The 69,954-nt window shown below is 52.4% G+C and overlaps 4 protein-coding genes across 8 annotated transcripts; 1 reads left to right on the top strand and 3 right to left on the bottom strand.

The window, feature by feature from the left end:
* Window positions 1–17,290: 17,290 nt before the first annotated feature.
* On the bottom strand, window positions 17,291–21,184 carry LOC119114222 (uncharacterized). 3 transcript variants are annotated; one of them, XM_037238420.1, is made up of 7 exons: window positions 21,142–21,184; window positions 20,338–20,439; window positions 20,011–20,052; window positions 19,565–19,638; window positions 18,435–18,542; window positions 18,098–18,225; window positions 17,291–17,692 (listed from the first exon to the last, which is right to left on the bottom strand). In XM_037238420.1, exons 2-7 carry the CDS (start codon window positions 20,423–20,425, stop codon window positions 17,500–17,502), a joined length of 633 nt encoding a protein of 210 aa, XP_037094315.1. In that variant the 5' UTR covers window positions 20,426–20,439; window positions 21,142–21,184; the 3' UTR covers window positions 17,291–17,499. The 3 variants fall into 3 exon arrangements, with proteins under 3 accessions (XP_037094315.1, XP_037094314.1, XP_037094316.1); XM_037238419.1 differs by having other exon boundaries at window positions 21,111–21,175; XM_037238421.1 differs by lacking the exon at window positions 21,142–21,184 and adding an exon at window positions 21,048–21,068.
* A 640-nt stretch (window positions 21,185–21,824) lies between these two features.
* LOC119114053 (arf-GAP with dual PH domain-containing protein 1) lies at window positions 21,825–38,048 on the top strand. Its single transcript, XM_037238281.1, has 11 exons — window positions 21,825–22,111; window positions 25,783–25,894; window positions 26,467–26,583; window positions 27,145–27,337; window positions 27,731–27,836; window positions 28,735–28,859; window positions 29,891–30,025; window positions 30,581–30,667; window positions 31,097–31,229; window positions 33,092–33,140; window positions 37,746–38,048. Exons 1-11 carry the CDS (start codon window positions 22,033–22,035, stop codon window positions 37,864–37,866), a joined length of 1,257 nt encoding a protein of 418 aa, XP_037094176.1. The 5' UTR covers window positions 21,825–22,032; the 3' UTR covers window positions 37,867–38,048.
* Window positions 38,049–42,666: 4,618 nt separating this feature from the next.
* LOC119114295 (uncharacterized) lies at window positions 42,667–49,829 on the bottom strand. 3 transcript variants are annotated; one of them, XM_037238493.1, is made up of 6 exons: window positions 49,610–49,829; window positions 48,119–48,241; window positions 46,585–46,874; window positions 45,815–45,924; window positions 44,678–44,756; window positions 43,961–44,045 (listed from the first exon to the last, which is right to left on the bottom strand). In XM_037238493.1, exons 2-5 carry the CDS (start codon window positions 48,237–48,239, stop codon window positions 44,684–44,686), a joined length of 594 nt encoding a protein of 197 aa, XP_037094388.1. In that variant the 5' UTR covers window positions 48,240–48,241; window positions 49,610–49,829; the 3' UTR covers window positions 43,961–44,045; window positions 44,678–44,683. The 3 variants fall into 3 exon arrangements, with proteins under 3 accessions (XP_037094386.1, XP_037094387.1, XP_037094388.1); XM_037238491.1 differs by lacking the exon at window positions 44,678–44,756 and having other exon boundaries at window positions 42,667–44,045; XM_037238492.1 differs by lacking the exon at window positions 44,678–44,756 and having other exon boundaries at window positions 42,667–44,045; window positions 49,621–49,829.
* Window positions 49,830–60,640: 10,811 nt separating this feature from the next.
* LOC119114139 (keratin-associated protein 6-2) lies at window positions 60,641–61,381 on the bottom strand. Its single transcript, XM_037238350.1, has one exon. It carries the CDS (start codon window positions 61,379–61,381, stop codon window positions 60,641–60,643), a length of 741 nt encoding a protein of 246 aa, XP_037094245.1.
* Window positions 61,382–69,954: the final 8,573 nt, after the last annotated feature.

Genomic DNA, 69,954 nt, shown 5'->3' with positions numbered 1-69,954 from the left:
ATCTGCACAAGCATGATCTGCATGAGCCCTGTTGCTACATGGTTTTATCTGAGACCGGTTTGTCACTTTAGCAGGCCGTGAGGAAGGATGGCTGTTTTACGGTGGCTTTGGGAACCACCGCTAGTTTTACAAACCTCTCAGCGTGCCAACGTGAACGCTTTAAGACTTTTCACGATTGTCGCAAAGTTCTCAGCATACCGCCACCAGCTACATCTGCGTAAAATGTATGCGCTTAACGATATGCTTATAATTAAAAGGTGACACTTCAATCGAGCCACAGCGGGTTCGTTTAGCCTGAACGTAAGCTAAATCACATGCAGTTTATAGCTAAGTCTTGTTGGGGCTCACGTGACGTTTGGAAAATTCTAGGAAAAGTCATTTGCCATATGAAGCTATTATTGCAACGTTTTTATCATCAATGCCAAGGTTTCACGATAGCTCTTAAGCAGACCACAAAACAATCACATTTCTTTGAATAAACTGATGACAAGAGCAATGCTGCTTTCATGCACCTTGCAGGCACAGACAACAACGTTATGTAAGTTAAATTCCACGCTTTAAAACAGCTTTGTTTCATGAAAACAGCGTGAATTGAGCTTTGTTAACTATAATTTTTTATGACACTGGAATATTCTCTAACACCCTGCATTTCCGCCAAATCGCTCGCGGCCGCTTGCTTAGGGAGGAGGAGGCATCGGAGGCATTTAATGGTAAGTCAACATTCCCCATGGTTAAGCTAAGATGTGCGCTTTTGTTATGTTTTTACCACTGTGACGCATTGGACTGGTTAGCTGATGGTCGAGGTGCCGTTCTTAAGTCGGATGGAGGTCAGCTGATTTGGTCGACCCAGTTTGCAAGACGTGCCAGACCGGACGAGCGGATGCCCAGAGATGCACCAACCATGACCAAGTTGGAAAGGCAGCTTCTTCGCTCCGGGCAGGGTGGATCTAATGGGTGGGAGGGGGGGGGGGGGTTGCCTCCACACATTAACTAGTGAACCAATTTATGCCTAACTACTCATATCATTATGCTTGGGAGCAGAGTCGCAGCTGTGATTTTGTCAGGAGACCTGAGTTCGGTGAATACGTATTCCGACGATTTTTCCCACTTTTCGGGAGCCCTCTATGAGTTGTAGTGGAAAATGAAAATTCGGGCCTGAGACAGAGGCTCGGCTCCCTGGCTGTATTCCTGTTTTGGGAATACCACAAGTACGTTGAATTTACGACATGGTTCTTGTTTTGTATTTCATGTCTATACTTCCGCCTAAGTTTTTGATACTTGATATTGCATCAAATTTCGTGTTTTGCCAACTTCCTGTCTTACAGGCAAGTTGTCAAACCGTGTGTTCGATCTTTCTTTGCCCCAAAATTTTCTGTGATTCCTGTTGAAGCCAGCTTCTTGACCATGGTTTCGAAAGCTTACGCTTTTTATTTCATGTTCAAGATTTCTGCGGAATCCAGGACTCGAGGATCAGTGACAGCGGACACAGAGCAGCCCTAGGGTTCTCGCCAAACCCAGAAGTACCACAACGGGAACCAACGCCTGAGCGGTGAGTATTTCAAAGTGTTCTCAGTCATTTTCATTTTGTTATATCCTCTCAATAATATTGTTGCGCCATTAACTACCCTACACAGGGGCAGTGACACAGTTATCTGCATCGGGTCATACCCCCCGTCGCCCAACGAGGTTTCGGTGGCTCGAGGGGCACCAAAATCACAGGCTGACCAGACACTAAAGCCTTCATTGCGGGGCACTACAACATTTACTTTTCGAGGGCACTCATTTGCAGATGGTGTCGCGAAGACCCTCAACCTTTATTCTCAAAAGGTACGATTGCAGGTTGCAGGGGAACAGCAATGTTCCGTCTCCCATCCTGACCTATCCCGGGATCGGCCGTTCGGGAAAAGGGACGCCAGAGCTTTCTCTCGTTCGTATTTCTGAGTGAAGTGTTTCTGGGCACCACAGCCTTTCTTGTCATGAGACATCAAATCAAAGCGAACCACTTAAAGGGCTCAATGACCTTATTTTTAAGGAAACTGAAATCCAGGGGCACCACAATTGCTTTGCCGTTCACCCTGACAAAATGCTGTGTTGTCCGGTTGGTAGAAGGACCTCAAAACCTTCGTTTTGGGGTTTCATAGCTTTACTTTTCAGAGTCGCCCTATGCCAGGTAATACCAAAACGGGGCCCAAGAGCTTCATTTTTAAGTGGCAGCAAATTCCAAGGAACGGTATAATGTCCGTGTTTTCCCATTGACTAAATCCCTGGACGGCCATTCGGCGAAGAAACATCAAACCACTGATTTCGGGGTACTATAACGTTTGCTCTCTAAAGGCACCAAATTCAAGGGCATCCGAATGGCCGCGAAGTCTTGATTGCAGGTGGCACCAACTATAGGGACACTACACTTTCTTTGCCTACCACCCTCATGAAATCCCGGATCAGCTCCCATCGGCGCAGGACACCACCGAGCTTTCCCTTTGGGCATCATAATATTGGTTTGCAACATGCGTGATCTACGGAGGGCACCAAAAAGTGCAGCAAAACCCTCACTTTCAAGTGATCACAAATTTCATTGCACCACAAATCGCCCAAAGTCTATTTTTCAGCAGAAGCCATCTACCATTGCTCACGGGGCCCACGGCAAAGGGCTTAATCGGAGGGCCAATGGGCGGGCCTGAAGTTATATCTAAGGTAGCCCAGTCCCGACCCTAAGATGTCAGCAAGGGGCTCTGTTGCACCGATCGCCGGCCCCTGAGACAGTGAGGGTCCTATATCAGCCGACTGAGACCACCAGCACCGAACAGTCGATTCTGTGCCGGTCTAGGCCCTAGGAAGCCCTTTCTCAAGCAGGGGCAAAGGCATGCCTGCAAATGTCAATCAGAAGGCATCTTGAATTTGCCGGTGCCATAAAACCGTGCAGGGCCACCTGTGCTGGTCAAGAGACCACACTGCTTAACAGGTAGCCCTGTGTCGACGACGGGCCCATAGTTTGTCAGGGGCACATTTCCTGGGCACATTAGGGACAGCTACGGGACCCTAAACGTGAAAAGGCCTCTGGCGTTGGTTGGGGACCGTTTCGCAATGAAGACATATGAGCAATGACTATTCGAGGTTTCACGTTCACCTTGAGATAGTGGAAGTGTCTTGTGTTAGTCAGAGGTCGCGGTATCGAACGAGGGTCCATTGCACTGTTTCAACCAGGAGCCGATAGGCCGAATTAGTCTCGTAGACTATTCGCTGGATTTCCTACGCTAGTAATGGGTCCTTTGCGCCAGTGAGAGCCGCCGCGTCGATCCAGTGCCAGGTGCCCCAGTCGGAGAACCTGTCGCACCAGGGAGGGGACCCCGCGCAGTGCATGATATATCCCTCTGAGTGCCTTCGATTCGGCCAGGGGGTCGCGGCCCCCGTATCGCCAGAATGACGCGTGCTGGGGACCCCGGACTTGGCCGGAAAGGTCCTTCCGGTCCTGACCACGAAATGTCGGCCGTGTTCTTTCCAGGTTGGTGCTCTGAACGAAATGAGCGCTTTAGTAACACGGGTTATAAGGAGCATCCCGCTGCGTCATGAGTTTGTGGTGTTCTACAGGCTAATCCGTTATGAGAATTAAGCTGAAAGTCGCACTGGTGAAATCTTATGTCCGGGATGCATAACGCGCATGCGAATTGATTTTCTAAAGCGTTCAAAAGCATTACTTTCCGGTGAGCGGCTGTTTTTGCTCGCCCTTTGACTGCCGCCGGGTGTTATCTGCAAAGCCGACCGTGCGCAGTTTAAGGAGACTACAACGCCGGGCGTCGGTGTTCGTTCTTCCTAGACTGCGAACTTGAAACGTGCACGTGCTTGAAAATTTTATGTAATTCTTCGCCGGTGGATTCTACAGAAAGGACGAGGTTTCCAAGATGAGCAAGGGCTGGGCATGCCAATGGAAATCCACGATACTCTTAACATCTTTGTAAAACACTGAGAAAATCAGATAAACTTCCTTGCAGTCAAAGTGCTTTTGGTTAAAACAGCTAAAAGATGGGAAGCAATTTCTTAAAGTAAAGTGAACTAAGCCCGGTGGACCATTTTGGGGTGATCTTGAAGAGCGGATTCCCTGCCGCCTTCCCAACAGCAGGCCCTTCGTTAACCACGGTGTCCCTCTATTACTAGTGGCCACAGCGTTTGTCCCCTCGGCATGCCCGGAGATCGGAGACCATCATACCACATGCCCTTGACGAATTCCCGGGTATTGAGATCGGTCCAGGTCAGGACAGCCCATGGGGGCGGGGGGGGGGGGCTGTCTGCTCAGACCCGCATTTTGTAAAAAAAAATAGCATCTCAGGTGGCTCTTGCCAGAAATGTAAAAGTCAATGATAGTCATATTTTATGATAATGATAATATTTAATGATATTTGATAATAATATTATTCCTTAGAATTTTCCACGCGGTGGTTATTACGAATCCAGTTAAAGTGCTAACACAACGCCGCAAAACACAAGACAAAGCACCACAAAGTGAAACAGAAAAACCAAAACGCGGGTATCACCCCAAAAGCTCCCTATGAACACACACACCATAAAAACTGGCCCAAGTGCGGCGCAGCAACATCACGCGCTGTTGTCCCCGGCGGTCGGCTCCGTAGACCTGACGTTCCGGGATGATGCGGCTTTGTATGCAAAATTTCGCTGAGTTTTGCCCAGTCAACATCTTGGGAGCCGCAGCATCCCGGCCCCCGCGGCACGGGCGTCGCGCGACGACACGTGGGCGCGACGAACACACATGTTCGATCTTCCTGGGGGCTGCAAAAAGAGCTTTTTCACGTGCGCTAAGTCTCGGCGGTGTACCATCTCTTCCAGCCTTGCCCAGCAGAGCACTTGTGGCGCTGGCGATATGTGTTTTAAGTGTTGCACCCCAGTCACGAGTCTGGAGGTTCCGCGTTTTTTTTTTTGCTTTTTTGTTTTTTTGTGTTTTTTTGACACACTGAATCTGGAGGCCAGCGTGCACATTACATCCGAAAATACCTAAAACGAGATCCGTTTCCAGTGGACAGACATCTGTGTAAGGCAGCGTCAGCAACAGCTGACTATGTCCGTAATCGAACAAATACAAACGATAGGGACAAGGCTGAAGTGCGAATCAGCCGCAGTTGCCGCCGATACGCGCGCTGATCGTTCCCTCCTCCGCTCGCTGGTGGCGGTGGTGACGTAAATAGCACACATTGCAATATATGCCTTGCCCCTGGCTGCCACCTCGTCCTTCTAACACCGTCGTCCCGTGACTCCAGTAAGCGTTCAGTCGTGAAGATGACTCTTGTATCCCCTCATGCCTAAGCTGTAGCTAAAGATTACTAACATCCTGCTTTAACTGTTCGCTGTTTTGTTTCTCCTCGGGGTCGGTTGCTGTGGACACCTCGGCGATGTGACCTAACCTGCCCCGAGCTGTCAGGGACAACAACCGGCAGCCGAGGCTAGTGGCCTAGCCGGAAGACCGGTTTACCATGCAGGCGGAGGAGATGACGGTGGACAAGGTGCAGCGCGTGGTAGCGGCCGTTCTGCTGCAGGCGGTGTCATACACATTCTTCACTCAACCACTGGGATTGATCGAGCCCCACCCACCACTCGTCTTCCTGCAACACTTTGTACTGCAGGTGCGCGATTGCGGCGTCGTGCCCAGGTCGTGCTGGGCTCTGACTAGAACACAGTACATAAAGAAGGGAAGCACAAAGGAGCTTCCCGGTCGATGGTGATGACACGCGGGTCCAGCATGTGCGTGCGGCGCTGAAGCACCATTGATAGTTGACGCGAATTTGTGTTGTGGCTGATTTGGGAAACTCATCCCACGCGTGTGTCGATAGAGACGCGTCGTGCTGGTGCGAGGTCGTTCTGCTGTGGAATATGGTCTGTCGTTCTGATTGGCATGCGTCGTTCTGTTGCACCGTGTTATGACTATACAAGTTTGTTCGCAATACTGATTTGGAAGTTGTGGTTTCTGTCGTCAGCGAGTGTCGATGGAGATGTACCATTCTTCTACGGAGTGCGTTGCTCCGCTGTAGGATGCGTTACTCCGCTATAGGATGCGTCGTTCAGCTATGGTGTGCGTCGTTCTGCTGTGCCGTGATCTGACGACACGGCTTGTGTTGTGACGTGACGCCGGCGTATGTCGATAGAGGCGTTATATTGCTGTGGGATGGGCAAATCTGCTGAGATACGCCGTTCTGTTGTTCGTAAGCAGATGCTTCCTTCTGTTGCGTTGCGTTTTGTCTACTTGATTTTGTGTTGTTACGCTGATCTGAATGTTTTGTTTTTGCCTCTGGTGGGTGTCGATGGAGGTGCTTGTGATCACAAGCAATATATATATATATATATATATATATATATATATATATATATATATATATGTATATTGTGTGGTCCATATTGCGAGTTTATCCGAACACGATGGCTGAAAAAGGGGTGAGACTCTCAGAGTGCTCAGAGACCATCCATTATCCGTCCGTTTATGTCTGGAAGGGTTTTTTGCAAGGTTCTCGGCACCAGTGCAGGTTATCTCGCTCAAGGATGCTCGATTGTCTCCATGTTCCAACTGACCGGTCACGAAGACAATCAAGCATTCTCACGTGAGATGATTTGCGGCGACGCTAAGAACCTAGCAAAAAAGGAACGACCCAAACCAAAAGGCCCCCTCTCGTAAAGTGTGACCTTCTGCAGAGACAAGATCGACCCCGCGATAAGTTTTGAGAACTCTCGATAGGCTTTCCTGTTTTTCAGTGCAGGCACTTACGCTGCAAATTCATACAAATAAGTCAACTGGTCAAGAAAGAATCAGAAACGAGAACACCACGAAACAAAATTCGTGGCAAGCCCAGTCATCAGTGCTCTATTGCGTTAGGCGGCTTTTATCGCTCATTCCACCTAACCAAAAAATTAACTCAAAATAATTTTTGGGCTCTGGCACAGTGCAGCCGGCCGCTCGTTCCTCCCATTACGAGCAACCTCTCCCAGCAACCCTCCCATTACGAGCAACCTCTCCCAGAGCCCTCTCGTCTTGACGTACCCTCGTAACGTAGGCTCTTTCTTCATATTCATTGTGAGAACATCCTAGATCCATGCATCTTTATCCTAGAAACCCAGCTCAATTTTCTTATCATCCATCGCCACGAATGCAGTAAAATCCACGTTGCATGCTGCTGTCGACACATCGCCCGTAAGCAAAACATTAAAAAAGTGAAATGCTGGTGGGTATGGTAAGCGACGCGAGTCAAGCACATGTTGATATCCAAACCGTCAGGATAAAGATATTCTACTCTTCCGAACCCTTTGGCATAGCCATTGCTGGCGTCTGCCGCATTGGCCGGACGTCAGTGCTCGCGGAGTAGTGTCGACAGTAGCGCTAGCCAATCATATCGCACGGTACCGGCATAAATGCGGTTTTTCTGATCGTTGTTTATAAACGCTCTTACTTCGTTTTTAGATGGTTGGCCGCCGATCATGGCAAGCACGGGGCAGTTAATGATAGGGTTTCGTCTTGGAGAACAAAGACAGGAGACTTCTTCGCCACCGTTGCTACAGTCCGTCCGTCCTATCCATTCTCGGACACAGCTTATCCGCTTATTTTGAAACCGCCATTGTTAGCAACATCAGTATCAGTGCATTATCAAATCATCCACGGCGGATGGATAAGCGTTTGATTCCAGCAGATTACGAAGGCTTTTGTACCGATAAATTGCACAAAGATCCAGCCAAGTCGGGCAATGACATACCAAATAAAGAACGGTAAGACGCTCAGGAAATATTCCTCAACAACCGAAACTCTCCAGCCAGGCCAGCCCAGGCCAATTACCAGCCCTCCACATCAGCGCACCAGTGCTTGCGCTCGGCCGACGAATTCGACTTCTGCTCCGAGCGGCCGTGACAACCGGGAACGGCGGCTCCAGGACGAGGCCGCACCGTTTGGAAACGTTCGGCGCCGACCGGCGGGAAGACAGGGGCTCAAAAACGTCAACGTTGCCCGGGGGATTTGTCCGAACGTGGACGAGCGCGTTGTTAACAGCGAGCTAATGACCTCAGGTGCCCGAGGATCCATCGAAGCCATGGAGATGTTGATATGTTGCAGTGGGTGACCAGGTCACGTACACCACACCAGCCCAGCGCCTTCACGTCGGTGAGGTATGATCTCGAGCGCGAGTGTCGAGAGGAACCTGGCCCGTCATTTGACTCGAAAATTTGTTTCACTCCGTTGGTTGTCGGGGGTCTGCTGACCTTAGATCATCATGGCGACATTTCATTTAGCAGGCGACTATTAAATGAATATGTAGCCGTCTCCCGTCTAAATTTTTTTTTGTCCGACTTAAACACACACCCTCAACATAGCGCCTACTGCAAGCTGCATCAGCATCAGCTCAACTTCTGCTGACACTACGTCGCCATGCTGGCCATAATGCCACATGATGACTGTGGGAGCTTACACAGCCGTCCCCGACTTCGAAAAGTACTTGCCCGTTTTCCCAAAACCTTCGTCATTCCACCCGCATACACTAATTCTGGTAAACCAAATTATATTCATTTTTGAACACCCAAGAGATTGCATTGTAGCCGTTTTCAACCGCAGAAGCCACTTACCTTTCCCTTTCCAAAAGAAAGGGAACTAAAGTATGAATCACAGGACTTGCGGCTTCATGCAGGGGGTGAAAAAACTTCTGATTCACCGGATATGACCAGTGACAAAAACGAATGCTTTTGCAAGCCGAATAGTGACAAAAGTGCGAAAATGAAAACGAATTACAGCAGCCCAGGCTATATTACAACAGATCAGCCCCGCTGGACGAAACCTGAAGTTTAATATTGGCCTGTACTCGCTAACGCTTGCAGCGTAAGCAGGTGTAGAGTACCTATCAAAGCGCTGAAGTTTCGCCGCATGAGCGAGTTAAGTCACAAGATATTGCCAAGCATACTAGGCTTAATCAGGATAGTTTTTACCAGGTGACGCCAAGACACCGCAAACTCTGCTAGATCAGTGCTGACACCACAAATCATTGGTAAAACAGTGCTTTTCACAGATTTTTCAGTCAAGATTCACTTCACATACCCAGCAGCATAAAATACCAAATATCTAGGCTCATAACTAGCCTTGAGAATCGTGGCTGACCTCAGCGTCTTGCGACAAACGTGATCGGTTTGGTACGCAGCGTTCTAAAACGTTATGCCGTCTGAGACTGGTGGACTCGAATGCTCGCCACGCGGTAATGAGCTGAGTTCCGTGCAAGGCTGTGGGCTGCCGTTGGTTGTGTTCACGTCGTGAGAAGCTGACTGGCTTGAAAAGCGTAGCTAAGCTCCAGACTTTTTAAAGGTGCTGTGCGGCTTTTCTACGGATCTACCATGGAGGGCGTTCCTGGAAAGATCGTTAGAAAGCTCTGCCGACCTAGGGAGTTTGTAGTTTGTGTATACCCAAACTAGCTTCAGAGGTCAACGGAGGGTGTTGGAGCAACACATGCCAAGGGCTAATCCGAGGCTTTCTGCTAATGAGAGGAACGGAGGCTTTGGGGTAAGATGCCAAGCATCGCTGGTGTACGCCTCACACTGTCCGTCGCGCCTCGGATTTGGCGTTCTGACTGGTGGACGGGCGATATATAAAACGCTTTTCAATGTCATTATGTTGTAAAAAGAGCTGAATGAAGATCCCAGAGGTGTTCAAAAAATGTCGTCTACGCCTTTTACTACCAATATTGCATGGGTTTCGCACTAATTGATTGGGATCATGTTAGGAAGTGCGAGCTTTGTGGCGCTACTTATGCTGCGCAGATAGACGAACTTGGTGACCTTAGGTCGCGATGACAGCTTTCATTTAACAGAGTAGACAAGGGAGGTCAGGCTCCCGCCTTTGATCCCCTACAAACTTCAGGACACGTGTTCGGGTCATGCAATGTCAGTTTCAACAGTCCGTATTATTCGACCAACACCACACAACTTTGTTCCCCATTATGAAAATGGTGATCTTAATGCGACAGGGAACCATTGGAGCCGTTGCTGCCATCCTCGACCACAAAACAGTCGTCCAATCTACTAAAAATAAGTCCCCGCCATGCCGCTCATACCGCGTCGCTTTGTCCGCCGGAGTAAATCTGGCAGCCTGAAATCCCCACCGGGCTAGGGTGTTCGATCTTTGTTCGATCTTCGATCTTCCATCGAAATCCCCCCGATCTAATCACTCGAAGCTATTGTTATGACACTGGCAGCCGTTGCATTTGTCGCCGGTCTCAAAAACCCCTTATCCATGGCCAGGGGCGCTGGAGCGGGGGGACGTGGGGAGAGGGGCAGAGGGGCAGTTGCCCCCTGCCTGCAGGCAGAGGCAATTTTTGCCAAACTAAAGGCATTGTGACTGCCCGTTGATTATAGGAATTCAGCCCAGGAAGATCATATACCCAAGCTAGAGTCGGGCTCAAAGGACCCTTTCTACATCAAGAGAACCGTTTTCTGGATTATGAGGCTACTTTTATGAATTAGTTAGCTCAACCCGTTTGTCGCAGTTTTTCGCTAGCGAAGTCCATTGGCTAGATTTGGAGGCTACCTTCGAGAATCGGAAGTATCGTGTTGTGAATTGGAAGGCGTCTCTATGCTCTGCGGAGGCTCTATGGAGGTCTCTATGGAGGTTCTGTTACTGGTTACTGAGACCCTCTCCTGGATAATTGAAATGTTCCATGATCTTTTTTTGGTTGCCGACATACTTGGATATGTATGCATCATTACTTGGATATGGCGCACGTGACAGGCTGGTGAAGGAGCACACGACCTCATTACACCTCGCCTTGAGCGCGGCAATATCCAGGACCTCGCGTGAGAAGGCTAGATTTTGTCCGGGAGGCCGCTTTGGAAACTTGTGCGCCCACTACATTGATGCTTATGCTTATACTGACGATAGCGTACAGCAAAGCTCCTTTCCAAGCCTTACTTTCCTTTCTTTCCCATTTGAACTGTGTCTATGGCGATGCAAACAGAAAGACTGGGGAGGGCTACATTAAGGTTCGGCGTTCTGCTTCACCATCCTGTTGCGGAGATCAGGCCCATGCTAATTCAAGCTAATGATAAGCCCATTTCATAGCGCATGTATTTTCTTGTCATGAGGCAAGATTCCAGTGCTTTCGGTGTCCCAGGTATCAGGATTTATGGAAATAATTCACGTACTACGGAACCCACAGGCAGGAGCGCTTACAGGGAGGAGAAGCTGTATAAAAGACCAGCCCGCAATACCTATGCAGGCGCATGACGGAAACTACGTCAATGCGTCGCGCTGTGTAGCCCCTTTCGCCAACAATGTCCAGTTGTGTTACTGACTGCATTCGTGATCAGTCCATAGCATATGCTATGCAGAGTTCCGTCGCGTGTCGTGGAGAGCGCGGATGCGGCAAACAGAGCCGGCTCGCACCCACGTCACTCTACACCGAGAGTGACGTAGGTGAGAGTGTTCACTTTACGCCGAGAGTGACGTAGGTGAGAGTGTTCACTTTACACCGAGAGTGACGCAGGTGAAAGTGTTCACTTTACGCCGAGAGTGACGTAGGTGAGAGTGTTCACTTTACACCGAGAGTGACGTAGGTGAGAGTGTTCACTTTACACCGAGAGTGACGTAGGTGAGAGTGTTCACTTTACACCTAGAGTGACGTAGGTGAGAGTGTTCACTTTACACCGAGAGTGACGTAGGTGAGAGTGTTCACTCTACACCGAGAGTGACGCAGGTGAAAGTGTTCACTCTACACCGAGAGTGACGCAGGTGAAAGTGTTCACTTTACGCCGAGAGTGACGTAGGTGAGAGTGTTCACTTTACACCGAGAGTGACGTAGGTGAGAGTGTTCACTTTACGCCGAGAGTGACGTAGGTGAGAGTGTTCACTCTACACCGAGAGTGACGCAGGTGAAAGTGTTCACTTTACGCCGAGAGTGACGTAGGTGAGAGTGTTCACTTTACACCGAGAGTGACGTAGGTGAGAGTGTTCACTTTACGCCGAGAGTGACGTAGGTGAGAGTGTTCACTCTACGCCGAGAGTGACGTAGGTGAGAGTGTTCACTTTACACCGAGAGTGACGTAGGTGAGAGTGTTCACTCTACGCCGAGAGTGACGTAGGTGAGAGTGTTCACTTTACACCGAGAGTGACGTAGGTGAGATTGTTCACTTTACACCGAGAGTGACGTAGGTGAGAGTGTTCACTCTACGCCGAGAGTGACGTAGGTGAGAGTGTTCACTTTACACCGAGAGTGACGTAGGTGAGATTGTTCACTTTACACCGAGAGTGACGTAGGTGAGAGTGTTCACTTTACGCCGAGAGTGACGTAGGTGGGAGTGTTCACTTTACACCGAGAGTGACGTAGGTGAAAGTGTTCACTTTACGCCGAGAGTGACGTAGGTGAAAGTGTTCACTTTACGCCGAGAATGACGTAGGTGAGAGTGTTCACTCTACACCGAGAGTGACGTAGGTGAGAGTGTTCACTTTACGCCGAGAGTGACGTAGGTGAGTGTTTACTCTGCACCGAGATTGACGTAGGTAAGAATGTTCACTCTGCACCGAGAATCACCTCTTGCCTCAGCAGGCGGTTAGTAGGCTCTCCAGACTGCTCCTGAGCGTCCCCCGCGCGGTGACGGTCTTATCCCCCTTCTTTCTCAACGTCTTTCTCTGGGGCATCATGCGCCGCACGTTGAAGTTTTCAGTCGCGAGCATTATTGTGGGTAAGGATTGGAACGCCGCTCCCTGAGCGAGAAGCGTCGAATGTAGAAGTGGCACTTGATCTACCGATGTCTCGCCGCTGCATCCCTCGGGGCTGCATAGATTAGTCGTAGGTATGTCGGCATGCATGGATTTGTTTGAGTGCTTGCCGCTAGCACCCTGTGATATCTCCCTTTCAGGCATTGACGGTACTCAGTCATGGTCATGAACTGGTTGTTGTGGCCGACCCAAAGGCATGCCTACGTCCATGCCCCTAATTTTTCCTGTAGGTAAAGGGATCCAATAAAAAGCTCATTTTCAAAATTCATGGACGGCACAGCTTGACCCCATAAATTGACGGGTGTGAATTTGCCGAGTTTAGATTTTGTGCACGTGATCACCCAGTACACCAAGACCACGAAAACATACAATATGATGGTACTTTGGACAAACCTCAGTGGTAGTTTGCCTTGCACCATCCATGCAGTGACCCTGCCCTCCAAGCAAACTCTCACAATTTGATTACACCCCATAGCCCCTGCACGCGTGCGTGACATTCGACGGAAACAAATCACGCCTGTCACGGCCAATAAACCCCAGGGTTGTCTGATTAGTCGGTCGCGCCGCCACCCCGCCCCCTCGCCGCCGCCTTGTTGCCTACGCTCGGTCAAGGTTTGTGATCGGTTCGGCTGCCAAGCAATGGTTACCTGGCCACGGCCGACTGCCGCCACTTAGCATTGACCGGCCGGTCGTTGCCGCCGGCGACACCACGTGGTCGCGTGCGCACGGCCGCCGGCCGGAGCGGGAACGGGATGTGACGTCATGGGGCATTGAGGACTGGACGGCGCTGCAGGAATGCTGTGCAGGGAACGGGCCGTCATTTTCGTCATCGGGGTTTTACGAGGTACGCAGCTACCAAGGCTAAAATATTATGGCGTCACCTGTTTCTCACCCTGGCAACACGGGGCGGGTACCGCGGGGAATCGAAACCCGTACCTCTGGTTTCCCACCAGACGTGCAGCTGTCATCGCACAGGCGTTAACTTCTACTCTTAAACGCAGACGCGCTAGCCACCACACTATCGGCACCCCGCGTGAGGAGCGGGTTAGCACAGACGCCGGCCCCGAGTGAACACGAAGAACGATACACAAATATGGGCCGTGGCGTATGGAATCTGGGGCATGCACTTCAAATGCGCCCGAGCTGCAGAGACTGGGACAACAGGCACGTGTAGCAAGTCCGAGGAGCAGAACTTTAGGTACAGTCCCAGGCCTGCACATAGCGTTGGATCGGCTGAATCAGCTGTTGAAACCAGGTGAATAAGAATTGAGTCAGTTCTGAACGTGGCGCCGTTTCTAATTTTTTTCCGTGAATCGGTCGGATTCCGAAAAACGCATGTCTGCTCTTTCAGTGTGTTTCGCGACTTCCAGCATGGTTCTCCGGAGCCAAGGTCATAAAGAGCTACATTAAAAACTCCAGTAGGATTGAACAGCAAATTTTGATTTAACACGCGCTCGGGTGGGGGTGGGGTCAAATTGACCCCCCAAAGGTTTTTCCAGAATGGTTTCCGAGCGGCGCGGCGTAGCCGCGCCAAATTTTGCATAGCTGTAGAAAATTGCATAGCGAATCGTTTGACATAAAAATTTGGATGTACCTTGTAAGGTCGGTGACCTATGGCAGGTCAAAGTCAGGTCATGGTTTCAGCGAAGGCAATTTCTAGGGCATCGTTCAATCTGATACAACGGAGTGTTTGACGAACCCATACACCCCTGAGATGCTTTTTTAGGCACCACAAATATTGAATGGGCAAAATACGCCGACCAAAGGTCAGGTATGAAGGTCAGGCCAAGGTCAAAACCAACCTGATTTATTACCTGAGGGACTTGCTGTATGGGATAGTTTGTGGGGCTCATTTCGAATTTATTGATAGCAGGAACCGCATTATACATCTTCCATTGATTTCTGAGAGGTCAGAGCAGGTCATTGACCAAACGTGACCTGGGTCAAGGCTTTGTTTTAGGAACATACTGCCTAGCGTATCTGTCGCTTATTCAAATGCAAAACTTGGAACAGTCTTGAATGATTTTGGTCACCATGACCTTCAAAAGGTCAAACAAGGTCACTGACCTCAAATGGCCTCATGAACTTTTGCTTAGAAGCAGTTGCCTAGGTTCTGGGGGCACTTTGGAGACCAGCCTGGAATCTGACCTTCTTGGACCTTATTCGACCTGAAGGTCAGGACATATTAAGCCCAAACTTTAACCTAAGTGAGCTTACAAATAGGTCAAGACGCCCTGTAAATTTGGTGTTTCTAGCTTTCTTAGTTCCCGAGATCTCAGGGGTGTCAAATTGACCCCCCCCCCCACACCCGAACGATGGGTATCTAGACGGCCACCCGGGCGCGTGTTAAACGCGACTCGTGCAGTTTCGGGTTCCTTGATGCACTCCGCCGCCACTCAGCCGGTGTGAACCTACACAAGCCCCGATTCCCGCTAGTTGAACCTAAGTGTAAATTCAAGGTTTTAAGAATGTTTGTATCCGATCCCCACGCACACTCATTAAGGCTTGCGTCCGAGATGAAACGACTGCGCTGCCAGTCTGGTGAGCCTGTGCCCCAATATGACCAGTCTGTGACATGGATCGAGTCTACGAGCACGAGCCCGGCAAGGCCATGTCAAGTCAAGTCCGAGTCCGGCTGAACTGCTGAACCTGCTGAACCGGCTGAACTGCTGAACCTGCAGCAGGCGCGGAGCCCGTTGGTCTTTTTTCACTTTCATTACGCGCGATTGGCAGCTCTAATCGAGTCCGTCACGCCCGCTGGAAAGTAGAGAAGGAGGTTTCAGAGATACGAAGAAAACGAGTCTTCATATCATTTTTTAAAGAAAAGTAGATATTCTACACGGCGTTTCTGCGGGCTCAGAATGGCCTTTGCAGTTAACGCGCGAGACGGGATATATCTAAACAAACAACGGCCACATTCGTTACCACCTAACTGGCGATAGACGTCATTGCGTACCTACCTCACTGTTACAGCTCAACTGCAAACGTTTTATTATTCTCTGCATTCGACAGTTACAGTGGTAGCACTTATGGCAAACCACCACACCCCTGGCGAGACCCCCGCGCGCGCGCGCCGCTGGGCGCGGCGGGAAGGGACGGTACCGCCAGGCATCAGGCGACGTCTCCGTTGAACAGGCGGCGACCTAGCGACCAAAACAAAGCCGAGCAATTCGAAGTTGGATATGTAATTGTGCATGGCGTCAAACAGAAGCAGGGTTCAGCTACCGCACTTGAAAGCCGGTGGAACGAATAGTCGTTCCGTAACACCCTTAACCTAATCATTAGTATTCATTGCCTCACACAATATCGCAAAGTATCGAACAAGCATGGCTTACAAGACCAACACGAAACACTACACAAAACTAAGCGTAGCAAATAAGTAAAGCATCTGGTCGACAAGAGCACGATGTCTGCTTGAGGGCAGTCCTACTGCGGAATCAGCAGGACAGTGGACCCACGCAAACACCAACACGAGAGTATCAAACAAGCGGGCGCGAGCCTGCGCACTAAACTAAGCGCAGTCTGGACACTCATCGGGCAGAGCCGTGCCGTCGGAGGGGCAGTTTTACTGCGGAATAAGCAGGGCAGAGTCATGCAAGGAACACTCTATCATACGAAAACCGGCGCAACGCCCTCCAAAAGCAGCCACGCCTCCCCCCTCCCCCCAACAGGCCGCGATCAGACTGAAGGATCATCGTTAAAGCTGTGTACAGCGCAAGTACCCGTACTCTCTGTCTCACTTCCCAGAGCTGCGCCCTGTATGGCACGTGGCACAGCACAAGGCGCACGGAGGCACATGCTGACAAAGGCCAGGCACGGTGCCAACGGCCGGACCGGAAGGCAGGGACGCGGTCACACACTTAACTGGAAAACAACTGCAACACTGGCAAACTTTAAGTGGAAAACAACACACCGTCAGCACGTCGTGTGCCCAGGGTACACCGCTGGCAGCGGATCCAGTGGCCGCCAATAGCACGAGCGCGGCGACAGATAGGACACGCCCACTTCGTCCGGCCAAATCAGAGAGACCACGCCCACCTTGTCCGGCCAAATCAGGCCTGGTCGTCACGCACAAGCAGCTTACGGATCGACGAGCCAAGCGACGAGGGCCATCACAGGCCGCATCGGACGGGCATCAGAGGCCCATCACTTCCCGCATCGGACGCTACCTCACGTCAGGACAACTTGGCTAACTTCTTGGCGACAAGACAGTCGGTATGGGAGGCCACACGGACACGACCTTAATGTTATGTTTCGAACACAGCACAATCTCCTACGCGATGCGTTAAAGCCACGCCCTATCCGACGTTTCGCCGCCGTCTTCGCTCTCGACTCGACTCAGCTCTTGACCTGAGCAGAGCCGGCGGAAATACAAATGATGTCATTGACATCATCTTTCTGCATGAGGCCGGCAGTGAACGGCCTTCCTGCCCCCCTCCCCCCATCCCCTCCCTACCCCACCCCCACCGCAGAGCCACTCCGACAGCGGCACCTTGGGGCCACACCACACCAGGTATGATGTCACGCGTATGACGTCACTGCTTGGTCACCCTGAAAATGTCACCACTCTATGTAAAGTCGGCCTGAAAACGTCCTAACACACTACTCTTGAAGCCAAAGATGGGCATGGTGTCACCCTGGGCGTGCTCCATATGACATCACCCGAGGTCTGACGTCACGACCCGATATCACGTCCCATTGGCCGCAGTCCGATGCGTCACCCTGTGCATGACGTCACCGCAGACTGCGTCATCCCGCACGTGACTTCACGGCTCGGTGCAGGCCTTGTCTGCGAGCAGCAGCCGAATGGCCTTGGACTGGCTCTCCAGAGTGGTGACCGGCTCCGGCTCCAGCTCCGGCTCCAGCTCCAGCTCCCAGTCGGTCGGCTCGCCCTCCACCGACTGCAGCCGCGCCAGTCCCAGGAACGTTGTCAGCTGATCGATCAGCGCCCGCAGCTCCCTGCCGGCGGAGGAGGCGCGCTCACAGCCGGCAGCGGTGCAGGGCGCAGAGGCGCACGCGTTACGAGGCGTCCACTGCTCCCAAGAGCGAGGCAAACTGAAGGCATCAAGAGCAAATGCGAATACAAGATACATTCAGGTGCAATATCGCGGGATCCGAGATAGCGCGGCTGTCGCTGGCTTCCTCGTAGTGCGTTGCTACCTGGCAAACCATTGAGCATCCGTTACACACCACCCGGACAGTGGCCGAGTAAGGGCAAGTCCGACCAGCCTCACGTCTCACAAAACGGGCTGACGCTCGCCAAAGCAGTGTCTGGTCCAAATGAAACCCTCCACCACATCTGGCCGTGTGTTTCCATCCCGCTGGCTGCCCAGTCGGCCCGCAGCGGCGGCGGTCGTATCTCACGCCTGACGTCCAGGAGGAAAGCTGCGCCTGAAGAGAGGCGTCGCTCCTCCCGTGCGCAGGCGCAGACAGGGCGCCAAGCAGACGCCACGCCAGCCACGGCCCGCGGTCATCAGACACACGCCCGACACCTGGCGACACAAGCAAGCACTGCAGCTTGGCCGAGGCGACACGGGAAGGCGCGGCGGTCACGCTAGCGGAGACTGGTGACGCAAGCCTGCGTAAGCCGCGGGGCGATGAAACGACGCTGACTTGGGACAGCTGGACACTGACGGGGCGTTAGATCGCCTGCGTTAGCTGTCACGTGACACTGATGGCACCAACTGGTGGTGACACTGACCTGGGTCAGCGGCGTGACGCTGGTGCGGCACGTGTGCGACATCAGCCGCTCGTGCCAGCTCCGGTGACACATGACCAGCTGGCCGGAGCTGCGGTCGGTGATCACGTCCTGCGGCACGGGTCATAAGGTCAGGAGGCCAGCGCGGCGCCGCGCCCAGGCCGGCCGACCCCAGCGGGCGGTCAGCACGCGCCGCGCACGCGGCGGAGGCGCGGCCAGCGCCTCATGGCCAGCCGTCAGCGCCAGGCCGTCACATGGCGGCACGGTTCGCCTCGATCACAGGAACACAGACTCATGCTGCGCAGGGCGTTCACCACGTTTTGAAGTGATTATTAACTTAAAAACAATAGTCTGAGCCTTTGAAATGGATGGATGCCGTGACCACAGCGCATCCTACGCAGCACTTGCTTTGTGAGCCTTAAACCCAGCCATCCGATGGCAGAATTCCAAGTCAGCGGCAACATGTCGCGGCGAAAGTTTGTCGTGCCGTAATGCTCGACACAGTCCGCCCCGCCCTCTGACATCGCATGGCCTTTAACTCGGCCGCCGCCACCGGCCGCAGGCCGCATCTGTCAAGGGCAAACATAGAGCGCCTGAAGTGACTCGAGATGGGATCGCGAGCGGGCGCGAACGCCCCCTCCCCCCCTCCCCATCCTCCGGCGTGTGGCTACTGTCGGCGTGTTCAATCTCGCGCCAACCCCATGCCTGCTGAATTCAGCACAGACGCCAGAAATAGGATTGTTTGATTTTTCTAGACATGCCTCACCATAAGGTTCACCCAAAGCGTTCGTGAGCATGGGACGGGCATGGTGCTGTGCTTCGACCTGGTTGCATGATCATGGTATGATATAAAGCCATCCTTCTGGAACATCCACTGGCTGTTTTTTTCTGGTCGCGTGCCAGTACCAAATCTCGCGCGATGGAACCGGCCGGAGGCAAGGGGCTACAGCGCCGAGAGACGGCGCTGTGCCGCCGCAGACGGAGACTGTGCCGCCAAGGGGCTACAGCGCCGAGAGACGGCGCTGTGCCGCCGCAGACGGAGACTGTGCCGCCAAGTCGGACCCCGCAGCAGCGGTGGTTCCCGCCAGCCCTGGCTGGAGGGCGGGTGCCCGCGGCCAGGAAGCGCGTCTCACCTCCCACTCGCCGAGCTCAGATAGGCCAGCTCCCAGCAGGGCCGCCGTGAATGCCACTGATGCCAGCGTACACTCTGAAGATGACAACACTTGCTATACTTTTCATCCTTGTTGCAAGTAATGACAGCATTAAGTTGCATGATGCAATAAAAACCCTGCAGTTTGGAACTACAGCAAAGTAATGCTAGCCTTACATCTGGTAGGATACTATAGGTTTGTTCCAGACCCAAAATGGGCCAACCATGGCAGGCTCTGGACACATGCCACATATTTCCTGAGAAAACCACTACAGACAAAGGTGGGATTGAACACAAGGCCTTACACAGTATTCCTGCAATCAGGATGGAAGCAATGAAATAAGGAACCATACAAAAAAATGTGGTTGCTTGCAATGACACCACAAAAGTGGAAAGCTGGGCCCATCTGCAGATAATGAAAATACTCACCCTCACATTGTAAGAAAAACAGCAGGCTGACAGCACAGAGGCCTGCAAAACAGACATATGACCAATGACAAGCTGCTCTTGAGAGGTAACCATGGAAACCATGAAAGATGATGGTATGAAATAAAATGTGATTATCAGGATAAATATATGCATATTTCTCTGAAAAGAACAATGCTAGTTATGATACTATACAAGCTCAGCATTTATAGGATGTTAAATATGCTGTTAATCTCCTGTTACATTTTATAACATGGATAAAATATTCTGGAATAAAGGATGATATATGCAAAATTCAAACCAATCCTGGAAGAGCATAACTGATGTTACCTAATCCACAGATTGTTGACTTGAGGGATGGAGAAGATGATATATATAGAACATTTGGACAAGCATGTCTGATCTTGATATCAGTCATGGCAGCTTCACTTCCTGGGAAAAAAATCACATTGCCATGTCATGGTGGTAAGACCTAAAAAAATGAATGACAGATTTCAACCAAAAGGCCCAGGCAATGAACTGAATTACCCATGGGGCTATGATACATGTAATTAAAGTATGTAGGTTCTATGAGAATATAACTGAAAGTAAATGTCACATAATTCAGTTATCATCACATGCTAAAATGAAGAGTAGACCAAACTCCTAATTACAACTATTCTACTTCATGCAAGATGAAACATAGAGCTGTGCCATACATAAACATGCAAAATAAGTAATAAAAAGAATAGAGCAGGAATATCTGGGATACAGGTAATGTGCTACATAACTGCCATCACACATCAGTCACACCAACAAATGACAGGTGTTTCCCACTTGCATTTGAACTGATATTGACAACACAGACATCAGTACAACAGCCTCAGGAATCAACCAAGCCAGGTATGAAAACAAAAATTGTCATAAAACACAAACATCCATCCATATGAAATAATGGAAACGCTCCGCGATGACTGGGAGTTCGTAATGGTTACGGTGAAAGCAAAACCGGTAACAGTACAGAGTATGCACGTTTAGCCCTCCCGCTTTCTCAACGTAACTGCATGATTCCCATCCACAACTTGGACCCCATATGCGTCCGACAAAGTATCTGGGTGACTTACATTCCACACAACATGCGCACAAGGCACCAACCTCCAGCGGTATCCTCCCACCATCATACGTCATGAGCTCTTTGTTGTTGTTTACATCGGTCAGCTGATTGGGTCCCTTGCCTAATCCATTTAGAGCTGTAGCATTTACCTACAAGTTTCAGCCGATGTTACGCTGCGTATGAATAGACTATACCTAGAGCATTATTAAGACCCTGTGACGTGGAAAAATGTGCTTAAACATGAATGATAGATCGTTAAATATCGAAATAATCCTTTTATCTTAACTTCAGTATCACATTTGACAATAGAATCCCACGGATCACACGACTGGCTACAGTTAAGCTGTCAGCCGATGATGGAAACGTAAAGTCTCAAGCACGTTTAAATCAAACTAACCTCCGATTTATTTTTGTAGGTACCTTTGAAAATAAACCCCACCATGGCTGGGCACTTATTCCTAGCTGCCTATTTTCGTAAAAAATAGCGTTGCTCATGTATCCAACTATATTCTAATGGAAGTCTAAATCTACCGAATGTCGTGGAGTGATAGTGCGCAAAAATCATTTCTCATTAAATGACGTCATAAAACTCCATACACCAATCAAAATTTAGAAAAACATTAAAAACTCATCATCCCACACTTTGTGCTTGAGCCACGGACCATCTACCTTAGTGCCGGTTCCTCCATTCTCCTGCCCAGTTACCTACATCCCTTACAACTGGAAGGCACATCTGTAGTGCATCTGTGGTGCGATGGGGACCATTTGATACGTGCCGGGTGTTACTTGCGAAGATACTGTTGGTTTCCAATATACGGCGTGCGTTAAAGCCATTAACCGTTCCAGCTTTGGCCGAGGGAGTGCAGTGCGTCTGTTGCAGATATCCACGCGTTGAATCTTGCTGTGGATAGCAGTTGCATAGGCAACAAGCCATGTCTGATAAAAGTAAAAGGATCATCGAAATTGCCAGTCTTCCTGGCAATGAAAAATGTGCTGACTGTAAGGGGCCAAGTAAGTAAACTGCATGAGGTGCACTTTGCACTGCACTTTAGATGAACTTAAGGCAAAGTCATTAAGGTGAATTGGTTTTGTGAAGGGTGGAATAAGTGGGGCACTATCATGGCATAGGGGGAAGAAAAGAAGCATGTGTATTGGTTTGCAAATAAAAATATTCAGTGCACTGGAAGCCTACAGGACATCAGTGAGCTGGATGCTGCTCTTATGCACCAGACCAGATGCTCTCATGTGCTATGATACCCTACACCTGATATGGTGTACCTACACCTACACTGACACACCTACACCTTGATATCATATGCACTGTTGCATCTGGTTTAGAATGATTCCTATCTAATGATGTAGTATTCTTGAATTACATGAGCACTTACAATGTTGAATCTACTGCATGTTTTACATGAACATTTTTTATTGTACCAAATGTGATACATTATGGTATGCCAATTTATTTGAAGGCAACATATGTGCAAAAAGGTTTGTTGAGGGAGTTCTCCCAGGGTATTAATAGCTCATAGCCTATCTGAGAAACCCGAGGTATGAGGCTTGGCTCCCATTAGTATCCACCCTTCTGGCCAGAGTGGGAGATCAGTAACACCATGTGACCACAGTTGCTGAATGCTGTAAAGCCACTTTGGTAATGAAGAAGAACTTTTGTCATTTCTGTGTTGTAGCTAGGGCTTGGGAGTGTATTGCCAGTCTAAGAAAGAGACATGGGTGGTAGTAAGATGCTTGGAGCTCTTAGAGATCTGAGTGCTGGTTGGGGCAGCCTCAGTTCCACTTTATATGATGCATTAAATTAACTGCTCAACAATGTTGGTGCTAAGGTTATCCTGTCCCACAAATCATTTATCAGAGTCATGTCTTTTTATACTGCATTCCTTATTGGATGTATTGTTTTGAAATAGAGATTTTCCATGAATGTATCTGGAAAAGTGGGGGCTGTGTAACTGTTAATTGAGCAATGCTGTTAGAAAAATATACCAATATTAATGAGACTCAAACCAGTTTCTCTACAAATACTTAAGCTGCATTATCTCATGGTTCTCACTAGGCTATCTGGTTTTCTATGGAGATACCAGCAACATGTGCATTGTTTATCACTTCCTGTTCTTACCTTCCATCAATATATTCATATGCATTCAGTCATGTGAGTAGTCCTTAGAATCCAGGTGATGAAGATCTAATTCATAAATATTGCATATAGAGTCAACTTGTGTTAAGTTCACTGCAAATTTTGTTGACAGTGTCACCAGCTTTCTTTTCTGTGCTAGTAAAGTTATGTTGGACATTTTTTTAGATAAGATATTCCTCAATAATCTGTGAAATACTTTGATTAGGCCCAGTGTAGCTAACTTTTTCCAGAACATTGTTCACAAATCATGTAGTAACATCCTTTGTTTTGCCACCTGTGATGATTCCTTGGTGCCTATTGAATGGCTGTTACCATTATCACATAAGTTTTGCTTCAAGTGGTAGGTACTGCATGATATGTTCAGTACTTCTCTGTATTACCTCCTAATTTTTGAAACAACAAGTCATCTAAACAGAGGTTATAGTGGCCCCAAGCAGCAATACTATGCATGTTTCACCATTGATTTTACTACACATTCAGTTGGTGGAGTAGACAGCAACCTTTAATGCTTAAGCTGTGTAGAAAGACAATGGTATCATGTGTAGAAGTGGGAGACTGAGTCACTTTGTAAACTGTGCTCATGCCTAAGAAGGATTGAAACCAATGTGCTTCTTATTTCTACAGGCTGCTTTAGTTTTGGTTTGTCTAGGCTACCAACCAGATTGCGTTCCTGTTGCTCATTGCTATCAGAAGCCAGTAGGATGAGTTTCAGTGTGACTGCAGCCTCGCCGGAAACGCCAGAGTCTGGCTGGTGTCCGCGTTGTCCGGCGTCGGCCAGGGGTGGACCCGGTCAGACTACTGCATCACCATGGGTGCTTTCCCGATTAGACTAATTCCCACGGCGAGTATTGCCGCCGTCGTGATCATCCCCGCCGCCGCGATCATCCCCGCCGCCGTGATCATCCCCGCCATCGGGATCATCCCCGCCGCCGTGATCATCCCCGCCGCCGTGATCATCCCCGCCGTCGTGATCATCCCCGCCACCGCGATCATCCCCGCCGTCGTGATCATCCCCGCCGTCGGGATCATCCGCCTGACGGCCACCGGCGGCCGTCGCCGGCCTGGCCACCGCCGTGATCGCCGGCGCACCCGGCACCTCCCGACGCCCCCGGGGGGGGGGGGGATGGCGCTGGAGCCGCCGCCGCCGCCGCCGCCGCTATCATCCGGCGGCGGACGGCCGCACCGGAAGAGCGCGGCCTCCAGCGGAGGGGAGGGGGCGACCGCCCCCGGCGAGCGCCGCCCGCGGCGGCGGCCGGCGGAGCGGCGCGGGGTATCTCCCGGCGGGCAGCCGTATATCGCCGCCGGCCCACTGCGGGGCAGTTTGAATGGGCTCGATACATCCCGGCGATACCAGACGCACCACATGTTTCAGGGCACGTGTTTAGTTGCGAGTGGTCCTGTACTTGGATTCAAAATGGGTTAGGATACGCTTTGCTTTGACAAACGCGGTGGTAGTACTTCCACTTCTTGCGGGTCTTGCCTTCCCATGCGACGGTGTACGCACGCTGTAACCTTGGACGTACATGGCGGGCAAGGCGACCAGTGTGCCGTACTGGGTGTAGCATGATTGGCATTGTCTTGTCGGTATGCATGTATTGATTTTGTTTTTCTTGTGTTAAGTGCAACGGGATATCCGTTACCACGCCGCTTTTATGGAGCGCCAGCACACTGACTTCTGCTTCGTGAACATGAAAGATACGGGACGTTTTAAAAATGTTTGTATATCACATATGGCCATGGTTGCGATTGACTCCTGATTTCGTTGAAGTCTCCAGTTGGTGGGAGTTCTATTTGCACTCTGTAGTTACGTTGCCTAAGTGTAGCCATGACGTGGGTACATCCGGAGGCAAGTGGCGCACGTTATTGCTCTAATAAGGACATCGATTTGGTTGATTTCGGCTTGGCTAAAGCCAGAGCGTTAAAGCGGTAGTATGTGAGGATCTCAGGCTCTGGATAAGTTGAGAACTGTTCTTTGGAAAACACTTTCCGCTCATTCCAGACAATTGTAAATCACGGATTTATTGATGGCATAGGTGCTCTAACACACAAGCTCCATAACTTGAGACATAAGGGCTGAAGGCATGCCAATCGCGTATGCATGATCATAATGTTTAGTGTGCATTACCACTGCGAGCATATCCACCGCTTTTACGTGTGCATCGATTTTGTGGTTTTTGTGCGTGAAAAGACAGGTTTCTGTCGTCTCTAAAGTATTTAACTCTTTTGCCTCCAGTTTGGTTCTGGTCTGCTATGACGGCATTTTCAGTGCCACTCACCATTCGTGCTGTCCCATGCTAGCATGTCTGTTTATCTTGGCCATTTGGTTCGTTGTTTTTGTTCACGCGCTTTTGCGAGCATCCGGCAGATGTATGAGTCAGAGCTCTACAGCTGGCGCGGCAGCACGTTAAGGCCGGTGGTCGTGTGCGCCGCGGGCGTCCGCTGCCTCCAGACCGACCCGTGCAGTGCTGTGACCTCCGACCCCGCCCTCGTCCCCGCCACGCGCCGCTACGACAGCCCGTGCCCGCTGTTGCAGATGTGGAGTACGCGTCGCACAACCTGGGCGTGTTCCTGTGCACGCGCTGCGTGGCTGTGCACCGGCAGATGGGCACGCACATATCGCAGACCAAACACCTCAAGCACGACAGGTGAGCGCGGCCTCCCACCGGGCGGCACAGCTGCCGGCGCCGCGGGCGCACTGGACAGCGGCCGCTACAGCCGGCAACAGCCATTAACGACGGACGCAGCCGCCCACTTTCTCGCATGACATGTTGACCCCGCCATGGTGCTGCGCCCGCAGCTGGCCACTGCGATCGGCTGGCGTCGAGACCTCGACGTCTGTCCTCGGAGGAGCGGTCCGTGTCGATGGCTGGCGAGCCGCCGGTCGCGGTGTTCGCCTGTGATCGCCGCCTCGTGTGCCGGCGGCTGTAGGCGGCCGGTCGAGCCGCTTCCCGTGTGTGGGCTGTGAGGTCGTCTACCTGTCGCGTTTTACGGAAGGTGGACCGCGGGCGCCGATGTGCGTGCGGTGTGTTTGTCTGGACTGCGGCAGGACGGACGGCGTCGACGTGGTCTGTCCTTCGCCGAGGGGGGAGTGCGCCATCCGGTCACCGCGTGCCTGCCGTCCGTTACGTGTCCTGTGGTCGCATCTGCGCGCGCGTACCGGCCGCGCGGCATCCGCGCGAGTGACGCCTGGGACCAACGTCGCCTGCTGCGCCACCAGGTGGACAGACGACGGCCAGCTGGCGTTCATGGCCGAGAACGGCAACACGCTGGTGAACGCCCACTACGAGCAGCACGTGCCTGACTGCTACCGCCGGCCGGACTGCCTCGCGCCCAAGTACGTGCAACCTGTCAGCGCGTGAGCGTGCCCGAGGCTGACGCTGGATTGGCGGAGAGCGAGCGCCTGGGGTGCAGGAACTCCAGCCGGGCCGACTTTTGTTCTTGGTTGGTTTTGAGCTTGGCGCGACGAGGGCCACCCGGGGTCCAAGTCCGGTGAGGCTGCTGTATGTTGAGATCGCTGCGCCGTGAATGGTCCTCATTCTGGCCCTCGTCACGTTGTGTACAACTTGATCATTGAGGAAGGCGGCTGAGTATTTATCGCGTGGTTTTAACGTTCACTTACGATCGTTCATAGTGACTTCTTTGTGGGGCTTGTTGCCAACCATTTGCAGAACAACGAACGAACCTTCAGCGAGACAGCTGCACAGCTCTTACCAGTCATGTGACCGTAGCTGAAGTCCTGTGCGGCCTTCGGTCCCCGCACGACTGATGAGTCGCTCCAGGCTGTCGAGTAGTTACACGCTCGCCGCCTGTCCGAGCGATCGACGCTTCCACAATCGCGAGCCATATGTAGTGCGTGGCATCGTCGCTCTCACCGCCGGCGTGCCTCCGTCTGCAGCGTGCTGCTGGAGCAGTTCATCCGCGCCAAGTACGAGCGGATGGAGTTCGTCTACCCGGACCGCCAGGTGGCCTACACCACCTCCACCAAGACCGGCTCGCTGTTCAAGCGTGGCCGCGACAGCTCCAAGTTCGAGATCCGCACTTTCGTGCTCTCGGAGTCGCAGAACGTGCTCTCGTACCACGTCAAGGCGGTACGGCTGCCATCTGTCGGCGACGGCGGAAACTAGACGTTCGTCGGGCCGCCGCCGTGCGGCGACGGCCGACGGCGGGTCCGGGTGATGGGGGTCGAGCTTGTGATGGGATTCTCCGTGGGACTGCGGACTGGACATGGTGGGGCGCATTAAGACGGCCTTGTCATCGAGCTCGCGCATTGCAGGCACGAAGCAAGGTGTCTGGCATCCTATGATAATTAGTTAGAATTATTTGAAGTTAAGTTGGTGGCATGGCCTTGCACCAGTCTCGCAACGCGGATATCTCGATGACAACTGGGCATACCGGCTGGCGTACCGATGGTGTGACCTTGACGCGACCTCTGCCGGCCCCACGCGATGGCTGCTGCTGACCGGTGCCGGTCGTCCCTGCAGGGCAAGGACCCCAAGCTGACGATGATGCTGAACTCGCTGAACGTGGCGTTCGTGCCGGACAAGGTCGGCCACCCGAACGGCATGCAGATCACATACGTCTCGGACGGTGAGGTCAAGGTCACACAAGGGCAGGGTCGCGTTGAGGCCTTGTTGTGGTTGTGCACGAGGTTGTGCACGGGTCGTCTAGGTTATTTTCGATCGCAGACTTGATGGCACCCGTCAGAGAGTCTCTCAGACGGAGTGGTGGCTGTCTGGTGGGAGGGATTGCCGACCAGCGAGGTTATGCATGCGTTTGCAACGAGCGGGCGGTTGGCTCGGGGTCGGTGAGTTAGTGCAGAGTGTGATTGTAATGTCTTGTGATTGCTGTGGGTAATTGCATGAAGTGCAGCGAATGATCGCAGTGGCTGATTTCAGTCAGTGATTTCAGTGGGAAGATCGCTGGCTCATAGATAGGCTGGCATTGGCGGTCGCGGGCTGAACGCAGCGAAATGTGACGAGACCGAAAATTCGGAGGCCCTGCCACGCTTTGGCTTCATTGGGAGGGGGGGGGGGGTTCTTCGTCATGCCAGCGAGGGATGTGGAAGCTTATGCTTCTTGTTTGCAACCAGGCAGCCAACATGGTTGCGAAAGCGTCCTTTTATTCCCCCATTCGATCTTCAAGGAACTCAGGTTGGTCGTTACGTGCGCTTTCCTTTCTGGGAGCCACTGCCCCTCTTGGTCATGCACCTCTCCTGCCTCACGGTGGTGTTGCCGCGGTAGCCGTTCTTGTCGCGTGGTGTTGCTGCATTCGCCGCCCCTGTCACGTGGTGTTGCCGCGTTAGCCGTCCTTGTCACGCGGTGTTGCCGCGTCAGCCATCCCTGTCACGTGGTGTTGCCGCGTTAGCCGCCCTTGTCGCGGAGTGCTGTCACGATAGCCGCTCCTGTCACGCGCTGTTGCCGTGCTAGCCGCCCCTGTCACGCGGTGCCTCGCCCCCACATCCGTTGACCCCAGCCGTCTCAATCAGGGAGCATCCGACATATCTACGTGTACCATAATGACGGCCAGACGGTGGTGGATTGGTACAACGCCATACGGAATGCCAAGCTCAACAATCTGCTGGTGGCCTTCCCCGGCACGTCGGTGGCCGAGGTACGTAGCTACACTGCTGCCAGCTGGCGGAGGCGGCGGGAACTAGACGTTCGCACCACTGCCGCCCGTAAAGGGACTGTTCCACACGTTAAGATGTTGAGGCAAACATCAGATATGATGGGAAAAGCTCACTTGTCACTTTTGATAAGCGTTTAGTACAAGAGGCTGCTCTAAACGGCATTTCGCGACCTAGGAATTGTCCTCATCTTTGCGTCTTTGGTAACGTAATGGAACGATCTTACGCCGCCAGAGTCGCCACTCTGCCGGCCGGCATGACTCACTTGCTCTGCCAGCCGCCATGTGCGCGTGTGTTTGGGCATTTTGGCAAGTAATTGGAGTTCTTAAGGGACATGGCGGTGAACTGCAAGGAATGATAATGAGCATAGCTTTTTAGGCGTCCAAAACCCCATACGAATGTGGAGCAGTCCCTTTAAGTGGTGATAGATGGCAGTGTTTGTGGGCTTAGCTAAAAACCGTTAGATGGATTGACTGCGATTTGACATTGCTTTTTAAGGCATTTTTAGTCTGTAATGTATCGGCAAACAGTTGACTTTTGGGATGCTGGTAGACATGCATGTGGACAGCAAAGCATCCTGCCTGGACTCCTCTTTGTTTGATCCTCTGTTTCGCTCTTTGTCACACACTCCCATCCACCTGGTAAATGTCCTCCCCCTCCGGGCCCGGCCGTGTGGAATGTGACAAGCATCTGTCTCAGTAACGCCGTTGCTCACGTTAAGCTCGGATCTAGCTTGCTTTACACGAAATATATCCCGCTCGGAGCTTGAGAAAATCTTCCACGGTAATTGGTCCGGGACCACGTCTAGTTCACGTCATTAAGCCTCGAGCAAAGCCCACATCGACCCCACATTCACTCCATGCTGGGCCCCCGCTTAGCCACACTGGCCCCCCACTGAGCTGGCTGTGAGCCCGCACCAGACGTTCTGGGAGCCCCGCCGGGCGTCACCCCGACGCCCAGCCGGCCCGAGTCCCGCGGAGTCCGCCGTGAACGAGCGCCGCCTCGCCGCCGCCAGCTGCGGTCGGGCCTGACGCACGACTTCGCCCTGGAGGGCTGGCTGTACAAGATCGGGCCGCGCGCCGGCGACCAGTACCGGCGCCGCTGGTTCACGCTGGACGGCCGCAAGCTGATGTACCACGACGGACCGCTGGTGCGTGCTGGTCGGCAGCCGCTGGTCACCGCTCCGCGCCCCGTGCGCCCCGCGCGCTGGCGGCACGTCCACCTGGGGTGTCTCATCTCATCGCGGGGGACTGCGCGGCAGCGGGGCGCAAGTGGGAACGGAAGTAATGCCGAGACGTGACGATTGTGGCGCATGGTGGCGGGACGGGATGATACATGGGCATGTCGGGAGATCCTAATGGTAGTGTTTGCACTAGGATTGACTCATTTAAATGTTTTGTGTCAGGTGTGGTCTTTTGCTGAAGCCTGCCATTGACTCAGTGGCTGGTTCATGTGCGTTACGTCACGTAAAAATCAGCGGGGGTGGACGCGTTAGGTTTCCATGCATCTGACGGGTCATGCGTGTTTCACGCCTAATCATTACCAACACCATGAGCTCGTGGCGAGCTTGAGGCCCCGCAGTCGGACCGGCGCGGGCCGCCTGGCAGCTGGCGGCCGCCGGGGACGCGTGTGGTGACGGCGCGCCGCCCGGTCGGGTCGCTGCGCTCTCGGCGAGTGGTGACGGCGCGCCGGCCTCTGTCGGCAGGACCCGGTGCCCAAGGGCGCCATCCCCATCGGCGACAGCAGCGACTACATGGTGCGACTGAACGTGCCGCCCGGCTCCAAGGACCACGTGAGTTGGCCGGTGGGCGCCGCCGGTCGGCTGACGCCGCCGTCGGAGGAGGTGGGGGGTCGCGTCACCCCTGTGCGTGCAACGGAGGCCGGGCGTTGTGCGCCTGCCGTGTTGGTGTCTGGGTTTTAGGGCGCGTGGACCGCAGCAGCCTTGTCTGCCCGGCCGACGCTGTGACGTGAGCCCGTTTTGATTTCGCACCCGGAAGAGACTGACAGGATGCTCCTGATTCATATGCGCGCACAGTGGCATGCGGCTCGTCATCTTACCGTTTTTGCTTATATGCTAGTCACTTGCAGTCGTGAGCTGCAAAAGCCGAGGTCGCATCTGCCGGGGCTTGCGCTCCTGGTGCGCGGGTCCCCCCCCCCCAGGCCTTGCCGCCGGGTGTGGCGTCGTCTCGTGACGCCTGACCTCTGGCCGACCCGACCGCAGGGCTTCTCCTTCACCCTGCGCACGCCGGAGCGGACGTACCTGTTCTCGGCGCAGTCGGACGAGGAGCGCCGAGCCTGGATGGGCGTGCTGAACGGCCTGCTGGAGCAGCCGCGCACGCCGCAGGACTGCGCCTGTGAGCTACGGAGGGGCGCCGCCGCGCCCTAGACGTCGCCGCGGCCGGCGCGAGCGCGGCCGAGGTCGCGGTGGAGGGCCGCTGCCGCATGGAGCAGTGCTAGACGGCGCGCTGACGGCGGCCGCGCCAGCAGTAGTGTCGGTAGACTCCACAGCCCGGGCGTGCTGAGTGCGTCGCCGCTCCTGTTCGTTTCGAGGGGCGCGCGCTCGCTGTCCTGGCCGGGGCGGGCGAGGTGGGGACGCTGGGTGGCGGGAGACGCCGCTGGGTGTCGGTGTTGGCCAGCTCCGCGCAGGCCCGGCGGTGGATGCCGTGGCCGTCGGTGGCCGGGGCGGGAAGGGACCCTTGACCCGGTCTGGGTCGCGGCACTTCCATAGTTCGCTAGTCTCCGAGGTGTTCGCCTCTCGCTGTATTCGGGGGCCTCAAAACAGGCGAACACATTACGGAATGTGACGTCACCCAGCAGCGGTGTGACCAGACCTGGACCGGGCCTGATTGCTCAGTTGCCGTGATACGTGGTCATCGAGCGCGCGCGTAACTGTAGACGGCAATGGAAGCCGACTGGTCGTCATGGCGGGAGTCCCTCCTGAGGGCACTTCCGTTTGGTGGAGCACGCGAACTTCGAGCGGCTTCGCTCAGGCCGCAATCATGGCGGCAAGGGGCGTGGGGTTCTTCAGGGTTGTGTTCTAAGTCCTCTGCTCCGCGAACAGTCGCTGTACACGTATGCAGATATGACGCCGCCGTTGTTGAAGCGCGTTGAGACGGGGCTATTCGGTCGCTTGTCTTAAACTCAGCTTCGCGCGTGGTTTCTATGCCGTTTGTGACGCTGAGGCTCGGGCGGCGGCGGGGTCGCTGAGTGAGACGTCTGCGCCGTGTTGTCTGCTCCCCTCGTACCCCGATGGCCGTATGTACGCCTACCATCGCGAGACCCGCCTTGTGCCCACCTTTACTCGATTTGTTAAGTCCGCCGTGGAGTTCCGTGCCGTCGCCTTGCATGCGTGTGCCACGCACTACTGGCCACGGACCCACTTCCCATCCTCCTGCACTGGTTTGCTTATCCGCAGGTGGCAATGGCGTGACACCAGTATATTTAGTTTGTGTGACCCTTGGGCGTGGCCGTATGCGTTAGTGCTCGGGGAGCTTTCTTTTGGTTTGCGAATAACTGAGCGTCTAACCTGTTGTGCGCCGGCATCGGACGCTTCTGCATGCGTTAACACGGTCGGTGTTCACGACGCGTCTCACCCGTCTGCCCTTCTCAAGGAGGATGGAGCGGCGCGGGTGGGAGTGTGTCACAATACAGTCACTGCTTGACAACCTCAGCCGTCACTGGTGGCGCGCGCCTAACCAGGCGCCGGCCCTCTACACGGCCGCTAACACTGCACTCTGAGCTGTGCTGGGTGAGGTGGTGGTGGTCACTAGACTCTGCATGGCTCTGTCCGGGCGCTGGTGAGTGGTCCGTTCGGTTTTGTTTCGTTTTGCCGCCGCTCTGGCGTCGTCTGGGTCACGTGCTCGACAACAGTCCGCCGCGGCTGACCGACTGCCCACCGCGGATGTCGTGCTTGGTTTGTGTGGCCTGGTTCTGTTCGCTTGCGTTGGCTTAGTTAGCTTCAGTCGCCTTCCTAGTTAGCATTGTCGGTAGTAACCCCGGGAAGCTAGTGTCAGCGGTGTCTTCGGCGGGCTGGCTCACCACGCTGCCTCGGTTATCATTTAGCACACCCCGTAGAAGCTCATACCAGACCAGCAGAACGGAGGAGGCCGGCGCCCCCAGCGCGGTAGGCCGCCCGGAGGTGTGTGGAGCTGTGATGGGAGTGTACCGCTGGCCTGTGACCGCCGACCGACTGACCGGGTGTCCTGCCCGCCCGCAGTGGCTGCCTGCCTCCGGAGGAAACAGAGCGGCAGCCGTCGCGGCCTGAGGTAACGGCACCACCAGCCAGCCAGTCAGCCAGGCTGTCCGTGTCCGTCAGCCAGCGGCGTGTCCGTCAGCCGGCGGCGTGTCCGTCAGCCGGCAGCGTGTCCGTCAGCCAGCGGCGTGTCCGTCAGCCAGCAGGGTGTCCGTCAGCCAGTGGCGTGTCCATCAGCCAGCAGCGTGTCCGTCAGCCAGCAGCGTGTCCGTCAGCCAACGGCGTGTCCGTCAGCCAGGGCGCCGGTGTGTCGGTCCAGTCGCTCGTCGGCTTGCCTGTTGCCTGCCGTCCGTCCCTGTCCGTGTGTCCGTGTGTCCGTGTCGGCCGACCCGGGGTCGGCAGACGCACGCTCCGGACGGGGTCGGCAGATCGGTGCTCGGGGCTCGCTGGGGTCACAGCTGACGGGCCGGTGTCACGCAGCTGGCGGAGCCGAGCATGGCCGGGCTCACGGACAGACAGGGTGGGGGGGGGGGGGGGGGAGGGAACATCTTCCTGCTCAACACCAGTCATCCAAGTGTCAAGACCCCCAGCTTTCAGGTAGTTCACGCCTGTAGGATCTGATAGTGATGAGTATTTCATTATCCTGAAGGTAGAGCAAAGAATGAGAACTGATTTCATCGGTTGAATTAAGTGTTTGCTGCTGTGGGTATCCGCGTGATCACATATCAAGCGCAAAAAACGGGATTTTCCATATCGTCTCAGCTAGGATCACCTTTCGTGATGTCTGCCGCTGTATTTGCTCAAGACAGGCCTACCCTCTTATGCTAGCTGTTTTATTCCCAGTTGTGTGCTTATTCGTAACCCTTCGCTGTGGAACTAATTGTTCATCAGCATTAATGTTTTATAAACTGGGCTTTCATTCTTAATGTAAGATAGGGATTAGTAGAACCTATCCTAATGGAAAGAAGAAACCACATCCAGCTTATATTGATCAATTAGATGACGTTCTTCTCGTTGTTTTTGTACGTTTCTCCCGTTGCATGAGTCTGTGGCCGGACGGTCGTATGGTTTTTAAGGCTTTTCGACGCCGGAATAGTACCAGTCGCGAGGCAATCTTTGGTGAAGTTTCGCCACCAACCGTCCCGTGCGAAACGGACTTTCTTCTCTGAAGCGTGGTCGGTGTTATGTCGTTTTGACACTTTCTACCACTCCTTACAAAACGGGAAAATCCGTGCCAGGAATGCAACGCGTGCGTGAGCGCGGCGGACATTAGTCCGTGAGCTGGTTATATTGCCGAGATTCGATTGCAGCTGTGCGCGAACACGCCTGAGATTAGCCGTTGGTCCGGTTTGTGTGTACTCATCACTGGGCTTTCATTTTCTAGTCATTTGCATGCTGTACCGGCCATTGCTCTCCGAGGCAGTTTGTGTGAAGTGCAGTTGTTAGTTAAGTTCATGAGCGTAGGGTAACTGTTGCAGTGTTGTTTCTTTTGGCAGACTTCATGGCTGGCTGAACAGTTGTATGCCATGCTGTGAGGTTTCAACCCCGGTTTTGCAATGTCCAGACGGACTCCATACCGGCGGCGGTAGTTAGGACTTGTGTGACGTCACATCCGATCGCGTCGGTTTCCAGTTTCCCAATGATCAAAAGGGGTCTTTCATTTGCCGTTGTATGTTGGATCCCATAGTCTGTGGTACGTTCTGAAGTACGTGGCACGTACGTGTACAGACACGTGGTCGTTACCTCACCGTGCGCTTCCAAGTCTGTCCATTACACGTGCTTCGCTTACATCAGGCGCTTCCGAAGAGCCACGTCGCTGGCCTGTTTTGTATTTTTGTACCTTTATGACGTCATGTGTCCTTTCGTACCGTCAAGTCGTCGTCAGCAATAAACTGTGTCCTGGGCTCGTGACGTCTGCGTGTGCTGCACCCCCCCCCCCCGCGCCTCGCTGCTGGCTTTCGAGGATGCCGGCTCGGCGTGCCGCCGCGCCATCCAGTCCAGCGTCAGCACCAGCCGCCATGCGTGGGGCAGGTGCTGGCTCGCCGACGTGTCGAACCGCCGTCGCCTGTGGGCGAACCGCGTCACAAATATGGCAGGCATGTTTGTGACGCAATATGCCTGCCATATGTGTGACGCAGTTCGGTGCCATGGTGCCAAATATGGGGGTACCGGTGTAGGGCAGCATTTACGGGCCTAGCGTTATGGTTAGGTCGGCTGAATAAACAACTCAGATTTGTGTCCGTTAAGCTAAAAGACACCTCAGAATATTCCTGTTTTCACACGATTTTTTCGGAGTCAGAGCGATGCCGATTGTAGGTCGCGTTTTCGCCTAATCGTAGAAGAAACAAAGTGGGAAGGCATTGTAGGTATGCCGAATCTCTCGCAAAATGCAATGCCTGAAGCACAGCAAGGTAGCGGCACATCTTAACACCAATGCAATGACCCTAAAAATGTGTTTGTGGGCAGCCTTCCCATTCTGCTGGCCACGTCCCTACATCGCTACTTTATGTGTTCCAATGAGGCTTAGCATGCGCGTGGGTGGCCGGTTGAGTACCCTGCGGTCGGGTGGGGGCTCACTTTAATCCCATGAGTTCTCAAAAATTAAGAGATCTAGAGACGCCACGTTCACAGGGTGTATTGGCCCGTATGTGAACTCGCTTGTATCAAAATTTGACGTCCCTGTCATGCCATGACCTTGGATCAGGACCTTTGGTCATAACCATGACCTTTGGATCAAATGCTCCAAATCGGTGTCCAAAGAGCCTCCAGACCTCATGCAGCCGCCGTGAGACTAACTACCTGTTCTAAGCAAAAGGTGACTTGTGCTCATTTAAGGTCAGTGACTTTGTTCGACTTGAAGGTCATGGAGATCAACATTATGCAAGATCGCTTTGATTTTTTGCAATGCATAAGCATCAAGGGTTACGTTGGGCGGTATGCCCTCAAAACAAATCGCTGACCTGGGTCATTTTTGGTCAGTGGCCTATTCTGACCTTTGAGAGGTCCATGGAAAATTATGATTCGGTCCGTATTATTAACAGATCCAAAATGATCACCCGGAACTATGCCACACATTAAGCTTAGGGGTAAGAAATGGGATGGTTTCGACCTTGGTCTGATCTTCACACCCGACCCCAGATCAGATGAATTTGTTAATTCAGTTGTGTTGCCTTACATCTATATCATGGCTTCGTTCATATCTATGGCTACGTCCACATTACGTCCGTCACTTCGTTGTTGCATAAGATTGAACGATTCTCTATGTATTGAAATCGCTGAATCCATGACCTGATTTTGACCTGCCAGGTCAGCGATCTTATAAGGTACGTCTAAATTTTAATACCAAAAGCTATGTTATTCAGTTGAAAACAGCTCTGCAAAACTTGGCGCGGCTACGCCATCATTCTATAAAACCTCCGGAGGGGGTCAAGTTGTCTCTCGTCTCACCCGAGACTGTGTTAACCGACACACTCAGCTGCTGAGGCTCCAACGCGTACGAGCACACCGGCAATAGGCTGTGTCGGCTCGGCATGGGCCGCCAGGTCAAAGATCATCTGACACAGGCCAGCAGCGGCCATTGCTCACCGCAGAGAAGTACAGAAGCTGAGAGGCGCTTACTGGTCTCTCACCGCGGCTACTTTCAGCCATGTTAAGATCAGTAGGTAATAATTGAGTATTAATAACACATGCCACCGTCATCAATCACTGCGAGATCAGTTGTTGGTAAAGTGTTGGTCAGTCGGGCTTGAAGTTGCAAACCGCGTGCTACCACCTATTGTGATGCAGACGCGGCTGTTGACCTTGGATTGATCGGCGGCAGGTGCTTCAGGTCTCCTCCGTCACCTGGGGCAGTGATTCTCCCCTCCGTGACCTGAGGCAGTGATTGTCCCCTCCGTGACCTGAGGCAGTGACTGTCCCCTCCGTGACCTGAAGCAGTGACTGTCCCCTCCGTGACCTGAGGCAGTGATTGTCCCCTCCGTGACCTGAGGCAGTGACTGTCCCCTCCGTGACCTGAAGCAGTGACTGTCCCCTCCGTGACCTGAGGCAGTGATTGTCCCCTCCGTGACCTGAGGCAGTGACTGTCCCCTCCGTGACCTGAAGCAGTGACTGTCCCCTCCGTGACCTGAGGCAGTGACCGTCCCCTCCGTGACCTGAGGCAGTGATTGTCCCCTCCGTGACCTGAGGCAGTGACTGTCCCCTCCGTGACCTGAGGCAGTGACTGTCCCCTCCGTGACCTGAGGCAGTGATTGTCCCCTCCGTGACCTGAGGCAGTGACTGTCCCCTCCGTGACCTGAAGCAGTGACTGTCCCTTCTGTGACCTTAGCTCGGACAGCAGTAAAGCGTGGGTTGGCCAGTCAGCCCTGAGACGTGACCTGAGTCGTGTCCGCGCCAAAGGAAGGGCAAGAGGAGGAGGGGGAGCAGCGTGACCGGCTGGAGGTTGGGGCTGTCTGTCTCCGGATCTTGACGACCGGGTTCAGGCTTTGATCGTCATGCGCGGAGCACTTTACTTGGTGGGGTCATGACAGCAGCCAGGTGGGATTGGACGCGTCTGCACATGGTTGATCCCGGTGCTCGCGACAGACGCCTCCTGGACGACACGCGCTGACTGTAGGCGACTCCCCCTCCCCCCCCCCCCCCGCCGCGTCTGTCGTGTCTGATTCGCATCCTTCTGCCAAAGCCGCAGCACGGCCGATGGTCTGGACACGCTGGCAGGCCGCACGGCGAGCAGCGCCACCCCCGACGGTCGGCTGTCTGCTCTGGGCCTCTCCAAATCCGCCAGCGACCTGTCCCGCACGTGATCGGCGGGCCCCGGGCCTCTCCAAGTCCGTCAGTGGTTTGTCCCGCACGTGATCGGCGGGCCCCGGTCTTCTCCAACTCGTCAACACAATGCACCGTTCGCCGCCTTGATCTCTCTTCAGGCGTCAGCCAGCTCCACGTGAGGTTGCTCCGGTCAGTGCGATAAAGGCTTCCTTCGGTGGACGCTGCTGGCACTGGCGGGGGGGGGGGGGGGAGGCGAGGGGGTGAGGGATTCAAGACCGCTCAAGTTCCTAGTTCGATTTCCGACGGGCGTCGCCTTGTCAAGTCTGGGCACGAGGAGTCCCGCCCGTGAACAACGGAAGCAGTCGGTTCTGTACACGCAGCTCGCGTGTGAACACAGCCTGCGTGTAGCCGTGTTCAGCACCGTGCATCGATCAGCGCCGCCCAGTGGGGACTATGCGAACCACTGCCGGCTGTGCGAGTGGCGAGGCAGCGATGGTTGGACGATTCCCTGGCAAGGTGACGAAATGGAGCCAGGAAGGACGTGGTGAGTGTCACACCCCTGTCGTTGGTAGCTGTGTTAGAACCAAGTTATATTGCATCCGCGGGTTGGAAAACGAGATAACTAACAAAATCTGCTTTATACTCCTTGACCAACGTGTGCACTAGCTTATCACATTGTGCATTTATGTATTTATGGTATGTGTTGTAACCGAATGCTGCGATTTAAGCCGATGACGTACAAATTAGGTATGTATTCATTCTTGCAGAGTTCCATTTATGTGAAGATGTACCGTATGCGTTAATGCTGGGATTTCCTGAAATATCCATGCACTGTGGTAGCGATGATGACACATTCCAGTGGATTTTCTATGAGCAGTGACGTACACAGGGTTTCGTAAGGGGGGGGGGGGGGGAGGGTCCGAACAGCTAAAACATGCTCACTGAAATCCGACGCACCACAAATGCGTGCAAGTTTTGTATGTGCCGTCGAACAAATATTGGGTGTTCTCGATCATTTCCTTTTGCGTGACTGCTTGAAATTTGTAGTTGTCGGCGTCAAGTTAAGTTCATTACAGCACGTGACAGAAATTTGTTGAAGAAGGCGATGGTGGCACCTGCCTGCTGTGTACCTATGTGCATACGCTCCTGACTGTGAATGTTTTGCAGCGTTTGAAATATATTTATGCTGACTGTAACGTGTGTTGGCAGAGTCTAATGACTGAGACTGACAGCTGGCTTGCGGTAGTACCAGACTTAAGGCATAATGAGCTCGTCCTCACGTTCCCAAAGTACGAACTATTGTTTGTCTGCCTGAGCAGCCATATGGACCGAATACATTTCCATATTATGAGCCCAACATCATCAGCAAGTTCACTAACTCCAATGGCCAAAAACTACATCACCGATTCTTTTGGCCATGTCCTTCATTGGCTGTAATATTAGTGAGCGGCGGCCCCGCGATTCATGTTCCCAGAGGAACAACTATGAACAAGGATTAGATACTGTCGTCGGTATTTTTGCCTGGCACAAATGACGTACAAATTTGAACTCCCTCCCAGAGGACACACTTCTCTGCCGCGCGTTCCGTCGCGTAAAAACAGGGACACGGACATAATACTTCGTCCAGGTGATGGTATTAGTCTCAACCATCAAACATGGCCATCTCCGCGTGTTGTAGCATTGCAGCGAGCCCTTCAGCTCGTCAGGAGCGGTTACCAAGTGAAAATCACGTGGACCTGAGCCGGGGGTCTCGATTGCCGCATGGACGGTGGGCATCACAATGATCAAAACAAGTTGACGGTGCACACGTCAATATCACCAGTCCGACCATGACGAACACGGATACCCGCTGGGGACGGGCCTGCCGGGCGGCCGACCCGGCCGGTCACCTGGGGGCGCCTCTGCGCCGGTCGGCCGACCCCGCCCGAGGCCAGGTCAGCGGGTCACCGGCCGGGCCGCGCACTCTGCGGCGGCTGGCGTTCGGAAAGGGTCGGTGGTCGTCCCGGCTGGTGCTGCTCTGTCGCCGTCGCCGTCCTCGCCGACGCGTGCGTGCCCGCGCGCTCCCCGCCGCCGTTGCGTCTGTGGCACCCGTCCCCAGCTACCGGACCTGAGGCTCGCCTGTCCCTAGCTACCAGACCTGAGGCTCGCTGTCACCTGCTACCGGACCTGAGGCTTGTTCGTCCCCAGCTAACGGACCTGAGGCTTGCTGTCACCAGCTACCGGACCTGAGGCTTCGTCCTATCAGCTCCTGCTCCAGCTCCAACAGCCCCCGAGGCTGCTGCGGTCACCGTTGCGGCGCTCCCTCCCCTGTCGCCGCGTCGCTGCTGCTGCTGCCGCCACGGACGCGCTGGACCCCCGGGACGCCATGTCGTGCGCAGACCTGCCGGAGGAGGACTTCGAGTTCGCGAGCCTGCTGCCGACGCCGCTAGCGGACATCGCGCGGGACGTGCGGGCGGCCACGCTGGCCACCTGCCTGCTGCTCAAGCTGCTCTTCCTGCTGCTGAACGTGTTCGCCATGCGGCTGCCGGCCTGTTCAGCGATGGAGAGACTCGCGCTCCTGCACTGGTCGTTCGACGTCTGGAACTTGTGGAGCGTGGCTCAGTTCCCCTCCACCGGTCGCCTCGCCTGGTCGCTCGAGACCAGCATGCTCTACCACGTGCTCGGCTACGCGGTCTACTCGCTCGTCTACCTGCACCTGTACAAGCGCGAGTGGGACACTGTCACAACGCCGACGCCGGCCGAGAGCGAGCTGGACAGCAGCAGCAGCAGCGCGCCGGGCCTGGCGACCAGCGCCGGCGCCGCGGACGAGCCGGGCGCCCCGCCGCTCTGCGCCGCCTGCCGTCGGGAGCTCCGCGCGGAGGACTGGCCTGGCGGTGAGAACTTCAGCACGCCCACGCGCCAGGACGGCGGCGAGACGGCCGCTGGCGAGCCGGCCGGGGTCGGGGCAGGCGGCCTGTCGGTGGACGTGCCAGACGAGCAGCCGGTGCCGGAGGGTGAGGAGGAGGCGAAGCGCGCCGACGGGCCCGGACGGCGGCGAGGACCGGAGGGCGGTGGGGGGACTGGCTGACGAAGATCACAACCGGGAAAAGCTGCCGGCCGGAACTGGTGACGAGGATGAGGACCGGAAGAAGCCTGGTGAGGACAAGGATGGGAAGAAACCTTCAGGAGTGCCAGATGAGGGCACGGACCAAACGAAGTCCCTGGTTTCTGATGACGGCACATACCCGAAGAAACCCGCGGGTGTTTCCGATGGGACAAAGGACCAAACGAAACCTGAACTTTCCAATGGGACTAAGGACCAAACGAAACCTGAACTTTTCAATGGGGCCAAAGACCAAATGAAACCTGGAGTTCCCGATGACGAAAAAGACCAGAGGAAATCGTCAGGTGTTCCCAATGACACTGAGGGCCAGAAGAGGCTTCCTGGAGCTCCTGAAGTGCCTGGGGTAAACATAAAGCCATCTGACGCTTCCGATAAAAAGAACCAGGACAAGCAGCCAGAAGCTCCCATTAAGGGCGAAAACCAAGGAACACCAAAAGTTCCTGATGAAGACAAGGACCAGAACAAGTCAACAGGAGTGTCTGTTGAAAATAAGGACAAAGAAAAACCGTCAGAAGTTCAAGACCAAGACAAGAGCCAAGAGAAAAGAAATGGTGTCCCTGATGACGACCAGGATCAAAAAGAGCCACCTCTAGCTACGGAAGAGGGCAAGAAGCAGCGGGAAGCCCAGGGCTCTCCGACCACGGTTGCCAAGAACTCCAACGGCGCGAGCGACTCTAACGATCCAAAAACTGAGACTTAACGGCAGAAGCCGAGTCCGTCCAGATACTTGGCCGAACAGCAAGTGAGCGCCAGATGGCTCACCCATCAGCCGCCGTGGTCATCAGCCACCCGCCCGAATATGTTGGGCAGCGACAGCTCCACGTGTGCACCTGTTCTGGCGCGGCGATGTTTTTTGTTGATTATTCATCCGTCGTCTGAGATGGCCCGTTGTTATGGACATCTGCCTATATTTGTTAATTCCCTTCAGGGCAATCAGCGTTGAGGCATGATTCAACTGTGCTGCTGTCGTGCGTTCATGTGAAACTTGATGTGCGTAGGCTGTGTTTCGTGATGGACTATCGCCGAATACATAGCATGCATTCCAAGATTTGTTCGATTTGGAGCTGCGGAAGGCTGCAGTAATCACCGAGAGCGCTGGCCCACTGCAGGGCGTGTGCTGTAGGAACAGAATCATGAGACTGGCAGACGCTGAAGCGGCGGACCTGAAGCAGACCAGACGCTGAAGCGGCCCTCTGACCACGCAGCTTGATTCTACGGTCTAGGGGTGCGCTCAGCAAAGACCCGCTGGGCGCGCAGGCGTCACCAATTCCCCGGAAATGGCGCCTTCCTCTCTCCCAGCGGAGCCAACCGCGCACAGAATTTCGGGGCGACGTTGATGCGTTCAGGTCTGGTGCCTGCCTCTCTGCCAGTGGTGTTAACCGTGTGCGGAGCATCTGGGAACGCTGCCGAGCTCAGGGCTGATGATCGGCATGGCCTACCTGGACCGCGTTGCCCATTACCAACAGCTGTCAGCAAGTTGCAACGTACGCTATCGGAGGTACATGCGTCACAACAGCTCCTACGGCCTGGAGGATAGTCGCTCACGTATGACGAACGTACTTGCGGCGTCACAGGTAGCAATGCAAGCAGGTACTTTGCCAATGAGGAATGCGGCCCTGGAGGACCTGCTTGACGCAGCGCGCGTCGGCACCTCGGAGGGGGCGACGAAGGAAGCGGACTCACAGGTCAGGGCTCTCCAGCCGTATGTCCAGCGGACAGCTGTCAGATGTGCATACTGATTCCAGCATTTTATTCACATTTCTTTCGTCAAAGCACACAGCCCGAACGCCACACAACAAATAACTCACGTCATATGACGACCAGGCGTCGTCTCCTCAGCGCTCTGATCAGACGGTGGTGCAGGAACAAACGAACGTCAAATGACGTCACAATTCTCATATATGAGCCCATGTGTGCCACAGAAATCAGACCTCATAAAAACGACGCAACTCAAGCTGATTCGTAAAGCAAGAGCTCAAGTTAATCGATCAAAACTGACCGAGAGCTGCCAAGACCTAAAGCACTACGTTACCAGTTGTACAATCGCCGACGATAAAACTGTGCCCAACACCACAAAAACAGCATCATTAATGACGCACGACAGGCGAAACAGCGTAATCGTACGGTAGAGAAGGCACTCCACAATCCAGGAAGTCGGATGCGTGCCCGCACTAACAATGTGTAAAACAGCTTTGTCCAAAAAGACTAGACTATGATGCAGATCCGCAGATTATTGACCGCCAGGTGTCATCGCGGGCGAAAAACCCAGCTGCCCGTAACTGAGAGGTGCTCAGTGCGTCGCACGACGCGGTACAAAGTGAGCGTCGAGAGAAAACAGCTCCAAGATTACGCCCACAACGATAAACCCACCGGGCGACCCACCGCCACTGACCAATTACCACCGGGCAAGCAACCGCTCCTGGCCAACCACCGCCGGGCAACCAACCGCTACTGACCAATCACCGCCAGGCAGCCAACCGCTACTGACCAATCACTGCCTGGCAACCAACCGCTACTGACCAATCATCGCAAGGCAACCAACCGCTACTGACCAATCATCGTCGGACAACCAACCGCTGTTGACCAATCACTTCATCCGTGCTGAAATTCCGACCAATCAGAGCTGTCAAATGGCGCTTCCCAGGGCCGTCGACCATGAGAGCGCAACGTGCGTCAAGCACCACGACCCAGCACTCATCCTTAAACGCACGACACACAAGTTCGCTCTTACACTCACCACACTCACTCTAACTCACGCTGGCGTGAGAACGAGGCCGCGGTCGAGCGCCGCTCGCGCGGCACGGGGACGGAGTGCTGGACGGAGTGGGGCGCGGCGAGGCGCGCTCACTGGTCGAGCCGCGCGCAGGCGCACTGGCATAGCTGCGCACGCTGCCGGCGCAGGGCCGCAGGCTGGTGCCGGAGGCGGCGCGCCGCGGCGGCCGCCGCTCCGGCGACGGGCTGGCCGACGAGAGGCTCAGGTCGCTGGGAAGGCGGCGCAGCGAGACTGAGCTCGGCCACAGCGACGCCGGCAGGAAGAGCGTCTCGACCGAGCGGGCCGACAGGTCCTCCTGGCTGGCCAGCGGCGCCGAGTCCAGCAGCAGGCGCGGCGGCCGGCTGCCGGCGCGGGGTGGCGTTAGACGGGGCGGGGTGGGGCCAGGCGGGGCGGGGTGGTGTGGGGGAAGGCGGGGCGGGGTCAGCCGGGGCAGGGTAGGGTCCGGTGGGGCGGGGTCACCCAGGGCGGGGTGGGGTCAGACGAGGAGGGGTAGGGTCAGGCGGGGCAGAGTGGTGTAGGGGCAGGCGGGGCGGGGTTAGCCGGGGTGGGGTTAGATCGGGCACGATACGATACGCTGGAGCGGCCGGACAGCGACGTCCTCGTCAGTCACGCCTCAGCCGCCAACTCTTGACATCAACGGGTTAGCACAGCATTTGGACACTTTCATTCACCTGCAGAGCGAAACGTCGTGGACAAACTCCACCAGAGCACCGTGGCGAACTAGCGGAAGGAAGCTTGAGATTCTGCTTCGGAACAAAATCAATGGTGCCAGCATACCGGCTGTTCCTAACAACACCAACCTATCTGATCTAGACAGAAGTAAAGGATGCGTGTGGATCTTGTCACCGATCTCGATCGCAGGCAAATTGGCGACCGAAAATCTAGTAGAATACACACCACACGTACATGACACATATCCATCACCTTACCCTTTAGTCGAAGCGGCCGGTGCCGAAAGCTCCAGTTGACCTACCTCCCACTAGATGGATGTCTGCATGGGCCGAAGGATCGGACGCGTGCTGCTGGACAACATGGCGTCCGTGTCCTCCAGACTGGCGGCCGGGTCCGGGTCAGGGTCAAGGTCACGCCAACGCACGCCGCATGCGTCGTTAGACGGGCCGAGCGCACTCTCAACACATGCGTCAGACGGGCCTGCCACGGGTCTGACCCCCGACAGCCGGTTGGTGAGTCGGACGACCCGAGAGCAACTGGGGCAGGCTTGGTTATAGCATCAATCATCTGAATCGAGCGGTAGAGTTTCGTCGGCATCCCCGGGGCAGTTCCACCTGAGCAGCCCGGTACGACGCACGGCCCGTGCCGTGGGACGGCCTACGAACCCGGGGGCGACACGTGCCGGCGTTACCCGCTGTACCCCCCCCCCTCCCCCCGCCCCGCTCCCTCCACTCCCAGCTGGGACGCTATCGCGACAGCAAGCGGCTCCAGACCGTGCCACTCTATCATGGCGCACCACTGGAGAAGAGCTGTCCTCTGGCCTTCAGTCATCACCCCGCGAGATCTCCACCTCCCCCTTTCCTTCTCCCACACGTAACTCCCCGTCCGGCTGGCGTGCGTCAGACAGTGCCGCCGGCGGTCCGGGCGGTCCCGGCGGCCCTGGCCGGGGAGTGGCTCCGACCGGCCGACCCACCCGACACACACGACCTCTGAGGGGCCGCTGGGACCAGCATGACCCCCCCCCCCCCACGCCAAGGCGACCCCCCCCCCGCCCTCTCACATTCCACGGGACGAAACTGTGCCCCGACCAGGGGCAAAAAGCACCGCGTGATGCTGGGGCCGGCCACGCAGCCAGCCACCCCATGCGTCGAGACCCCGCGCTGAGCACGCACAAATCGGCCAAACAAAACGGCAGATCAGGTGGCGTCTAAGAGGGTTATCGAGTAGTTACGTACTACACAAAATCTGCACACCAAACTCCGCCAGGCGTCAGTAGCTGGCGCAGCACTCAGAGGTAACGACACTACAACGGGCGAGTGTCGCCCTCCTCACCTGCCCGACCCACTAAAACATGCGAAAGAGATCACGCCTCTTTCCAGCTCCCGCGCCCTCCTGGGCGGCGGCACCCCCTCCCTCCTCCCCACGGCGGGCGGCTCACCCGGTGGGCTCGTCCAGACTGTGGTTCATCAGCTGATCGTCCTCCCGCTGCGGCAGCGCCGAGGCCGGCTGGCTGGCGTAGCTGGACGACAAGTTGCCCGCCTCCAGACACTGGCGACGTCGCAGCCGAGCCCGGCGTCAGCACGCGGCGGGGCGCGGGGACGGCTCACGGCCGTGGCACAGTCAGAGGTCAGGAGGACACGGGGGGGGGGGGGCACATCTGAACCCGGTCAGACGGCCCTGGGCACAGCGCTTCTCATGACGTCATCCAGCTGCAGGGGGATGCGCGCAGACGGGACGCAAGGACGCGTCAGCGTCGCCACGTCCGTCACGTCACGTCCGTCACGTCACGTCTGGACGTCACGTCTAGAATTGGTCGTCAGCGACGACATGACGCAATCAAACCTCCGTAACAACATCACCTGGTGCCCCCCCCCCCCCCCCCACGCCATGGCTAAAGAGGGCATGCTGAGCAGCAGGCACGGACCATGCGGAAAGCGGAGTGGCAAGCATGGGGATAAAGGTTCTGACACTACAAAACACCTACATCAAATATCAAGTGCAAGTTATAATTCACGTTCCGAGCTCGACAGCAAATGCCATAGGCTAGATTCAGCCGAGAATAGCGCAATCTGGGGTCACCCACGAGCGACCTAATCTAGGTCAGGTTATAACCGCCACCCTCCAGCTTCAACCACAACCCAACCCTCAGCCCCTGTCACGTCCCTCCCCCTCCCATGTCCCCCTCGTCACCGCACAGGCGGCCCGCACCTGAGTCTGGAAGTTCTTGCGGAGGCGGCGCCGTTTGCGCGCGCCCGGACAGAGCGGGCAGTACTTGCAGCGGCCGGTGCGGTACAGGTAGGCGATCCAGAGGAGGACGCCGGCGGCCAGCAGCGGCGCGCCCACCCACACGAACACCTGGTACATGTGCAGCTCGGAGAGGCGCCGCTCGCGCTGGGCGCTGGTCTCGGCCTCGGGCGCCGTCGCGAAGCTGACGTAGAAGAGGCTGCCGTACAGCACCAGCGCCAGCCCGATCATGACACACATGACGCCCACCACCACTGTCGGTCAGAGAAGACGGTCAGAGCGGACGGTCAGGGCGGACGGTCAGAGCGGGAGGTCAGGGCGGACGGTCAGGGCGGACGGTCCGAGCGGACGGTCAGGGCAGACGGTCAGAGCGGACGGTCAGAGCAGATGGTCAGGGCGGGCGGTCAGAGAAGACGGTCAGAGCGGGCGGTCAGAGCGGACGGTCAGAGAAGACGGTCAGAACGGACGGTCAGGGCGGGCGGTCAGGGCGGACGGTCAGAGTGGATGGTCAGAGCGGGCGGTCAGAGCGGATGGTCCGAGCGGACGGTCAGGGCGGACGGTCCGAGCGGACGGTCAGGGCGGACGGTCAGGGCGGACGGTCCGAGCGGACGGTCAGGGCGGACGGTCCGAGCGGATGGTCAGAGCGGACGGTCAGAGCGGGCGGTCAGAACGGACGGTCGGGGGGACGGTCAGAGCAGACGGTCAGGGCAGATGGTCAGAGCAGATGGTCAGAGCAGACGGTCAGGGCAGACAGTCAGGGCAGACGGTCAGAGGGGACGGTCAGGGTGGCCGGTCAGGGCAGAAGGTCAGAGCAGACGCTCAGAGCTGAATGGCCGGAGCAGGCGGTCGGAGCAGGTGGTTAGAGCGGATGGTCAGAGTGGACAGTCAGAGTGAACAGTCAGAGCGGACCAGATGGTCAGAGCCAACAGCCAGAGCAGACCGGACAGTCGGAGCAGACCAGACGGTCAGAGGAGAGGTCAGAGCAGAGGTCAGGGGACACCGGCGCAGGTCAGTGGAGGTCACGTGGAGGGCAGAGGGAAATGCATGCCCACCAATACACATCGGAGGCTAGCAACAAATTTAAGCATATTCTTTATGGTGTTCAGACATCCTCCCCACCCTGACATGTCATAAAAACTTGAATTGTTCCTCATTCTGTGCTTTTTTAATTGACCAAAATAGCATGGACTTATATGTTATCCATCACATAAGAGAATCATGTGCCTCTGTCCTCTTATTAGCTTCCTACTAAGTAAGATAGTTCTATAATTATGACAGGACATAGAAGGCACTCCCAACAAAAAGGAAGAGATCAGGTGAATTAAGAGAGATTGTCACAATTTCTTACATTTTTCACTTAAATGGGACTTTTTGATATATCCAATCATTTCATGCATGTTAAAGGCATCCAACACATTGCAAACAGGTTGCCAAAACCTAAATGAGATAACAGACTATGCCAAACATGATGAACTGATGCACATAAGCTCCAACTGACCAATGGCGACATTGGCACACCGCTTGGGGTTGAGCGACGCATAGCTGATGTTGTCCAGGTAGTGGCTGCGGTTGCCATGGCTGGTGATGGTGGTTGGGTTGTACACTGTTTCAGGCTCCATGGCTGCAGAGCAGAAGCAGACAGAAGTCACCATCAAGATGGAGGTCAACCACCCATGACAGCTGCCACAGTTTGACCAAACCTTCTCCACAATGTCACTGTGACATCAAAATTGACCCTGTTGAGGACCAACTAGGCATACTTTTGCTTATTACTGTGAAGGTAAGATGATGCATTCATGCTCCTAAATGGGTAACCACTGTTCCTATGTTTGATCACCATACTATTATTTTGGAACACAATTTAGATCAAGTGTTTGCTTTGATGTGTATATTGAGAAAACCACAAAGATTATATATATATATATATATATATATATATACATATAGATATATATATACATATATATATATATATATATATATATATATATATATATATATATATATATATATATATATATATATATATATATATATATATACATTTTTGGGGCATATTCATTCCCTTAAGATCATAAGATTAATCTCATTTTACTCTCAATAGGTCATCATGTTACTCATCCAATTAGCATCATCTAATATTTGCTGCTATAGTGCACATCCAAACATTCTGTAACAGCAATATCCCAATGTTGCCAAGGGCACCAACCTCAATGTTAAAACAGTTCAGGTAATAGCATCACAACATTAAAACTGATCCTGCTTAAAACCAACCAGGCACAATTCCACCTATCATTCTGGAGGTGGCCACGGACGCAGACCCCTGGATGGGTCATTACTGTCACTGTGTTTGATCACCATCTTCATATTATAAACCAGGCTGCAGGCTAACCATGTCTTAACATGACCATACCAGAGAGCAGAGACTTGTAATTCCTGTGATGCTCCCAAATCTGGCCAGTTACATTTTATGCACACATGTTTAAAGCATAGGTGATTCCACTGCACATGTTTTACTGACAAGTTCTACAATTTTGAGGTTGTGCTGTCTTTCATGCAAAGGCCACAGATAAGTTCATTTTGTTAGCATTACCATAAGCATATTTAATCATAATATATGTATGATAAGTTTACAAGCTTTTGAGCATTATTCTGTCACTATGAATCTGATGTTAGACATTGGTACCCATGGCAGGTAGATGTGAGCCAGACAGCAGTGTGGGTGAATGGTGCCAGTAAAGTTAAAAGTGCCAGTGTACGTGATCATGCCATCCAGAAAATCCCAAGAAATAAATGACAATAGAAAAGCTGGTAATATTAGAAGCTTCGCGGACATAATTGTTACAACCATACTATCAAGCTAGGTAGTCAGTGCTGTCTTCCACCTATACAACTTATTTACATCTATGGTGTGACACAACTTAAAATACAATACAGCAATCTTCGTGAGGCTTACGTTACTGCTTTCTAGAAAATCGGCCACACCTACCTCCTTCTTACGTGACAAAAATTAGGCCCCGCCTTCTCTGCCTCTACCCTCTTCGTTCCCCTCTCAACTCTTGGCCTGACTTCAGCTCGGCGTCAGTGCCTGAAGTGATCACAGCAGTTTCATGGGCAACAGCCAATAGCACCATCAGCGCAAATTGCCCGGCGGGAACCCCCTGGAGTCTCACGCAAAGTGCCAGCAACTCGCACTTTTACGCCGGCCTTGGTTGTCAAGGCTGATAGTGTTGATCACACGCATTTGTCAACCACAAGGGATATGGTAGCAGATTGCCCGACAAGAGCTACCAGATTAGCTACTATTTACCTCCAAGCTTAAAATTCCATTGCTGGCACGTGCCTTCCGCGACCTTGGAGCATTTCCGAGTTCCTCCGATATTTGATTGCGGCGTTACCAACTATGAATACAACCAGACCTGTCCCTACACCTTCACTGCTACCACCAACGGTAAATAACAGGCTGGGTCCTGTGATGCACCTGGCCAGATTCAGGTCTGAGGACGCCGAAATAATGATTCAGAGGTGGCTGACGTGCTCAACGTGGCATGAGTCAGATCTGAATGACTCGTTACATAGAACTGATTTCAGCAGCGATATAGGGTAATAACTATGCACGTAAGCCGTGTTCGCATCAATGGTGGATGGAGGAATACGTTTTTCAGGGAGTGAAATTAATTGCTGACTGTTTCTCCTCGAATTACTAATACACACATACAGAAGCACACACACACACACACACACACACACACACACACACACACACACACACACACACACATATATATATATATATATATATATATATATATATATATATATATATATATATACATGCACATATCTATGTTTAGATACCACCACGCTATAGAATATATAGTACAAAGGCTATAAAAGACTATCAACGTAGGCTGGCTAACTTTATAAACAAAAGTCGGTGTCATAAATCACTGGTGAGTGGTGGCAGACAAAGGTGTTTGCAGAAGCCAAGCCAAGCGCGAATAGACAGATGAAATAGAAACGTGTAGGCTCCATTTTCCCAAACTAAGGGCGTTGTAACTCACGTAGATGGCCAAAATTCAGATCAATGAAGCCCTATAGTTGAGCCAGAGAGTACTCAGTCGGGCTCAATTGACCTTTTTTGCATGCAATTGTGGTACGTATCAGCAGTGTTCCGGTTCATCAATCCAGTCTTTTACAAATATGAGATGGCGTCGCTTTCCTGGTGGTCATAATGATGATCTGGGCTTTCGGCTGCATCGATTATGAATGGTCGCATGATCAGGGGTGTACTTTTTATCCAGAGCCTCTCATAGCCATAACTCAGGCCCAAGCCCCCCCCCCCCCCCCCCCCCCCAACTCCATCCTCCTCAGCCTAAAGAAAAAGTGGGCAAAATCGGGGAAAAGAACCATTTGTTGCTGTACTTTGTGGGTAGGTTTGACCATTTTTCACTGTTTACCCCTCCCCTCCATTTCATTTTGCGAGACTTCATCCTTGCATTCAGCGTTCATAACTGCCGTGCTATGAGGCAGGATGCAAAGCAAACAAGTCCTTAAAATTTAAAACAATTGTCGCTATAAAAGGTGTTAGGGGCCCAGACTGTTGGCATTGTAAAAAGATCACAGAAACTTGTACAGTAGAGTGTAAATGAAAAGTTTCTCAGCTTCGACAACGTAATATTTATTCCCTAAAGCGACAGGCCGTACAAGGCGTTGGACGCTTAGTGCGGAGAACTTTCACGGATGCTGCAGCTAGGTCAAGACAGGCAATCGACACGCGGCACATACTTAGTGGGTGCTGTTTTTTTTTTTATTTCTGACGGAAGGGGGAGAAACTGTGTACAACGATGTGAACGACAGAAACATAAAACGAGCGAAACTAGAGGTTCGTGAGATGCCTCTAGTTTGCACTCGACTGCATGGGGGTGTAGTTTCGCAAAAATAAATGGAGGAAGCTGAGCAGAAAAAAAGGCTTAATCAACCACTAAAGTACTCCAAAATGGGCTGTACCTAGGATTTGGCATCCACGTTGAAGGATGGGGTTTTCCGCCCTCCAAACTACATTCCTGCGAGTGGATTGTGCATTTTGAAAGTGGCATACTTGTAGAACGCGAAGAATATTGGCGTGCTGGGTGAGACATCTTTGAAAGCGCAACACTATTGTGCATGAGGTGTGAAACCACTACAGTGGCGTTGGTAGGGCCGGGCTGAGTGGAGACGACGTGTCCGCAGGGGCGAGGAGCTGCTAACGTGGATTTCACCTCGTTTCTTTTCATGCGATGCTTAGCAAATATTCTCTCAGTCTGCTCGGAAATGGAGACGGCTGTCCCTACTTTTCACGCCTTTGCCGTCTCTGGATCGACCATATCCCACGCGTGTTCAGTCCGCCAGTTTTGTTTTTTGCACCGAGCGTCAATTCCTTGGCCACTGGCGGGTAGGCTGTGCCGCATCGCAGCGCTGTGCTGCGGCCCTGGTCCTAGTCCCTCTCTCGGGCTCCGTTCATAAAAGCTTGGTGGGACCGAACGGGCCCACCCACGCGTACAAGATGTTTCGTTATGTTGATTGGGACCAAAAATTTGCTGGGACGAAAATCGATGCATGTTGTTTTGTTTGCCGGCCGGTCAGAAACAAATTTGGAGACACTTGTTGGACGTAAGAATGATTGCATTCATATCGAAAATCCTTAATGGAGCGATCAGCCATATATGGGACTTTGATCTTAGAATATCTACTCTGATCGGGCTTTGCAGCGTAGTAAAACGCTCTAATTAACCACCTTGAGAGGAAGACACTATGAGCATATGCGTACTTGGGGTATATTTGGGGAAATGGGGATGGGGAACGGACACAGAAACAGCGTGACATCAGCCCATGAAGATCGCTCTGCAACTTGCAATAGCAGCATTACAGTGAAGCCGGGGTTCGAAGCCGAACATTGAAAGGAAGTCTTGCGCGAGCTGTCCGTCTCCTGCCCAGCAGCACCAGCAGCACCAGCAGCCGAGCGTGTCGTAGTGGCCCGCTGCCGGACACGTGCTCGCCGCTGACCGCCGACAGCTGCGGCCAGCACTTCAGCGCGCTGGAGGACGTGATACTGGTGCAGAGCACGTGCCGGCTTGCTGTTGGAGTTTTTCGCGTGCAATGATGCTTTTCTGCTCGGGAGTCTGGTGACCCTGAACAGATACTGGATCCGTAGATCACGTGCTGAACCTGGCGACCCTGAACAGATACTGGATCTGTAGATCACGTGCTGAACCTGGTAACCCTGAACAGATACTGGATCCGTAGATTACGTGCTGAACCTGGCGACCCTGAAAAGATACTGGATCCGTAGATCACGTGCTGAACCTAGCGACCCTGAACAGATACTGGATCCGCAGATCACGTGCTAAACCTGAGCAGCTGGCAGTTGGCTTCAATGGCTCGCAGAACTCGGGAATATTTTTGGTGGACCGTACACTTGTAGAAGTTTACAGTGGTTTCGACTCTGTCGCTTGTATTGCGCACCTGTCAGGTATTTTTGATCCTTGTTTCTTTCTGGATTTGGACGACTCGTCGTGTGTTTTAACCGCAAGACCTTTGTTTTACATGGCGTGAGCTGTCCGCGCACTGCGTTTTTCAGTTGTGTATCACAATGCACTTAATTCACAGAGACCATGAAGCTTCCTTGGTCATTTTAGCATGTCAGCGGTGCCGTCGTTCTTGAGCGCCTGAATGACGCTGAAATGGTGGCTTGCCTTCCGGAGCAGCGATGTCGCCATGGTTACCACGGTAGATACGACAGCTGATGGCCAGCTGGCTCCGTTCCCTGTTAACACGCATCTCAGCGAGGGCATCGAAGAGACCATTGGTTCGAAGCTTGGGGCCACCGAATGCTTTCAAGGATGTGATGCATACATAGCTTTAGATCGAACAACCTCGGGTCTTCCCCAGGACCAACTATCACATGACGGTGGCCCGAGAAATTACCGACCAAGGCGTCGTGTTGACACCAGAGATGAGGCCTGAAATAAAGTTAATGATGTCATCTGTACTTCCGCGTCACCCCAAACGCTCCGGTGCAACTACAGGCTTTGGTAAGTCCAAAGCGCGATGTGTAGATATTTGAGGAAAAATCACGCATCAAAGTTCTAATGCTGGGTTATGGGGCCTCAACGTGTCCAGAGGTACTAATGAGACGATGTCACAGCTGTTGGTTACAATCACATTTGAGCTAGGGTGCGGGTGCAAAACTTCACCACAGAAAGCCAATAGAGGAGTGAAAATTAAATTTAAAGGCTGGAACTTATGTGTCAGTGAGAGATGTTCCGGTAAATGAAGGCATGCATTTTAAGTTGGCATGAACGTTTTATCATAGGCATGACAAAAAATGTGTTTACTCTTCATAGTTCAGGTCATTACACTGAAACAAATTACATTAAAATATAGTAACTTCGTGATAGCGTGATGAGCACCAAAAACTATAAAACACCAAGGATTTGATGCTGTAATTTACGCTTCCCTTTCACAGGATTTTTCACATAAAACACACTGTTGAATCATATCATGTTCCATTCCCTTTCAGTATCAAAAATTATTCCAAAACCCTTCCACTGAACCAGTTTAGTTCCCGGCAGAAGACAGCCCTGTCCACCCATCCATTGTCACTGAAGGTCCGGACATTTCGGGTGCAAATTGAACGAAGCCAGTGACATGCACCTGATAACCGTATCGAGCTACGAGTTCAGCGTCTTACGACCATATATGGCTGGTTGTCGAGCTAATATTGCTGTTGAATGTAAATAGGTCACCCTTGTGATGGCTCAATATCATATAGGACGAGTGGAGCCGAGTATTTCTGCTGTGTTAACCTCATCGTGTTTGTAAATCGGCCTAAGGCAGCTGTCAGTGGCCTGCACCGAAATCATACTGCGCTTCTATGTGACACACGCAAATAGGGCAGTGTGACATCGGGTTAAGACGCTCGATATTGTTTGGTGAAAACCGCGACGTGTATTTCAGGCGGAAACCTTCCGGTAAAAAGGGGGCAGGTAGGCGGTGATGATACCTTTTAGACGGCTGGACTTGCCGCCACGACAAGCGAGATGCGGGCGCGAAACCGTGCTGTGGAGGGCACGGAACAAGTGGAAACGACCGCTGTGAGAAGGCCATCGAGACGTTTTCCTGAAAATTTTGGGTCCATCACTTTTTGCCCCCCCCCCCCCCCCAGAATCCACAGCTGGATGGCGCAGATCGTAACAGAAAAATCTGGGTGAGCTCCTAGTTTGTCGATGCGTAAATGCATGATATTTGATAGATTTCTTGGAGCTTTGCTTTAGAGGTGAGGACCGTGTGATGATATTCAACAAGCGTAAAGTGTGCAAACAAAAGAAGTCTTGAACTTATGCACATGAACTCATCATCAAATCAAACAAACACCTGACTTACCTGGCTTTGAGTCACTGATTCTAGCAAAATTCCTACTGCTCATACCATGCAAGTAACCAAATTAACAAAACCCATTACACAAAAGTAGCGCATATGCTGGCCATCATCTAAACCCACCTCATCCATTTCTAAGGCTATTCGTACTATCTCATTTAAATGCGTCATGTTCCTCGTAAATGCACATAACAACTTACGTAAAAAGTCAGTATCTTCCGCGTTGGTTTGCAGACGGAAAGGGTCATTTGGCCCACCTACAAATTATAAATGTCAGTCATACCCACCAAACTGTGAGATTAAAATGCGAAGTAAATGAGAGGAGCTCTGCACTTATATATGAGAAACCAGCTTTGAAGGGCAGAATTTCGCTACTAAACACCTCTGTATTGGCTGCGCCAGGTCTGTTCCAAAACTATGTAGAGCAGGATAATTTAATGTGGTGAGGGAGTGAAACTGGAATGGCTTAGATGCATCATTACTGAGCCACACCTTCACCCAAAAACAAAACAAAACAACAGACGCGTAACTAAGGGCTTAGGAGGGTAAGAGTGGCGGTAAAAAACTTCCTCGCTTCAAATTCTCTCCTTCATTCCTTATGAATTGTTCACTATCAAACGTTTAGGTGGCTGGTGGTTAATGCAAGGCATGTATGAAATACCGGCAAGTTTGCAGTTTGTAACTTTTTCAGGATGTTGGTTAGCATTTTAGGCCATAGATGGCATCCTTAAAGATCATCAAAAGGGAAAGAAAAATGAATTTGTACCACATCTCTATAAGGAAAAAAACAAAAGTAATGAAACAAACATAAGGCCTTAGAGTCCTTCGGCCAAAATTTTTTTATCAAGTCATCGGACTAAAAATTTGTCAAAATGAGTGCTCACATGGTAACAGTTAGCTTTTGAATTTTAGTTAAAAGGGATGTCTTGAAATTGTTGCTGGTACATCTCGGAGTTGGTGCAATTTAGTGGTCAAGTTTCGTCGAGAAGAAGAAATGCCTGGAGCAAAATTTTATACCAGACTTTGCAGATGTTTACGTGGTGTGACCCCTAAAAATTGGTGATGCGTGAAAGCCTTCTATTTGGCACACAGCTGCAGATTGTGTTGTTTTTTTGTAAACAAACCACGATTGATGAATGCCAGCGGCTGGATTGCAAGCGGCTGGGGCTCTTGGTCTTGAAGGACCTAGTGTTCTTTTTCTGTGCATTCACAGGCATAATTCAGATATACGTGAGGCAGGATAGAGCCATATGTTTCCAGGTTCAGTGGGGCCTTGTTTATGCTTGGTGGTTTCAAGTGAGCTCGGACTTGGACGACATCGAAAAACCTCTGAAAGGGAAATACGGGTTCAGTATGTGTGGTAAGGCAACATCAGGTAGGAGTGAAAATTGAACATAAAGTGTGAAGAAAGGAGTGAAAAATTCCTCCTCATAGGATATTGCTTTACACCCGAAGTCAGCAATTCTGGTTTGTTGCGTTACAGAGCAAACATTGCTTACATCGAAAGCATTCAACGCTTTAAGCTGTGCTTATGGTCATGAGTCAGCCGGGATTAAGAGGCTATATAGATTTGGTAACCATAGGAGAGGCTACCTTGCATATTTTACCTGAACAGTTGTGCGCTGTTGTTTGGTTCTCCCGGCCGAGGAGCATTGTGATGTCATGATGTGTGAGCATTATCATTATTGTGATGTCATACCGCACGTAGATGTTTCGTACAGCGAGGCCGTAGACTGAGTGGGTTTCAGCTAAAATCAGACACGGTTTAACCTTGAACGTCTCGGCTTGTCCAGGCCTAGCACGAGTGTAAAGCTGCATCCATAGCTCGTGCTTGTAACTCAAAATCCGTCCACGGGCACTTCTTGACCATAGTTTGTGCACGTGTTGTACTTAATATATAGACCTTGCATGTGTACATTCAACACATTTACGGAAAGAGCAGAAAACAGGAAACCATCTGAAAGGTTGATCTTTGCAAAAGCCTAATGTAACAGATCTACGTTGCTGCTTGAGTGCAGACAAAAATAATTTTGTCGGCGCTAGTTCTATGAATGCCTTGGCGGATTTATCAACGGGGTCCTGCAAAATCATGTCGTGCCTCTGTAAGGAAGTTGCTGATTCCGTGCGTCAGTCTCAGCTTATGTGTCATATGGGAAACAGTACGTGGAGGGAGAATTGCAGCGAAAGTGGAGGGAAAATTGTCCTTGCTTCACATATTTTCTTGTGATAGGAAAAACAGATTACTGAAGGAAACTTTCCCATTGTTGCTGGACAATAACCCCAATCAGATGAAACGCCTGTCAGGCGTTGGCAAAAATAGCATTTGACAGTTAGGAAGCCTTGCAGCAGCCTGTGATAAATCACAAGTTTTTGCGAGGCCATTGAAGTAATATTCACTTCTGTGGTTAATGGATGCGAAATGTGCAATCCGCGAACTGTGATGCTCTGTGACTTTCCTCACTTGACAGAGGCTTACTCGGTGGCACCATTGGCGGGAAGGGTGGTAGGCACTCTTTGCCCTCTAGCCCCAAACGGACATGTGAAACAAAAACTGTTGGATGGCCCAAAGTCTCAAGATATTATTATATATGACCCTATCTCGCGATGGTAGTCGGTGACCTTGCGAGAGCAGCCGGCGAACTTGTGGGGTCAGCCGATGCCCCTGTGAGAGCAGCTGGTGACCCTGTCAGAGGAGCCCATGACCCTGCGAGAGCATCCGGTGACCCTCCATATGATGTGTATGATAATGCTTGAGGACAGTAACACAACGTCGCAAAATCACAACTGCTCGGAGGCTAAAACGTCATGTGTCAAATCGCATGCAATAACACGATTTATTTCATTGTTAAAGGCTTAGAAAGTGTTTTCTACTCAGGCAAAAGTTTCCCTTTGGCGTCCTCGTGATCAGGCTAAATTTTTGGCTTCAATGCTTCCGCAAACCTCCGTCAACCTGAATGGCTCATTCACACCAGATCTTTTCCAGGGCGTCGGATCATGGCACACATGCATAGCCCCAGGCTATAAACCGTGCATCTATCCGCGTCATACTTCTGCTGAATGCGTCATTATTTTCGAAAACTATCGGCGTTGCACAGCAAGGCAAGCTGATTTCGCCCGTCTCCCGTATCGGCAATCTGGGCGGTCCGCAATCGGTTTGGTCACCTGTTTTGGATGCCTAGCGCGTGACTTGTTTTTATCACATTTTGTTGATGATTACTGGAGGCTTAGAGATTGTAGCTTTTTGTAGGCCCAAATATTCAAGACGATATAATTATACATTTCTCATTAGGTATGATGTATTTTTTTCGGCGACCAAGCCTTCCCAAATATAAATATTGGCACCCATCGGCACGCGCTACACGTAACATTTTTTCCCAAGACATCCCCTGCCTTTGGCGCACGCCCGATTCGTTGTGCTGATGATGCTTTGTATTAAAAAATACCCTACGTGAGCACACTGTTCTTTTTGCCCAGAGGACGTGCCTGCCATTTCTCACGTGCCTGGTCACTTGCCTTTTTGACGATGCAAAGGCAACACATGCGTGTTATTCGGAATACGTATTTGGAATATGTACTTTATGTGCTGTCTGTGGCTGGATAAGATCCAAACCCGGTTATTGAAAGACCTGTTGAAGATTTTGTGGCTGAACTATGTTGGGACAAACCAAACGGGTATGCCGCATCACAAGGAAAGATATGTTGCATGCTTTCTGAACCAGATATTTCAGCTGATATATTCCGCTGCATGGTGTCCTCCAGACTAACTAAAACGCGTGAGCAGCTGTTGAAGCTGAATGGTTGCTGTGGGTGGCGCTTGATAAATGTCCGAAATATAAGATGTTCATGAACTGCATTTAGACATTTTGTGTTCATTACGACTGCAATGCGAGAACGGACTATTGCGGACAATTTTGGACAGAGCAATTAATTGCATGTACATAATCCGTCCAAATACCTCATGAAGATAGGCTGCCTATTTATCTTCCTGTCCACCCTGCCGCGGTGGGGGGGGGGGGGGGGGGGTCCGGTCGTTTCAGGCGCTCTCCCCTTTGTTATTGACGGGCACGGCCTGTGGACAGTGGACGGTGGAAGAAGGGCCGGTCTAACAAACCGCTGACCTCTAACGGTCACGCTAGAGGTCAAATGACGTCAGAGGGCAGGACGGACCGTGCTCCGCGTTGTCGCACGTTCAACTTTCGCCACGGACTCTGCCGTTGACCTGGAGTTGCGCGACCAGATGGCAGGGGTCAGGGCTCGCACAGGGAGCACTACTTTAAGTGGGCTTTGATCCCGGGAAACCTTTCAGCTAAAGGGATCGGATTTAATCTACAAAACAATGGGACTGACCCGCACTCTGGTAGGGGTGGATTGCAAAAAGTTGCGCCCTCTGCCATACGGTTTTCAGGGAATATCTCTCTGGCATGTTGTGCAATCGAGATCAAATTTTCAGTAGCATATGCTCCGAAAGTAGAGAAACTAAGAACGCATTTGTTGTGTCCAAAGACGCACGTTGAGTGCTCTGTAGGCTGCTGAAATTTTGGGCGCAATTGCACAGCATGCCGTAGAGGCATCCTAAAAATCCCCAGAGTTATATCAACCTATCAGGGTGAGGGTTAAACCGTATTGCATACAGAGTTCTAAAAAAGGTGACTTGGTGACCTGACTAGACTTTCCCTTGACGAACCAGATTGGGTCAAGTAACGAAAAATTCGATTAGCTATAGCTAGCACGAAAAGCTGGCCTGGCCTAGCACTAACAGTCCTTTTTTGTCACCTCTAGCCTTATGGAGAAACGCTTTACTAAAAACCTGCCCTGACATCACTGGACACCACCAATGTACTTACATCCCGGGCCCTGCCACACTCGAAACACTCAAACTCTATCACAATCTGTTTCAACTGATATGTTCGCCTCCCGTTCTGTGCTGCTGTGATTCAAGAATCCTCCCAGTCATACCTAACGCTCAGAATGTGCTGAACTCATCGCATGCGTGCCTTCTACCCAGTCAGACTCCAGGCATATGAAATAGATTCGCGAAAATGCTGACAATATATTACAAACATTCACTCAGTACAGGACAAAGGCGAAAGGCCACATGTCATCGCAGGCCAAGCACGTGACGGTGTCTCCCCCGCGATGGTAACCTGTGACGAAAGACAGTGACACGCCGGACTACTTCCAGCACACAGAAGACGCGGGGACACGACATTGGTCACGCACAACAGGAGACGTCTACACGGCAGCGGCTGATCACCAGAGCGCGTGGACGGCTTGAGCTGCTACTGACGGAGGACGAATTAATACTGCAGGCATTGAATGTGATGGCAGACAAAGTCCATGCACACCACAGTTCCAGGCGTTTTCTTTGGTCCAGTATTGTCCACGCTCACAGCTAATCGTAGCTGTTGCCGTAGCTGTAGCTAGAGCTTCCTCTGTAGGGAGTGCTGGGTCCATACACGGCGCGACCACGGTAGCCTGAGCTGCCACCGTAGCCGTAGCCAGACCCGTAGCCGGAACCGTAGCCGGAGCCATAGCCAGACCCGTAGCCGGAACTGTAGCCGGAGCCATAGCCAGACCCGTAGCCGGACCCGTAGCCGGAGCCTTAGCCAGACCCGTAGCCGGACCCGTAGCCGGACCCGTAGCCTGACCTGTAGCCGGACCCGGAGCCAGATCCGTAGCTGGAGCCGTAGCCGGAGCCATAGCCGGACCCGTATCCGGATCCATAACCGTAGCTATTCCCATAGCCGGTGCCGTAACCGGAGCCGTAGCCAGAGCCGTAGCCGGAGCCGTAGCCGGAGCCGTAGCCGGAGCGGGACCCGTAACCAGAACTGTATCCGTATCCGGAGCCATAACCGCGCGCATTACCGTACCCGGAGCCGTAATAGCTAGGACCGTAGGTGCGTCGATACGAGTAGCCGTAGCCGTTCCTGGGGTTATAGTTGTAACTGGGGTATGAGTAATAGTTGTAGCTGTTTGTTGGGTAGTAATTACTGTAACTTTTACTTGGATAGTAGTTGCTGTAGCTACGGGCGTAGCCCCTGCCATATGACGGATAGTAGCTGTAGCTGTTCGTGGGGTAGTAGTTTCCTGTTCTGTAGCCAACACCATAGCCATTTCCGTACCCCCGGCCATAGTTCTGTCTGTAACCCTGGGCGTAGCCATTGCCATATCCTCCGCCGCTGCTGTAGCCGTACGGGTAGGTGGCGTAGTTGAAAGTGGGGTAGCTATGGCTGTAGCGCGGGTAGTAGTCATAGCTGAACCCAGGAGAGTAGTAATTACTAAAAGCTCGAGCGTAGTAATTGAAGAAGGCATGGGCCTTGGATTTACCGTAGGCCAGGGCCATTCTTTTCAGGAGGGAGTAATAATAGCTACTGCGCCCACCCAAGAATCCACCCATTCTTCCACCGCCGAATAATCCTCCACGGCCAAGAGCGCCACGGAATCCTCCTACCTGTCGACCTCCAGAGAGTCTAAATCCACCGCCTCCTCCGCCGAATAATCCGCCGCCTCCTCCACCGCCGCCGAAGAAGTTACCGCCGCCTCGATTACCAAGGAATACAAATTGGCGCCGGCCGGGAGAGAAGAATCTTCTTCTGAGAGATGGTCCAAGGACACGGGTGTTGAAGAATGCCCTTCTTCTGAAAAAGGTTCTGCCCACGTTGAATACTCTTGGACCAGCGCCCACAAATCCTCCACCGCCGCCGCCGCCACCACCGCCGCCGCCGCCGCCGCCGCCGACGACGAACCCTCCTCCGAATGCTCCACCTCCTCCGCCGAGTCCCACAGCTGCACCACCAGCCTGTCCAACGCCGAAATCGCCGCCGAATCCACCGCCGGCGCCACCTAAAACGCCGGTGAAGCCGCCACCGCCGGGCGCGAACGCTCCGCCTCCGCCGCCAGTAAACCCTCCGGCGGAGAGTGCCGTGCCTCCAAAGTCGCCACCGCCGCCGCCTGCGCCTCCGAACGCAGCGAAAGCTCCGCCGCCGCCGCCGCCGCCTCCTCCTACGTCTCCGAAACCGGTGAAATCTCCACCGCCGTCGCCTCCGAATGAAGAGAAATCTCCGTCGAAGTCGCCACCGGTGCCGAACGAGCAGTCGTCGTCGTCATCATCACAGTCGTCGTCAGCGGCGGCCAGCGCCACTAGGACGACGATCAGCAACCACTGCCGACGGAGGGCGAGTGTCACCAGAGGCTGGTACTGTTTTAGAGAGTGCAAGAGGCAGGTAAGCACGTTTCGGATGCGGTAAGTGGTAGTCAGAGAACCTTGAAACTAAGGAAGTTATAACACAACGCGGCCTGATGGTTGTAAGAGGTGAGTGCTCATGGCTTGAGGGTGGTTCAAAGTATACGAACACAGGTAAGTTTTTAAGTGGTTAGTGACATTGGCTTTGAGGTCGCTATTGAAAAGCGAACACGTTGGAAGTTTGGTACATGAGAAGAGGCCAGCGTGACGTTACTAGGTGTGTGAAGAGGGTACAGTTGTATATGAACATGGTTGCAACGTGATAATGTTACGCTATAAGCATAGTGCGAATGAAGAGGGCTTAGTGGCAAGTGAATACAACTAATGCGCGATTATCACTCGAATACCAACAAAATGGGTGGCTGGGAAGTGAGTATGGCTGGATGCTACCTAGCTGGGGTAAGTACAAACTGTCAAATTTCAGGTTTGATACATCAATTAGTGTGTCAGGGAGACAAATGGGCGAACAGACGGAGCATTTGGACGGGCAGCGTCTGTCTCAGGGACAGGGACCCACTTCGCAAAGGGCCAACGACTGCGGAAGAGGGGAAGGGCTTCAAGCAGCCCAAGTTAGGAAGGCGAATTATGTCAAACAGACAAGGAGTGAGAGATTGGGCCAAAACGTAGGCCGATTACAGAAATGAAGATACTGTGTCAAGCACACACCGGACAAGACTTTTGACTGTTGGGCTGCAAGCGATTAGTTACAGTTAAGCGTTGAGAAAGCTATGAAAGCTGGCCTCATCGCGGCGGAACATGGTGCCGGCATCTCGGAAAAGTCGCCGGAGAACACAATGTGAAAGAAGCAGGGGTGTCCAACAAGAGGCACCGAAGCTGGCGTTCGTAAGAGGTGGTATTCCCCAGGTTCGTTTGCTCGTGTTGGCCGATATGCACACAGCGCCTGGTATTGATAAGGTCTGCAAGAGACAAGCGCCTGGTAAACAGATGGTGGGCACAGAACACCGCCCCCAGGAACCATACGAAATGCCCGCCATTCTCCAGAGCTAACCAGCCCAGTTGGGCCCAATTTCCCGACAATCGTTGGCAGTGATGCACATCTGAAGGCGCCGCGCTGTCCGCTCGCTCCACTTAACTTTTCGGCTGTTTTGCTATCGACCAGCACGGGGCGAGCAGCAGACCAGCGCGGCGCCTGCACCCTGCTCGGCGCACGGTCCCGACGCCGCGCACAGCACTCACCTTCATGTCTGGGCCCGAAGCTGGCCGACCGGGGAGTGATATCTGTCAGCTGAGCTCGGCCTCATTTATAGAGCGGCAATCGTCAGGCAGCCACCGTGCTGCACCAGATGACGTTTTCCGTGTCCGTCTCGCCGGCGCTGCCCTGTTTTCCGCCGGGATCACGGCGGGCGGGGAGGCTGCGTGAGCGGAGCGTGTTCCCAGGGCGCAGACGACGAGATTTTCCCCGACTTCTTTCCTTTGTTAGATGGCGGATTGTTATCGTGGATTTCTATCTTGGTTCGATCTCCGCCCAAGATCGCGGTTCGGTAGGGGGAACTGAGCTGTGGTAAGAACTTTTCTTTTTGTTGACAGCGTGACTGAGTCTGTGATGTGATGTTCGCCAGTTTAAACGCGGGTGGGATGGTCACGACATGTTCTTCGCTGTTGTTTTCGGCGACATGCGAAGCCCAGGCTCACAACTTGGGCGACGAAACTCAGATGGGAGAGCAACACGTTCTCAGGCGGACTAGTCCTACACGTGAAAATCATGCCCATTTTGATAAAATCTTGGTCAAGCATGACCACTCATTGAACACGGGAACACGGTATAAGGACTTCAGTCCGTAGACAATATTACCAACCAAGAAAGATCGGTTGATCGATCATTTGGTATCCATAGTATCATGGAGGGCGCTTAGTATCCACTTAAGTGGCACCATTCACATGATATGAACGGTGCTCTACTCTGCATCACGTGAGCACACTAATGCCTCAGGGTCGCCCGATTCTAGTCAGTGATCTATGATATTTGACAGGCGGCACAAGATTCTGAGAACAAGGGTGCCACAAAGCCTTGTGATCTCCAGCCTTACTACCTGGGTCATGGGGAAAATGTCAAGAATGCAGGGTCTCGATTGCACGTGACGGGCACAATGTGATGACTGCGCTGCTAAGTTATCGCGACTGCGGGAGCATTTTCCGCCGCATTCAACGTGTTGCACTAAATACTTGAACAGGACTATTTGATCATTGGGTCTTTGACGCAACTATTGTAATGTTCCCGCGATGTACCAACTTTGAAGGCGTTTGACGAGAGAGAGCGCTTGCGATGATGTGGTCCAAATATTATCGACGCCCGCCTTGATTCCGCGCGCTCCTTTTGTGATATCGTGCCATTAAATTAATCAGACCGTCCAGATAGCTCACTAGGTTAGAGCACCTGCTTTCCGATCCACCCACCCGTGGCGGGGTGGGTTCGCGTCGCTTCAGTCGCTCGCTACTTGTCCTTGAGTGGTATGGCCTGCGTCTGGTGGCAGCGCCCACGCTAAAGGTCAGGTGACGTCAGAGACTAGGACGGACCGTGCCGAGCATTTTGAGATATTGTGTTTCTGTCAGGCCTGCAGCAGTGCGTACTTTTGAATCTGCTTCTTATTACTTAGCGTACCTAATACTTCAATCATGTTTCTAATCACTTTGTTGTTGATGCGTGTAAACAATCTTCTTGATGAGTTGCATATGGAAGCAATGTAAAACTACAACAAACGGAATGTCGTCTGCTTTTCTCCACCAAAGAGTTCCATGTTTTGCGTGATCTACTTGCACTTGAAGCAAGTAAAACATGCGACGGAAGCGTAGGTTTCAACTACGTGGACGGGCTTTTTTGTCATATTCTCCAGGAACGGGGGTCTCGCAGGCCTCCTCAACATTGTCAACAGATGTTCGCGTACTAGACCAACATGCCTGCGCACGTAGCAGAACTCTGCGCTGTAACTTAAGGACCACACGGCATTCTTCATGGATCATCGGCCTTGAAGTCCATGATCCATGTTCCGTACATGCACATTTGACACGCGCTCGGGTGGAAGGGGTCAATTTGCCCTCCTAAGGTTTTTCAAAATATCTTTCTAACGGCGGGGTGTATCCACGTAAAACTTAGAATAGCTCTAAGAAATTAAATAGTGGGTCTTTTGATATACAACAATGAGATGTATCTCGCGAGGTCACTGACCTAAGGTGGCTCAAAGTCAGGTCGTGGGTGTCAGTGAAGACAATTTTTTTCAGTAAAACGTGTCATCAGTACGCGACGATGGGATGTTAGATGAAAGCATACATCTCCGAAATGTCTTCTATGGGAATAAAATCATTGAATTTAGGATAACAACAAATCGCGTTGATCTAGGGATAGAAAGAAATAGAAAAATAGAAGAAAAAATAATAGAAAAAAGTTCAGACCTAGGTAAAAAACAGCCAGCTTTTCACTGGACAGCTTCTTTTACGAGGTAAATAATAAAGCATACTTTAAAATTATTAATAAGCAAACCGCTACAGACATGTTTATATGAATTTCTTAAAGACTGCAATAGGCCACTGACATTAAGTGATCCATAGAAATCCTTTCTTTTGAGGAACGTATCGTCTAGTGTAATTCTTAACGCTTATTGAAGTGAAAAACAACAATGTCATAGGTATTTGGCCACCATAACCTTTAAAGCTCAAACAGCTTTACTTACGTAAAATGAACACCGGCGACGGTTTGCGTAGACCAGGTATCTAGGTTCAAGGTGGCTGCATGAAGAGGTCTGGGGTCATTTGGACAGCACTTGTCGGTTCGATGTTGCTTTATGTTATTCGACCCGGAGATCATGATTCACTGACCTCGGATTTTGATGCGAGTCAGTTCAGTTCAGTTCACATACAGACCAACTAACCCACCCAGTGAATTTGATGTATCTAGCCCTCCTTTTTAGATCTAGATTCTTTTTTAGATTTTAGATTAGGCAGGGGTCAAATTAACCCCCATCCCCACCCGAGCGGAGGGCATTCAACCGACCACCCGGGCGCGTGCTAAATATTGATCATTCGCTGCTACAAAAACGTTATTGTTATGCTCCGGTTGAAAGAGATAACGATGCCAACGTGCCCGAAATCTGAGGGTGTAAAATTGAGGTGCCCTTTCAACCTGGAGTGGCACACCGTTTGTTAACTCTCGACAGCAAAACATGACTTTATACTTAGCTCTTGTCCTGGTGGACGGGCGCGTAAGCTACGTAGACTTGACAAGGAGCATTACGCCGCCCTCTTTTCGAACTGATAACGATGACGATAATGATAATGATGATGATTGTGATGGTGATAATAATGATATATTTTCCATCAGATTCATATTGTGATCGAATGTAACACATTGTACCATAGGCGCCAGGTGATCTCATGTAACCCATAAGATACGCATAGGGATCCAATGTAACGCACAAGATCTGCATGTAGTCACATTGCACTTGGAAAGCACTTACACCTTACCCCTCACCTTCATAGGGAAAGGGTCGATGCGACCTCTTTAAGGTTCTTTTAGGATGTCTCTTCAGAATGCTGTACAGTCACGCTCAAGTTTTCGATAGCTTATCTATTACGCGTAACACAAAAAAATGTGTTCCTAGCTTTTCCGGTATCGGAGCACCGATGTTTTGTTGGGGAACACTGCACGGCAGTCTACGGCCTGCGCGGACAGCGGGCGGCAGCCGACGATGCCGCGGAACGCGCGCGGCGGGCCGACATTGTTACCTTAACGGAACCATATACCAGAAATATGTGCTCAGAAAGCATACAACTGCACACCAAGGTGCTCATGATCGAACAAAGAACACGTCTGTTGAGGTCTCGTGTCGCCATGAGGTATGGTCCCGTGCGTATGTTAATGCGAAACTGAAAAGTGATTCTGGAAAATTTTACCTTTGACCTGGCATAATGCGGTTAATGATTGTTGTTTTTCGCTGACACCTATCTTCATTAGTTTGGAAAAGGTAAGTGGTGTCGCACCACTTCCCTCACCAGTCCGTGTCATAAAAACTGTCGAATCAGGGTGAGGGCTAACTGATGCATCTGTGGCTCTTGTCATTTAAAATAAATTGATTCGGAGCTGAACGAATGGGTAACGAAATACCACCTAATAAACTGTCATGCCAACCTGTGAGATAAAAATCATAATCTACCAAACTTCGGTCTGATATGCATGAATCATTTAAACACGTGGGTACAAAGCGTGTTACGCAACTACCACATCGGGAAACACAAACTTATACCTTTCCCGCATTGATAACTGCATTGGTCAGCATGTGAGCGAATTAACCCTAATTTTCCTAAATCTGGAAAGCGTTCTTGAAGCGCACTCTTCATTTCACAGTGCAGACGGTTGCGCACCTTTACGTGCATTCCACATTGCATGAAAATTAGCGTACTCGCACGGCAACAACAGGTCTACGCATCTCGCCCTAAGCTCGGCATATAGCTGTCATTTCAATACCTGCTCGTATAACAGATCGTATAACTTACTCAGGCGTTGCATTCCGTCGTAAAGACGAAACAGAACCGTCTTTTAAGCGAAGCAAATCTTACTTCGAAAAATTTGAATGAACAGGAAATGCCAAGAATCTGATGTGCACAAGTGGGGGTGCTGAATTACTCGGTATGTCTGCTCTATGGGAAAACTAAATGATTTTTGAATGTATAGGATCGGGTCAATGTGCATATTTTCTTGTCAACCGACGAGGAAACGTGTGCTCGCCATGTGAAGCTATAAACCACGGTTGTCCCCAAAAAGGATCAGTTTAAAATCACAATTGACTAGTTGCACTTCACGTCCTCAAGGGACACCGACCTTTACCATGATTCACCCTTTTCATAACACGGGCTGGTATAGGGGAAGGGTCAAAGGGACCACCCGCCGTTTCTAAACGAAGGAAGATTGAGCCTCGCGAACAAACGGATTTTCCTAACGGGATTTCGTGACTGGTAATAAGCTTTTTGTTGACGGATCAATAGTTGGCTCCATTATGCTAGGTCAATTGACTGAAAATCGCGTTGTTTCGTATTTACCTGGCAAAAATTACGCTATTATATTGATAGTATCATTAAACTCACACATGTCCCTTGTTCTATTCTAAGCTCATTGATGTGTAGTTCCGTGTGTGTGTGTGTGTTGAGCATACATTCACAATGCAGGGCTCCGTTGATGAGAAGGTGTTGGCCCGCCCCGCTGCGTCGGCCGATTCGTCGGTTGCCACCCGCCGCCCACACCGGCCGTGAATCGCCACCCAGTGCTCCTAAGTCGTTCCTTCTCAATTCGTCGCTACTCGAAAATCAGAAACGCTAGAGACACGTCTTTGGTGTCAAAGCACGCGCGGTGAAAAGCTCGTAGGCTGCTGAAAATTGTGGTGCGATTATGCGGCATGCCTGAGAGATATTTTCAGATATCCTTAACACACACCTGGCAATCTGCCCAGGAGCGAGAGGCTGGTCAAGCCTGTTCCCAGGGAGTGCTGGCAGGCAAAAGCTAGCTCCCAAGGTGGTCACTGCTAGTTATATCGAGCCACCCAGGCGGTCACCACTATAGCCATGCGGTCTCAAACACATGTTCTGTTGAACAGATAACATGACATTTATAACCGCTTGCTCAAGAAGTGTCGGTAATATAAACAAACGCACCGGAAGGACTCGCCATTTCACACCGAGCGTTGACTCGTGTTCTGAACGTTCCTGGTCTCTTTCCATGAACTTGGTCCTCCATGGGCAGCGGTGTTGTACTTTCGACTAAGGGAATCTTATCTACAAATGTAATTTCCAAAGGAGACTCTTGCGCCATTTTTAAATCAGGTAGGTTCATAATCCTCGGTGTATGTGTGATCGAGCAGTTATCAGGTCTCTACTTCAGCTTTTCGGCAAATCCTTAAATTTAACTGGCCAAGAGCTGATGTTGCTCTGCTGCTTCCTACACCGCTCTGCTGCGAGTTTCCTACACTCTAGATGTGTAGGAGGCCCGTGAAGTGGTAAGCCTAACGTCTTTTTCACAGATCTTTTCCTGCATGAAATTGGTGCTTTACCAGCGTTTTAGTCAAAGGACTCCCTGCAGAAAACGAAGCTCAGAAATGGTATTATTGGCGGTATTTGTGATGTGTTCCAGTGGAAAGAACTACTGAAGAAAGCAGAATCCATTGCTCGTTATAGGAGTGAGTCAAACTGACAATTTGTTGGCTCGTTGAGGTTGAGATGGAGCTCCCGGGACTGGACCCCGCCGGCAACAGCCCGAACTATTCGCCGAATGGCACCGGACTCGCAAACGCCACCACGTCTTAGTGAAAACAACCACCACCACGTCTTAGTGAAAACAACCACCACCACGGCTTAGTCAGAATAACCACCACGGCTTAGTGAAACAACCACCACCACGTCTTAGTGAAAACAACCACCACCACGGCTTAGTCAGAATAACCAACACGGCTTAGTGAAAACAACCACCACCACGTCTTAGTGAAAACAACCACCACCACGGCTTAGTCAGAATAACCACCATGGCTTAGTGAAAACAACCACCACCACGTCTTAGTGAAAACAACCACCACCACGGCTTAGTCAGAATAACCACCACGGCTTAGTGAAAACAACCACCGCCACGGCTCAGTCAGAACAACCATCACGGCCTAGTCAGAACAACCGCCACCACG

Source organism: Pollicipes pollicipes, unplaced genomic scaffold (genome assembly GCF_011947565.3).
Source record: "Pollicipes pollicipes isolate AB1234 unplaced genomic scaffold, Ppol_2.1 Scaffold_7262;HRSCAF=8765_pilon_pilon_pilon, whole genome shotgun sequence".
Taxonomy (NCBI): Eukaryota; Metazoa; Arthropoda; class Thecostraca; order Pollicipedomorpha; family Pollicipedidae; genus Pollicipes; species Pollicipes pollicipes.
Note: the sequence above shows the minus strand (reverse complement) of the source record. Positions and strands in the feature narration are given on the sequence as shown.

Bases quoted from the DNA above. Each gene is read 5' to 3' on its own strand.
- LOC119114295 (XM_037238491.1), bottom strand. From the start codon at position 48,239: ATGGAGCCTGAAACAGTGTACAACCCAACCACCATCACCAGCCATGGC. The intron at 45,925-46,584 runs GTGCGGGCCGCC...CGACGTCGCCAG, and splicing joins GCAAGAACTTCCAGACTCAG to TGTCTGGAGGCGGGCAACTT. The intron at 44,046-45,814 runs GTGAGCCGCCCG...CCGCGCCGGCAG, and splicing joins AGTCTGGACGAGCCCACCGG to CCGGCCGCCGCGCCTGCTGC.
- LOC119114139 (XM_037238350.1), bottom strand. From the start codon at position 61,381: ATGGCCCTGGCCTACGGTAAATCCAAGGCCCATGCCTTCTTCAATTAC.
- LOC119114222 (XM_037238420.1), bottom strand. From the start codon at position 20,425: ATGACTGATATCAAGATCAGACATGCTTGTCCAAATGTTCTATATATA. The intron at 20,053-20,337 runs GTAACATCAGTT...TCTGTTTTGCAG, and splicing joins GTCAACAATCTGTGGATTAG to GCCTCTGTGCTGTCAGCCTG. The intron at 17,693-18,097 runs GTGAGATACGAC...CTCCGCCGGCAG, and splicing joins TTTCCTCCTGGACGTCAGGC to GGAGCTGCGGGCGCTGATCG.
- LOC119114053 (XM_037238281.1), top strand. From the start codon at position 22,033: ATGTCTGATAAAAGTAAAAGGATCATCGAAATTGCCAGTCTTCCTGGC. The intron at 22,112-25,782 runs GTAAGTAAACTG...CCGCTGTTGCAG, and splicing joins TGCTGACTGTAAGGGGCCAA to ATGTGGAGTACGCGTCGCAC. The intron at 27,837-28,734 runs GTGAGGTCAAGG...CGTCTCAATCAG, and splicing joins GATCACATACGTCTCGGACG to GGAGCATCCGACATATCTAC.